Below are 70,961 nucleotides of genomic sequence, written 5' to 3'. Positions count from 1 at the left end.
CTAAAATTATTATTAACAATTATTAATGAACAATAAGTCAATATAGTATTTATCGTGACAGGTCTAATAAAGGGTTAGTCAATAAAATACTTACTCATTAATGACAAGATCTGGAGCAAAGCAGAGCATGTCGCCATTACACTGCTGATAGGACCTCCATCCCAAACCAAAGGACATGAGAAAGAGCCAGGAGCACTGCAGTAGGGTCATTTGATCATCAAGATGCAAGTTCCTGAATCCTGAAGAAAGAAAACAAATGACTTTTGAACACAATATTAATGCAGACAACCGCCACTTTTGTCCACCTCAAAAAGCCTCCTTAATAACCAATTAAATATCAACTATTAAAGATACATAACTTTACATACACACATACATACAGAATTTTTCACAAACTATAATGATTGACACATTTATACACAAATCTATAGGAAGATTTGTAATGGTAATTATAGTAATCTTATCCTTATAACGTAATTGTTTTTAATAAATCCCAATAATAAAATGCACCACATTGTTTTCTTCACACCCAGAGAGAGCCCAGCACAAACCTGGCAGGGACTTGGCCCACTTGACAGCTGAGATGACCTGTCTGCCCCCCAGTCTGTTCAATGTGGTCATTAGGCGAGTGGACGTGTCAGGCAGTGTGCTGTCATAGCCCGCGTATATGGTCTCAGGCTCGATAGCTTTCAACAGGGACAGCATGGTGGGCACAAGCTGGGGCATACATTTGGGCACAAGGGGGCGGGGCTCAACAGGTGGAGAAGGCTGAATCGCTTCGGACACGTTGCTCTGCTGCACACCTTTTAAACGGTTCTTCTTGATTTTACGAGCTACAAAAGGCATGCATACATTATTATTAGTTAATGAATGGAAGAAAAATTAGCATTAATTGTGTGACCATTATTATGCTACAGACCTTCCAGGTTCATGCCAGCCATAAGACACTTGCGAAAACGGCAAGCGGGGCAGTTCTTCCTCCTGATTTTGTCAATGATGCAGTCATTTCTGCCAGCACATAGGTAATTATGTTGCCCTGTAGCACAAAGAAATGTTACTGACCACATTGTGTATGACAGACTCATTTTAACACAGGCATGGTTTATCCCATCTGGTGAGCTTCAGGTGGCAGTGTACCTTCAACCGCCCTCTTAAAAAAGACCTTGCAGCTGCCGCAGGTGAGAACGCCATAGTGACAGCCTGATGCTTCATCAGAACACACCAGGCAGACTTTATGAGCATTGTTTTTGCCTTGTGCCGAGGTCGGAGCGCTGCTGCTCTCCTTACGAGTGGAAGAACTAGAGAGAGGACAGAAGAAAAAAATTTACTAAGTAAATGTACATTTGTTCATGCTGTAAAAGAAGGTTTAAGTAATTTACTGCATAACAAAATACAAAAAAATCATCTTTTGAGTCAATAGTTAAAAAAATTGTTTATAATAGAATATGGTTATAATAGAATATGTTTTTCTGTGCATTTAATATCACAATCAAAGTACAGGAACATCAATTTTATTAAAGCAACTGCTAAGTATCAACACTAGTTAACGGACTTCTTCAGTAAAAAAAAAAAACAGTTTACACTATGTTTGTTTCTTAAAAGATGATTGATTTTATTGTCTAACTCAGTGCATACGTCTTTTCCTCTCTATCCTGGGTTTATTGGGGAAAAAAGAAGACTGCGCTCCATTGTTCACAGTCAGCCTTTAAATACTTTGTGAGCCACAGGTCACATCCTAAAGCAAGATGTGTTGGAAAATAACATTTGATGAAACTGCAAATATTTCCTGAAGTCAGCTGCTAGGCAAACATGTGATGTGTTTCCTAAAAGCCACCACAAGGGGTCGCTGGACTTTGCTGCATCCATGCGACAGCAGTACACACCCCCTTCTTAAAGAAGTGGCTCATCGTAACACCACCCACAAAGGACAGAAGCTAAGCCTATGCAACTTCTGGAAGTATTCACCCAATTTTACAACAAAGAAAATTTATCACCAACATGCACATTTGATCACAGTTCACCTTTTATTGTAGAGCAGGAAAACATGTGGGCATAGCAGAAGGAGCAAACCTAAGCATAACATAAAAGTCTGAGGTCTAGCAGCATTTAGGCTAAACGAGCAGAGCAGACAGAGGCTCTTAGCACACCGTCTCGCCACGGCAGAGGAGCTGAGAGCTTTCAGAGCACACTGTGGTCAATAAGTCTACATTTTCCACTTTTGTGCTGACGGATTACCGGAGTCATCTCACTGTTCGTTATTCCACACATCACTCATGTTGAGGAGTGGCCAAAGCAGTGACCCATGAACAGGAAACATATATAACTTTATGGATGTGTAACCAGTTTACCGCAACAGAATCACTGTGATCCACAGTCATTAATGCTATAAATATTTAGTAAAAAGGAGGTAATGAATGACACAGTACACAATAGTATAGAATGTCTAAAATTCTCCCCCATATAAAAAAAAAATCTGTCTTTGATGCTCCTTGTGTCGTTATTAACATCAAAAATCTACACTGTTCAAAAAAGCTGCTTAAATATGAATTACAGCCAATAAGTGACATTCAAACTCCACAAATTGGATGAAAGAAAATTATTAATATAGAAAGTATCTGTGCCACCATAATCTGGACAAAATGTATGGGAACCACTGAATAGTACTTTTTCAAAATTTTGTAAAAACAAAACAATAATAGTAAGTGAATCCATAGTGAATCCAATCTGTACTTGTAAACCTAAAAAGGCTCTTAATCTTCCATAAAGCTGGTCACATACTTGAGGAATTGTCCTATATCAGATGACAAGAGTTGTAGTATAATACTGTTGTTTGGTGTCAATAATCGTGAATTATTTTTTTATTGTGCCACAAATATAATAACCAAAATGACATTCCTAATTTTAATAGGTTGATTTCTTAATAGTCCTTAATAAGGTGTGTTTCCTCCACTTCTCTACTCCTCAGGGTTCGACACAAAATATATTTAAATTGTAATTCAAAATAATGAACTTTTTATATTGCAAAAAAAAAAAAATTCTAATTTATAATTACATTCACAACCTTTGACTTCACCCCCACATCAGCTGCTTTTTCCCAGTTATTTTCTCTTGACAATGTAGGGTCATATACTGCATATACCTTTCATAAAGAGCTGTACTGCCATTTATGATATAAACGCCATGCCATATGTCTCCTAGGACTGATGAGGTTTCCCCCCTTTACGCACTGCTAATAAGTCTCTCGTCTGAGGTGGGGTGAGGAGGATGAGGTGGGGGGTGGGGGTACTAGGGGGAGTCAGTGTGTGCTCCACTGCCCTGTAGAGAATGTGTCAGTGCGTCAGCTTTACAACGACTGGTTCAAATCCAATTACGGTGGGCTGTGCATGCAACAACAAACTAAACTCTCTTCAATGTCAAATTTAAGGTGCAGTATGTAACTTTTCTGGTGGAGGGTACGCCAGCTGCTTCTCTCCCTGATTTGTTTTTGGCTGCTGCATATCACATTATTATTAAATAAGTTTAAAGGCAAAGTAAATATTATAAAAACACACATTATTAATGTGAGTAGGATTGACTCTTCACAGATCAGACCCAAGTATGATTACAGATACATTTTCTGTCATATGGTGGAGTGTCTGAAGCAAAGCAATATCATGGAGACAAGTTTTCCAGAAAAGTTTCATAGTGTGCCCTTATGGTTTGCATGTAACATCAGCACAACTCAGTTTACAGCAATCACAACCTTACAACAATAAAGGGAGGCCATATTTCCTCTTTTTAAAAGCATCTGTTAAAGTGACATCTCCAGGAAGTGCTTGCATTCTCAAGAGATTATTATCGGTCAGAAATCAGAAGTCTGCTTCCCTCATGTAGGCCTCAATTCAACACAAAACAGGCTGCAATAAAGTTTACTGCCATCATCTGAAGGAGTAATCAATTGGCCTGGTTTCAATGAGGCAGGTCATCTAATGCACTTAGCATAATGCCAGTGGTCCAGTGTCCTGCTTAACTATCCATAATCTCTAGGATTTAACCACCTATGTCACGAGCTCCACTGGAAATCTGTCTGTTTCCCTCAGACGTCAACAACAACACCTTGACTGAAAGCTGTTACACTCTGACCATTCACTACAAAACATAATATGCAAAAATCTGTCCACAAAGGAAATTTTTAACTGTAACAGAGTGGTATTAAATCAAAATATGTCCTCAATATGGGAAAGAAGAGGTGGAGCAGGATGCCGTGGTTTCTCCCTGAAGTTTTTAAAAATGAAGAAAAAAGATTCTGCATGTATAATCAAATCCAGGCTCTTCAGTATTTGCATTAAAAAGGGAAAAAGTGGAAAGTGGCCCTGCTTGGGGCCGTTTCTCACTTGAGAGAGCTCAGTATTTATCATATATACATTTTCTTTGCACTACAGGGATTTTATTTATTTATTTTTTTGTTATTTTTTGAGCCATAATAAGACTGATCATTGATTCATAACTTCTATGACTCATTACAGATGCAAATTAAGTACTAAATAAAATCTATTAAACTATTTATTGCAGCTTAAGATTTTTTTTTTTTTTTGCAATATTGTAGAATTAATTAGAATAGTTTTTGTGGTATAAAGCTGCTCCTGAGCTATTGTTTCACTGGCATAAATTCATTTCAATATTGTTGTTTATGGTCTATATTTACTTCTGCGATATATCATACTTCAAAATTTGTTATGACGACAAGCCTAGTCACAGCTCATATCAATAGAGAAGTAAAAAGGTACATCTTCACTGTGAGTAGGCGTGGACAATGTGCCAAAAAATGTATATTACAATTTTCCTGGAGCAAGATCACAATTTAAATTTTATCACAATTCATGCGCTGTCAGTCTCTTTATATTGCCTTGAAAATGTAAACTAATCTGCATCTGCTAAAATTTTTCACTGCATTCCATTTGGTTAAATGCACCTGCCAATCACTCAGAGCACTGCTGAGGCAGAACATAGAGCTGTATTCAAGAAAAAATTAGTAAATCACGGTATGGACATTTTAGCTTATAGTCACAAGAATGAGATCACTGTTCGAGTTTTATGACTACACTCACAGCCCTAATTGTGACTGTTGTATCAATAATTAGTCAACTTCAAGAAATACTTCTACCTGGGGCTTCAAGATTTTTTTTATTTTGAATTAAACTAAAGACTAAGGTTAAATTATGCCAACCACAAAACCCTGGTCACATTTGCTGTAAACTCTTGTGAACTTAAATATTTGCTTAGCACATAGTGTAGCCTAAATAAAGCTTCATTTGAAATGGTGACATCAGTTGCAGGTGATAGTTTATGTACTTTTGTAATTACAAATGTTATTTTGCTGAAAGTGTGGCCAGGAGTACTACTTTTGTTTAATTGTCAAACATGTTTCATCTTTGTAGCCTGAAGTTGTATGTTGTCTTTGACCGGTGAAGACAAAGCCAGGCCTTAAGGCTGACTGAGTTTTGGTGTGACAGTGAGCAGAGGTGGGTGTGACTTCAGCAGAGGTGGGTGTGGCTTGAAGCTGTGAACGCTGCGGCTGCTACTGTGTGCAGCTGGACACCTCTGGAATGTGGGAGGGACCAGCTCCCGAAGTCCACTGTGCTGACTCGACAGCTGTACACTAAACTTAGATGAGGATCGGCAAACAAAATGCAGCCTTGGCAACATCCTCTTAACCCCAATAAGAGACTTTTAAAAGCTGCTACAGAATTAAATAAAAAAGGCAAAAGTGCAGCTCCATTGGAATGCTGTAATAATGTCAAAGTGCTTGGAATGGCAGGCATTTGATTTGGCGTTCACTCGGCGCCAGCTGCAGAGAGAGAGGCGAGAGAGAGAAAGTAGGTCAGGAGAGTCGGTGCTGCGGTCCGCCTGCCCGCTACAGCGCTCATGTCACGCCCACATGCACAACACACACGCATGAATAATACAGAGCCCTGACCCACACGCACATAAACTCACACTCAAATACTAGTGATTTACAGCTACTGAAAGCTACTGCTGACAGGAAGGGCCCTGGCTGCGGCTGGAGGAGGCAAAAATAGAGGACAGAGCAAGAGAAGAGATGACTATGACCAAAAGCAAAGTCAGAGCCACCTTCTCCACTAAAATTATTCTGATGCAAAGACACAGCCTCACTAGCACCCTCACTAGCACTGGCTCACAATTACCCCGATCACAATTATTTTGGCTGTCCCTGTGGTTCAGCTATCTACATACTTCTGTTCACCAATATGTGACTAAACAAGAACTGCCCTGACTTCCCAAGACAAAAATGTTGTTGTAAATTCAAATCTAAAATGTAAAAAAAACTCCCAACTGGACAAGGGGTTTGTTTCTGTTTGTGTTTGAACAGTGTCCTGCTCTAGATTCAGCCATGAGTCACAGTTTCCCAAGTCAGCTCAATATTCCCCACACGCTTTACTCTGTGGTGACAAATCTGGTGATAGACTCGTCCAGGCGCTGGTATAGTTAGCTTCACAGAAGCCGTTTCGCACAAGTGGTTACTGTCAGTCTTACACATTTCTGAATGAAAAACAGGAAGAAACTTTCTTTAAAGTCAAATCTATAAATACAGGACATTACAGACACAATAATATTGGTACAATTCATTCATAAAAATTATTATTTTCACTGATAAATAGTATTACCATTTATAAGAAAGAAAAACATCCCACAGCAGTTGCACAGAGTCTGTGCTATTACAAGTGGCCTATAAACAGGACTCTGTGCTTCTGTTCAGGCCGTCACAGACGAAGAAGGAAATGCCAGGCTAAAAACAAATGTTACATAACAGAGTTTGACTAGGCGTGCTCCAATTCAACAGAGGAAATATTTCTCTTTATTCTTTTCTCTACGCGAGAATGCTAATCAGGTTATTATGCCAAAATAAAATCATCCAGAAATCAGCCAGTGCCTTACTAAGGCTGCTGTCTGTCATGTTAACATCATGTGAAGTGTGATATATGACTGCAGAAAATACTGCCATATTCCCAACCACTTTATGGCACCGATACTGTACTCTGACCCTCTAGGATATTTAGGCTTAAGCTTTTTAAAGTCATGATATGTTTATTACTCTAACTGCTTGTGCTTTAATTAAGAGATTGCTGCTGGGCAACAACTTTCTGAACAGAATCAATTAGATATTTTGCAAAAATCTTTCAACCCATGTATTTACATGGTCTAATTTCACTTCCATGTGCATATCAGGCAGTTCAGATTGAATATTTCTGTGAGGGTGGTGCTCATTCACTCGACCTGGCTGCGTTTATATGACTTTGGTTACGCTTAGAGAGTATTTATATTTATTTAGAACGTATCCTACACCACATGAAAGTGGCCTAACTCTTACAATTAAGTGCAATTTCTGTTCAAATAAATAAATAATAATCAAAAAATGCTTTTTGATAATAGTATTAGTCCCTTATAGAGAACATGCAATCAACGATTTTTTTTTTTTATATAATGCAATTATCATCACTGAATAATACATACATTTGTATCACATGATCACTATTTACGAAAAACAAATAATCAAATCATCATATCAAACTTATATCCAATTATTAGTTTGAGAATTGATTCTTCCTGGGTATAGGTTTTCTTCTAATCAGTTTGCAGGTAAAACCAAACTGTAAAATAATGCAGACGGCCTAGGGATTAAAACGGTGCTTATGAGCTTGTGGTGTAAGTCCCTGCAGGCCCATCTAAGAGCAGAGGAGTTGAGGGCTACAGCAGGTCACAGCTCTGTGTTCTAGAGGGCAGTTGTGGCGTGACAAGCCCGAGGAGTGGGTGATGCTAACCTGTCACATGAGGTAGAAACAGGAAAAGTAACTCCCTCTAAGAAGCAGCAGACCAATCCACAACACACCCAAATTTTAAAGATTTCAATGGGCTAATATTGAATATCAAGGTCACTCCATTAAGTAAACAGAGGTGAGGAGTAGTAATGTTATTGACAAAACAAAACAAAAATAAGCTTAAGCAAGTCCAGGTCCTGCCGATGTGGCCACTTCCAAAGATTGCGTGCCATTTTAAAACTGCACCTGAAGCTAATCACGACCTGTCCAATGAGTTTACACAGATGAATGCATGAATGCACGGGCAAAAAAAAAAACTTGTACACAACGCCTATGATCATGTGACTAGTTCCTTAGCTACTCACAATGTTGGCTGTGAGCTGGGCCTCACAGCCAACATTATAGCTCAACCCTTACAAGTCTACAAGGCTACAGAGTAATAACCTAACAAAAGACACTTTGTAAGAGTCGGCAAAGTGTAAATAGTGGACCAGCTATGTTCAACTGAATAGGAGCTTACAGAAGAAAAAAATGTATAAAATTACAATTCTACAGTATCACAGGATCAAGAAACCGAGGTAGCAAGCCAGCATTTCCTTTTTGCTCACAGGAGAATCCTTTCCATTGAGTTCATGCCAAAATTTTTAAGGAATATTTAATGGAATATTTATGGAATATTTAATTGAGCAATATGTTTAAAAACAATGAAGTTGTTAAAGAGATGCATTTAATTCAGTCAAATAGCCATTGTTTTGTTTGTGCAATTGTGTAATGGCTCATCTTTACCAAAAGTAAGATTTAAAACTGTTGTTTGGTCACAAGAGAAACAAGTATGTGACCAAAAAACACATGTACATGACCACTTATTTTTATCTAATAAATGATGCAAGATTACATGTTATAATGAAAGAAAGATACTAGACATCTGTGCAAAATGTGTCTGTTTCACTTACAGTCCCATACCAAGAATCTAAACATGTCAGAAATGTACTGGATTGAATACAGTGATGTATCATGTAAATGGAGTGTGCCTTGTTGCAGTGCGCAGTACTGACTGTTTCATACCTGGTAAAAGTCAGAGAAGCGCTGGAGAAACTCTCATTTCCTCTGTGGATGCCCGAAGTGTCGCCATTTCCCTGGACCCTGTTCCAAGAACCGCTGACTGTTGTCACTGGGAGGTACAGTGTAGTCACAGGCTTTTGATCTTTTTGCTGCTGCGTTTCATTGCTCACTCCAAAATGAAAGCTCTGTCCTCCTGACGTGCTCACACCACAGATGGAAATAGGGTTAGACCTGGGCAGATTGGTGGAAGATGTGCCACTAATTTGGCAATAATTCTGGCCTAAAGATGTCTTCTCCTGCTTTATCACCCCAGGGGTGCTCAGCTGAATGAGCCCACAGTCTTTCTCTTTCTTCACTGAAATAGACAAACTGGATGAAGGTGTTAGAGGGGAAGGTGTGGATGTGCTAGCACTCGTCTGACTGGGACTAGTGATGTTACTGCCATTAAGAGTAACTGTGCCACAGTTATTGCTGCTCTCAACAAGGGTCGGCTTAGTGTCTCTGTCAGAGCTGACATCTCCAAGCAAAGAGTCTTCCCCCAAAGTTGAGAGGAAAGCATCATCACCAACATAAAAATCTGACGGGGACCCAGTGAGCTCAAAGTCCTGAAGGAGATCCAGAGTGTTATCACAGAACAACTTCTGGTTCACATCCATATCTTTGCTGATATGGTCAAAATCATGGTCAAGGTCAATGGGATCTGGTTCTCCTTTATCCATAGAGAAGTCCGTTTTCAGGGGGAAAAAGTTTGGATCTGACCCTCCTATGAGGGAATCCATGGAGGACTGGGCACTGTCCTGGACTCTGGATCCTAACAGATTTTTCTGATCTTTGGTTAGGCCTCTGGGCTCTTGGTCACCTGAGCCTACTGAAGCAATGACTGAAGAAGAGGAAAGGCTTTCTGAAAGGGGGCTGTTGTTGAAGCCGTTTGGGACCTGTCCTGGCTGCATTAAGGGGCTTGGAGGAAGTACTATAGAGGTGGCAGAGGCGATGGACATGGCACTGGGAGGAACCACTCTCAACAGGCCTCTCTCCTCGGAGCTCTCTGTGTAGACCAGTTTACTCAAATGGTCATCTCTTCTGTAGACCAACTTCTTTACTCCTCCTTTGTCCATCTGGAAAGTAAAATGAAAGTGAAATAAATAAACCACTGCCGTAATTAAAGCTTTAATAAGTGGGTAGTACAGATGTAAGTACGATAAGCTAACATTAGCATGTCATTTGTGTTAGTAGAACACGAACAGTAAATAATGAACAATCATTGCATGTGTTTGTGCAAAGTTTGCAAGCTTCTCCTGCGCGCCCTTGAGCTAATGTTGCTAAAGACAGTAAAAGCCAGTTTTACGCCCATTATTTACAATCCATTAACAAAACGGAACTGACAAATGCGCATTTACATTAGGCATATTTAAAAGTAACAAACCCCGAAAGAAAGTAATTTCTGTAGCGATCACATTGAGAGTTGACGAGTGTAGTGAATGCTAACAGTAGCATGTTGCTAAGTGCTGGCATGGCATGTAGCCTTGTGGCTAAGAGTTAGCACAGTGCATACGTGCCTACATTTCGATCCAGTGTCCGTGACAGTGCTCTAGGATTGTTAGCCAGAATTTGCCGTAGTATTTATATATATTTTTTCATATATTTTATTCACATTTACGTAACACACATACAGTTAACAAGAAAATGTATACTTACCCTTCAAATGACTGGTTGTTGATATGTCTGCACAGGACGTCTGTCAACATTGTTTTGGTAGAAAGTGTAGTCCAAAACATACACTCAGTATTTGTTAAATGTGGCCTGAAGCGCGCTGTCACAGCTACATGGCTAAAAAATACAACGATAGCACGCTACGCTAAACATTATTTATCCAATCTTCTAGTTTGACCTACCTTTTGAGGTGACAAAGTGTGTTAAACTGGCCAAGCTACGGAGAGGCGCAGCTTGCCATTAGGAAAGTAGGCGCTAACCTCCAAGAAAACATACAAAATGGAGAATCAGCTCACAGCTCACAGCCCCACTGTTTACATGGAGCACCGCCACCTGCTGGACATCTGCTGTCAATGCATATTGTTTTATAGTGCGTTTCATTATTGAAACTGATTTTTAAATTTTCTTTTACTGCTTTCGTTTCGGCCTATGAACCCTGTAAAATAAAGTAAGTCTATAAGATTAATTGATATAAATTGTTTTTTACTCAACGTTATCATAAACTAATTATGTTATTATATATTATATTAAGGACTTTTATATAGTTGCTTGATAGCTTTTGCAAGCGCTGACCTGAGCCTCCTTAGTTTACTCTAATTTAGGTAGTAATTAATTGTAAGTAAACACATTTCTCACACCACATTTCCTCACAGTGAAATAAACTATAAAAATAGACTGTGTTCTTTGAGATAAAATTAAGTAGTTTAAGCATAAGCTCAAATTAATTTCAATTTTCTATTTATACCATATAATTTCACAGTTGAGGGCCCTATTGTCAAAAAATGAGATTTGGAGTTTAAATAGTGATGAATTTTATAGGTTAAATTAAATGTGTGTTAAATGTGTATCAATGTAACTTTATGCTAATGAACATCTTGATCATCTACTATCATATAGCCTATATTCAGCTGAGACTCACATAGTGTTACATTATTCATGCTGAAGTTGCATGAAATCTAACCCCTTCAAAAATATAGAATGTGTCCAGGGAGTGGAGCACAAACAGGAAATAAAATGAAGACGAGAGGCTGGAAATGGGCTTTAATGGGAGGATGAGTGAGGTATAAACAGCAGGCTTTTATATGGGAGAGATGTCCTGGCAGCAGGGCATAAGAGCAGCCATCCCAGACAGGAATCCATGCCCATAATGTCATTTATTAAGCTTGTTGACCCACATATGTGAAAATTCACCTAATGCACACACACACATACACACACACAAACATACACACACACGCACGCACGCACGCACACACACACACACACACACACACACACACACACACACACACACAAACACACACACAAACACACACACACACATACACACACACACATACACACACACGCACGCACACACACACACACAAACACACACACACATATACATGTAGAGAGAGAGAGAGATGAGAGAGATGACCACTTTCGTGACCACATTCCTATAACATCTATGGGTTTAGGAATGATGAAAAACACATATTATCTATTTTAATTCATTCATTCATTCATTCATGCATTTATTATTATTATTATTATTATTATTATTATTAGTAGTAGTAGTAGTAGTAGTAGTAGTAGTAGTAGTAGTAGTAGTAGTAGTAGTAGTAGTAGTAGTAGTAGTAGTAGTAGTAGTAGTAGTAGTATCATTATTAGCTCTTTTCTGGACATTCAAAGATGGTGGGTGAAGTTTCTTACCTAATGACACAATGGCAGTTAACATTAGAGCCAATGCTGCCCCCCTGGGGCACCTGTTTTTTTGTTTTGTTTTTTGAGTGGTCTACTATCTAAGGCCTTGCTTAGCTTCTGAGATCTGATGAGATTGGGCATTCACAAGCAGGTATGGCCATGAATAGTCAAAAGTCCTCAAAATCTATACCTATATAATCTATATCACCTGTATAAACAGGAATCTGCCTTATGAATAGGCAGGTAGAATCAACATGTAGTGCTTCAATTTAAACTTGAGCTGTATGAGATGAGTCAGAAGAATACATGCTTTCTTTATATAAAAATGTGCTCAGCAGTAGTTCTCCCTACTGTTTGAAACCCACTCAGTCCCATGTAGCTGCTTAGCAACCCCTCTCAGCACAATATAGGCTACTCTGAATTAACAGGGCAAACCGTGACCACTGCCTCCTCCAAACCACCAGTCAAGGGTGCTCTCCCATCATCAACACCTCTGATCAGCATTGCTGCAAAAACTTTTTATTACATAGAGCAAAATGACCCACTCACAAATGTAAATGAGAAAACTCCAGATATTTTCATACAGAATGCAATCTCTATAATTTAAATGTTGCAATATTAGATAGAAATGTGCACACTTGTCTTAAATTGAGCTCTCTGTAGCCCTTTTAATTCCTCCTGTGTGGCTAACTGCTTTGTAACAAGTACACCGAAGTGGGCCAAACACTATAATTGACTGAAAACTGACAGTGGAATTAAGCTTAGTGACTGTGACTGCATTTACGCCACATACAAGGAAATCATGTTCTACAACAAGTTATCTAAGAACAAGTAATTTTTTTTTACCAAATGTTCCTTCAGCAGCAGACAGTTTTTACAATGAATGCTTTGAGTCACATAGCCTAGAAAAAATATTAGCTCTTTCTGTGATGAATTGAACAACATGACGATTGCCAAAGAAAAATACATTTTTAAAAAGAGAGTAGCCCAGTTCAAATGAGGTGGGGTAGTGGTGGTGGTGGTGGGGCTGCTGTCCATGGTGCTGAAACCATATAGTCGCTTCATGAGATTCAATGACGAAGAGATCCATTTTCTAATGTGTTGACTGTTCAACACAAAAGTGTCCCTTGTGCTTTATTGCGTTTGCTAGTGAAACCAAAACTGTATGACTATTCGACAGAACACCTAAACTTTGATTCGAAATTTTCGATTTTTGATTTGTGAGTTCATTGCTGTAATTGTGTATGTCTGTCATAAAAATAATACAGGTATTATTGATGTCAGAAATAATACTTCTCAGAAAGACACTTTTTCGTGGACAGATGCGTGTCGCGGACGCATCATTCTGCAGATAATTCTTTAACCAAGACACATAAGCCAGCCCCCTCTCCTCTCTTGGGATAAGCGTGTCAGCTAAAAGCGTTTAATGTGGAAGCAAATGTCTCTGTGAAGATTCGAAAGGAGGGATTAAAGTCCGCAGTGCTTGATGTTAGTACGGCATTAGATCCTCTTCACCAGCTGCAGCTGCATGCTGTTGGATAAGATCCGCGTATAAAACAGGGCAGAAATGTGTGCACTGTCTACAAATTTAATGTTCTTTTAATATGATATAGGGCATCACTTTATGGAACAATTTCAGCCTTGCACAACTTGAAACAAAAATGCTTATAAATCTTCTTTACCGTCTCCCAATCAGCAGCGTGGATAGATGGTCGCGCTCAGGAGTTGGAGCTTCAGTCTCGTAAGTGGAGTACGTTTCAGTCTCACTGTTTTAGTGCAGTGACCGGACCGGACTGTGTTCAGATATTTTTGGTACTGAGACGCAAAGAGCTGTGCTTTGGGCACAGTTGGTTGATGTTGATATAGTTTTTGATCCAATGGTATTTTTAAACGAAAAGAAGATTGTGTTTCTGTGATGTCCCCGCTGTGACCCTTTGCAGTGGACGTTTGTAACGCGATGCGCTCACGGGTCTTTGGTTATGACGATAATCGATTATTTTTCCTCAGGAAGTACAGTTGATCTGCACTTTTACGCGCGGGGTCAAAGTGAGGATATACAGTTCTTACACCTCGGGTCTTTTGGCGGGCAAGCACTGCAGCGCGTGATGCACCATGCCCATGCACTATACCCCACACCCTAAACTTCTGGGACGCCCCTTCCCCGTTTGACAAGACTCAGATTTCCCTCGGTGTGGACTAAAATGGCTCTAAGCGACAACTCTAAAACACAAACCGCAAAGGATTCTCCAGCAGATGTTATTGAACTAAACGTGGGAGGACAGGTGTATTATACGCGCCAAGCAACCCTGACAAGCTTTCCCAATTCGCTTTTAGGGAAGCTCTTCTCTAACAAGAAAGGATCTTCTAACGACTTATCAAAGGACTTCAGAGGACGCTATTTTATTGATAGAGATGGTTTTCTTTTTCGCTATGTATTGGATTATCTTAGAGACAAACAAGTTGTCTTGCCTGATCACTTTCCAGAGCGCGGACGCTTAAAGAGAGAAGCGGAATATTTTCAGTTGCCTGATTTGGTAAAACTTTTATCCTCAGAGGAGTCTAAACTGATTCAAGATGATTTCTGTTTGAGTGATTTTGACGATGCCTCGCAGGGCAGTGAAAGATTCTATTCATCTTACTCCTTGGACAAGAGATACGGCTACATCACAGTGGTGCTCAAAGGCGTATGTGCTGCTGGAGCCAAAGACAGCGATGCCAAAGTTAAAAAGTTGCCCCGTATTTTCATCAGCAGCAGGATCGGTTTGGCAAAGGAAGTATTTGGAGACGCACTTAGCGAGAATCGGGATTTAGACAGACCATCTGACCGCTACACGTGCAGGTTTTACCTTAAGTTCAGACATCTGGAACGAGCTTTCGACATGCTGTCAGAGAGTGGCTTTCACATTGTGGCCTGCAACACATCCCTGACAGCGTCCCCAGCCGGTCATTACGCGGATGACAGAGTCTGGTCCAATTACGCACAGTACATCTTCTACCGTGAGTACGACTTAATGAAAACTATGCACTCAAAATAAAACAAACAAACAAACAAACAAACAAGCAAATATTTTATAGCCTAGACTCTTTAAAATGTCTAATCACCATACATACTATAGGCTTGGGTTTGGATACTCAAGAGGACTCAGTAAAAACTAGCTACACCCAGAAGCACGTTCGCTTAGCACTCCTCTAAATCCGTGTGTTTCGTGCCACGGCTGACTTATAATTTCTTTTCTTTTTTTTTTAAAGACTTGCCCACAGGACAATGAGTCGTTGAGTCACAAACTGAGGTTGCCACTCATGCGTCATGCGTAAACACTGGTTATTGCTCAGATCCAGTCAGCTACCCATTGGTTATGAATAATCTAGCACCAGTGGACAGTGACATTACCCGCGGTGCACTTCACAATCTCTAGCTCTTTGCTTTAAGTTTGAACAAACGTGTTAATTAGTAGCAAAACTGCTATGCTCGCCTTAAGTACCAAAGCATATGGTCAGTTAAAAAGCATGTTGTTTATTATTCTCAATGACTTCTTTAGAAGCGCCGAAAGGGGCTCACTTCGAGGGTCAGGAAGGAAAAGACCTGACATATGGTGAGCTAAGATTTATTATTGTTATTATGAGCAAATTATAACATGAGCATGCAGTGCATCCAAACTTTCCTGAGTCATTTAGCCTGGCAAAGCGTGGGATATGGAAGAGGCAGACTAAAAGCATAGAAATAATGGTAACCCTTCCTTCTCACAGTACACACATTATTGTCAATAATTAATGCAAAATGTATATGTTGGATTATTTATGTAGTATAAATATCCAGTTATTTAAAAAGATTCACTGCTGATATGGAACAATAATAATTATACATATTTAATGCATTCACCGTGTTCAGTAATAGTGGTCCATGTTATTTCTGTGAGTTTGAGAATGTGGAGGAAGAATGTGGAGTTCAGGGAAAAACAAGCTTGAAGAAATCTGAAGGGAAGTGAGCAGCACAGATGGGAAGAGCAAGAAACTGGAGGAACAAGGAAGTAAAAGTTGCATGAGACCTGGCCATGGGGAGAACTGCAGAGGAAGAACAAAAATAGACTAAAGTAGCAGTTTGGTCTTGGGGAGCAGTAAGAAGAAACACATTTTTTATGGAAAGAGAAAGCAAAGCAAGCAAATGCAAAAGGTGTGTTACTGCTGATGGAGGGACAAATCATGACCAAACACAAAATATATAGTTTCTTTCTAGCACTTTAAAAACACGTATTTTTTTTTGGTATTCAAGAAAAACACGTATTTTTAATAGAAGACAGTGGCTGGCCCAGGGCAGCTAAGGATACATGTAATCAAGTGCACTTCATGGGCGATAGAGAATGTGCATGTGTGCATGCTTTAATGTTTTTAGTGCAAAAAAACCCACAAAAAATGTATACTCATTACTTATTTGCGTTTCCTGTTAAGTTCAGTTCTCTGCAGGTTCCACAGATTTTAATTTCCCCAAATGCAACAGTTCATCACTTCCCTGTATGGTATCAGTTTCATCAATATGATCAGTCACAAATCCCATTCATCCATGAAGCCATCAACCTAACACTCAATTACAGGAATGGGTGTCTGCAGAAAGAAAATCAGTTTCTACTCATTTTTTAAACTGACATTTGTACTGTACATACATTAATTTAGTTTGTTTTCACACAGTGTCTATGACAAATACTAGTAACTAAATCAAACTGTCCAGTTGTACTCTATAATCTGAATCATCATGATCCTGCAGTACTCAAATTGGCCCAATGCTCCATAAACATAAAAACTAACCCTGTGAAACAATAGAAAAAGTCACACTGGAAGCATACAATCATTATTAACTTGCATGTAAACACTCACAGATTGAGGCTGTGCAGAGAATAGATGGATTGGTGATGTCTTGTGATGGATGGTGTTTCCACGAATTAGTCTTAAGAAGTACCTGGATGGAAAAATGGTCAAAGGTGCTCTGTGTGTGCCCTCCGACCATCTCTCACACAACACAATCTAAAGCAGTACATCAGATCAGGAAGACAATTTGCTCACCTTGAAAGATGATTTCTTTTATAATCACACTCAGGAGTATCTTTTACAGGATTAGCAGTTTTACAATAAGCATTCCAGTCCCAGAAGACACTGTACTAAAATATTTTGTGAAATATAGTCTTCTAAAAAGTTATTCACATATTGAAAGAAAAAAAAAAAAAACGAATCCTGCCACTGGGCATTACTACCAGTTATTTTTGGTGTCCCAAGCCGCATCGAAGTGTTTTAATAAAAACTTAACCAATTTATGGTATACCAGACCAGACAGTGTGGTCTTAACATGTGTAAAGTTTTGAGTTTTCTAGCTGAAATACTAGTTAGTAAAACCTCTTTCAGTCATAATCTAAATATCTTTTTTCCCTGTAGTACTGGTAGCAGCAAGCCCCTCTGACAGGCTGCACTTAAATTGTACCCTCAGAGAGTTCAAATATAGTACAATGGGAGCATCCTCATGTGGACAAGGCTCAAGGTTCACTCAGGACAGGGGACTCCCTGAAGTTGCTATAATTGTTCACTATCTTGACATGGAGAATTGACAATTTGTGTTAAATATATATATTTTTCTTTTTCTTATCTATGCTTTAGTGTGTTGCTGGTGAGATGTGAGTGAGATCATTACCTTGTTAACATGTTAATATGAGTCAATTCTTTTGTGAGAACAGAGACAGTGTTAAACAGTGGTGGCATGAATCTTTGTAGTTACAGGGCACGAAAAACACAAGGGGAGAATCTAGATTTTTAGACTAATTGATTTAAAGTTGTTGTTAAGGTACTTGGCAATAATTTGTGATGAGTGGTGCTGGATGAGATGTTTCTGCCACAAGGGCTTCATATAATTGATATTGACAAATCCACACAGATATAACAGACATGATTATCTATGACATGAGGCTACCGCTTGGTCAGAAATTGCTGAAGTCATACTTTTGCCCCAAATATCCTTATCTAGTTGAAACGGATTTCACTCACCCTATAATGCCTGTCACTTTCTTTGCAAGACAAGCCTTTTTCTTGCTACAAGGACATGCTGGCCTAATTTTTGAGCTAACAAAGTGTAAACCACAATCTACCAGAGGCACAGTCAAATTATTTGTGCCACTGGAGCTGTGAGCAAGTGAGTGTGAGACCTGAGTATCTTCACTGTAAAATGCCTGAATGGGTGCATTCATCTGCATATTTAAGCCTGCCAGACAAGTTTACACACAATGCACTCTGAATTTGCCCTGAACAACAACATAGACACATGACTATTTCGCACTTCATTTGAGCAAAAGCTGCAGAAGGACAAAAACAAAGCAGATTATTCTAATGTTGTCACTGAGATGAAGTTGGATTCTTAAACTTCAAACTGCCAGGTCCAAAAACAAGAACAGAAGAAGTTGAGAGAAGATGATGCAGAGGACAGGGTAAGATTGAAGTATCCTGTACCTTGTGACTTACTTACTGATGCAGTTTCAAGCATTTGCCAAAGAATACCTTGCTGTGATCTTGACTAGCCACACTCCGATGAATCAGTTTAGACTCCTAGTATGTACAAAACACAACTAGCCCAGTGACATTTTCATTTGTCTGACTCAGCTGTCACTATCATGTTCTACTTTTCAACTATTTGCTACAATCTCCTCATGGCTTCAATTATGGAGTATAAATATGATCAAAATCCAAATATTGTAGAAAATCAACAGAACTGTGGGTGCCCCCAGTCTGAGGACAGACAGGGATGCTTTTTGCTGGAGTTGCTTTGCTTTGACAGAGCTGAACTCGACTCCCGCTGTCTATGTTATTTATGAGAAGTGCCGACACAGCCTGGGCCTTTCACTGTGGTTGGAATATGATCTCTTATACAGGCCATATAGATCTGAAAAAACACACAGCAATCAATGGCTTCCCTGAAAAGATAGCAAAGTGTACACGCAGTTACTTGTTTTAATGGAGAAAGGCAAACAATGTTTGGAGACACGAGTCTGATAATGACTTGTTTATATTTTTTCACTGAAAACAATAAGAATTTCTGCTCTGGAAGACTTGAGTTTCAAGCAGCTACAGTATACAAGTATAATGGAGATGATTTCCAACTACTGGGTGGCACAGTGGCTTAAAACCTGCCACTTTAACCTGGTTTAGGCATTTCTTTGTGGTGTCTGCATATTAATTTTCCTCTATTCCCCCACCAACTGAAAACATAAACTAATTCTCCAGGTGGTAATAAGGGCCAAGTGTGTGTGTTTTAAATACATTTTAGTAATCATTTAAAAAAAAAAAAAAAAAAAAATCCCCAAAAAGCAGCCATGTAATTTCAGCCTTGTCAGTGGATTTATTATAAATCACTTCCCTGCATAGAGTGTGATTTTTATAAAATGTAATTTGGTCTATAGTTTCACAAACAGGTCAGCCCTCCAGTAGCCCTCAGGCTTCTTTCACACCTGCATTTGCCCAGAGCGTCTCATCAGCTGGTTTCGCCTCTCACTGCAGAGAGATATTGGTGCACTGATTGGCCTCTTAACTCATGGATTAGCCATTAAAAAGCTGTTAGTGACTCTCTCACTATCAACGCAATGCAATCATAGCAGTAGAGATACGCTCGCCATTACAGTGGAGGCAAAGAGGTTAAAATCCCTTGGACTTGATTCACAGCATGCAATGGGAGGAGGTAATGGACAAGTTATTGCCCCTTCTGTAATACTTGGTCTGCAGCTCACTACAAAGGCCATTAGGAGATTTTTAGATTTGCTTTTGATACCACAGTGATATGTTGTTGATACCACAGTGAGGTTTAGAAAGTTAACGGATAAACAGAAGGTGTACTAGGGCTAGGCAATATCATATCACTCATAATATGTTGTTATATTGCTTTGGGGATGATATGAAATTGTAATATTGTGATATATTTTGCATACACGCAGCCTAGAGCTGCTGGAACTGTGGAGAATCTGTACATCTTGAAACTAATAATGACAGAGAATGTATTTTCAAAGAACTCATAAGAATATTTTCATATGTTTCAAACTAGCTGGAACTAAAACAGCCAAAAGTTTAAGTGAATTCTTAAAACTATAATAAAGAGTACAAGTAAAATACTTCAAATACAACTGAGATTATCCATCTGTCAAGAAGATAAGTGAAACTACAAAGTGTGGTCCATTGCAGACTGCAGAGTATCTCAAAGGTTCAAGTAAGTTTCAATTACACTGTTTCTTATTTGGCTTTGTCAGATCTAAATCTGTTTTTCACAGTTTTGTTGTTTAACGATAGCACATTTCTACCTGTACGTATGTCTGAATGAGATCACAGCCCATGGATATTTTTGGAAACAAAGGCTGCTCCTGTTTACTGTCTTTACTTGAGCTCTTCACAAGCTAACAGGCAGCACAAACACACAGTACTTAATTAACAGTGTAGGAGGCAGCAAGGGGAGGCAAAAGTACAGGACAAAGAAAGTCAACCAGACTCCTCTGCTTAAAGTACATTGTGAAAGAAAGTGAAGAACAAACAGCAATTCACACTTTCTAATCTATAGATTTTATTTCTTCAGTTCTAAAAACAGAATCTGAATTAGTATTAGGTTCAATTGCACAGGTTTGCACTTCTAGGTTTTTCCAGATAAGCTGATTGTGTGGAGGTTGTGTAGAGCTTTGCACATGATAGATCCTCAATCAAGGTCCTGGCACGAAAAGGGTCTTTGGGCACCGTGGTCGCCCCCTGCTTTTTACACGTGGTCCCTGTTGCATTGAGTATTGGCCAGTAGGTTCACAACATTCAACTGAGATTCCTTGAGATTCCGACATTTGACGTGACTTATAGTTAATTTCTCTGTACTTACTGGTAGGGCTGGGCAGTTAATCAAAAGATTGATACACCATGTGTTAATGATATAGTGTTGTTGTTGTTGTTGTTGTTTTAAATCAAGAAATCTACAGCCAATCGAAGGAAAGGTTCTATTCTGGAGGAATTTTGTTTTTGATAAGACTAGATTAACATGAAATCAAAAATTATTCAAATATTGATCAAAGATTGATCAAGATTTATCAACATGAGAAAGAAATTATTATTTTTTTCCTCGTATCACCCAACCCCATTTACTGAGCTCATCCACATGAAACAAAAATTGGCACAAAGTCATTCAATGTCCTCTCTGTTAGCACAAGAACTATCCAATCCAATGCTAAAAAACACTCTGGGTAGGGTTAAAGTTAAGTTATAAGATATTATTTTTCACCTTCAAAAAGTGGTGCCATTATTATAAGATGAAAATAATAATAAATATGAATCCCCGATCCATAAGAAAATTCAAAATGTGTGATAAGTTTGATTAATTCTTTCAAAAACAAAAAATCTCCCAGAGAGTTACTCCCCTGGCTGCCCTCCATCTGAAATTTTGACATCATCATTATAATGTGAGCCCAGCCTTATAAATTAGAGGGGTGTGCAAAATACGAGTTTTATTTATGATTTAATAATAGATTTCAAATGTCTCTTTTAATATTTGTAAGTTGTAAGTAAATTTATTTGCTTTCTCAAAGGTTATACTGATAGGTACATAACATTAAGAAGCTTGAAACTGAGGCAGATTGGTTTTGCTTTGAGACAAGCCTTGTCTGGAGAATGCACTGTAGCTTATCAGGGAAAGCAATATGCACAGCCCACCAACTCCTGAAATTCAGCAATTAAATGTTAAAGGTACAAGCCAACATATTTCCTAAAGCACACCTACATGGATTGGAGGTGCTGCACTCCTTACACTGGTGCAGTTTTGTATGACTGAAATCGCTGTGTGAGCATTTATCAACTGCTGCTCCATCAGTCATGCTTCTCATTTAGATGATGGTTAGAAAAAATCCTTTACATACTAAGGACTTCTGTAAACAAACTCTACCACCGGTGTTTTCTAAAATGAGGGCAGATAACCAGAAGAAGGTCTCTCAGGATACTTGTAATGTCCCGCTTTTTAGAAGCCTATAAACAAAATTAATGGTTTGCAATATTGGTGGAAACAAACGAAACAGCAATGTAAGATTATATAGCCAGTGCCAGGGTCAGGGTCCAACTTTTTATTCCTGGACCCACAAAATAACCATGCACTCAGGACAATTCAATTGAAAACATATTAAATAGAGTGTTATAATTGTAAAATTATTATTATCTTCCATGCCATCTTGTGATCCTCTGTGCTCAAGCAAACAAAGTGTGTTTTGTGTTTTAGGTGGGCCGTCTAAGTGGTCGTCCTCTCACTGTGACTGCTGCTGTAAAAGCCACAAGAGTGAACACGAAGGCGAGAGTGGCACCTCTTTCAATGAGCTGTCCACCTCCTGCTCAGAGTCCCACTCTGAGGCCAGCTCCCCCCAGGGCACCGTGATCCGAGGACCCGTGACCCGCCCCCCATGCAACGCCCAAACTTTGGACCGCTCTATGACAAAGGGGCCCTCCCACATCCAGCAGCAGGCCGAGATGAGACGCAAGACTGACATGATGAGAGTGAGGACGTTCGGCGCCGCTAAGGGCAGGAAAATCAACAAGGAGAAGATGACTCCGGAGCAGGAGCTGGAGAAGTGCATCCAGGACTTCCGACGCATTAAGATTCCTGATCACTTTCCGGAGAGGAAGTATATGTGGCAATCAGAGCTGCTAAGAAAGTACCGGCTCTGAATGTGAGAGCTATCATATTACCATTGGTGAAAGGTATCAGAATACACAGGCTAAAAACAGCAGTACCCTTCAAGACACAAGCTGTATTATATGAAATTAAGACACTACTGTATGCCGCCAGCACTATAAAGTATCGGAGCACAAATATAAGGCTGTCTGAGTCTTTGGTTTGTCCAATGAGCACAGTGTCATGTGATAGGCACCAGTTTAAATCAGGTTTCTCCAATGTTTTACTTGTTCTGAGTGTTATCACTATAACATAACTGTACCACCAAGCAACAGAGTAACCTCAGGGCGACATTGCTTTTAGGAGAATGGACAAAACAGTATGCATAAATAAAAAAAAGTAATATGACAAACACATTTTTAAGTCCACCTGTGATACAACAGCACTAAAAATAATCTAACTAATGAATTAAATTAAACTTTATAGATGAGACAAAGCATTAGTATCAGTGAGGCAACATTCAAATAACACTGGATAATTCTTCAACATGGTGGTACTTTGTTGCATTGACAAACTGACCTCAAAGTTTGTGAGTAACACTAGGCAATGGTACCACTGGTATATCTTCACATACATGACACATACATATGACTTATTTTAGGCTTTCAAAACTGCACTGCATGTCATTTCACCACAAGCATAATATGCAATATCAGAAAAAAAAAACAAAAACTTCAATTCACTGTTCTGGTGATAAATAAAAATGCTTTTTTTTTGAGGAGCACACTGCCTAGATCTGTAAGCCATGTAATCTTTTTGTCAAAGTTTGTCATGTGTTGGATAGATGATGTTGTTTGGTATGTGATGCCAATGAGTGTTTGACAAATCCTTGACTTTAAGTGTGCAAAAAATCTAATAAATAATTTAGAATTGTATTTGGAGCCTGGCTATTCATATTATCTGATAGCACTAGTGAGGCAGACCTATTCTGGTGGTATTCTGATGATCTTGTGCAATTGTGATCTTTGGTTAATTTAGAGCAATTTATTCATATATTTGCCTTCTTAAGGGTTAACCCTTATTAGGAATAGTCCTATTTTTGATCTGATTCATCTAATAGACTCATCTTATATCTGGTGGTATTCAGAATCTTGTATTTGGTGTGACATCTTAGAGAGCCACTGCCCCAGATGTTTACATAGAGTTGGGACTCACACAAACCTGTCTTCTTTTTACTTTAATCACATGTCTAATGTGGATAATCCATAATCAGATTATCATCTACTGTATATATCTATAATGATGCATAACAGGGCAATCACTGCATTGCATCCAGCTAAATTAAAAGCTCCAGATCCAATATGTAAATGATACCTTCCTCCTGACATTGTAATCTGATTTTTCATTCAGAGATGAACCCAAGGAGGATACAATGATCTGTAAAAATAGCTACAGTATAGTTGAACATCCCAAGCGTGTGCCATAGGAAGTGCTATTTATAGTAGCTTTTCTTGTCCTCCCTATTTGTATCATTTGCATCGTTTCGACCTTGAACAGCATTACAAAGAACAGTTAACACAACTTTTAAAATTACATCTTGACAAATTCTTCTTTGATTTAAAGGGAACACAGCATTTGGATTTTCTTTTTGAAATCCAGTACTCCTCTCCTCATCACTGAATCTCAGATGTGCTTTAGATGATTGTGCATGTAGCGCGACTGTGAATCCAATACCTCAATGAAAAATGTATGCATGTGTTTTTGCATTTCAAATACTCCCAATATCAGAATGGAGGGTGTCCTGGATCGGCTAGGCTGACCTCGTTGGCCTATCCCACAGGCCTGAACCTGCCACTCTCCTCCCAGTCAATAGCTTTAGATCCCGACCCTGAACTATCATTAAATACAATCAATATCCAACATCCTTCTCTGGGGCTCAAAGTTACATTAAAAATTCAATCAAATACAGCACTGCTTCTAACTGATCTCATTTATCTTGCAGGGTTAACTGAGGCCTTGTCTTTCTCCAATATTATGTAACTAAAAGACAATGTAACTAAAGGCTACAGTACCCCGAAAACAGCCGCACTTATCACATATAAACATTATACAGTCATGTTGTGCAGCCAAGCAAGTTGATTTCCTTACAATGAACATGCTGTTATGAACTTGAGTCACACTGCAGTAATCCATCTATTGCCAAGACATATACGTTAGATTAGGCACATAGTAATCTGCATCACATTTATGTTGGAAGGGCTTCTGTCCAGCCAGATTTGTGTATTCAGCCTTGGGAACAGCAAAGAGTAGAGAATGAATATGAAATACATATCTTTAACTTGATTGATTGGATTGAAGAAACAAAAATTTTGCACTGTACCATAGCAATTAATCATTTATTTATTTATTTACTTTTATATTTATATTTATATGGAATGTTTCAGATCTGTGGAAAGGCAACCCCGCTCACAGTCAGAATGCCTGTTTTTCTAGGTATTTTTGGACAATAAAGCCAAGCATTCCAGCCTGAGCAATGACATATCCATAGAAACAAGCAGGTAACAGAAAAGTTACACGGTGCACCTTTAAATGTTGACGTGCAAATAAAAATCTCTTGACGTGGTTGAATGACTAGAGCTATCTGCTGACTCAGAGGAAAATGTTGTTTACACTTTTAACATTGTAAGGTATTTTCATCCTCCAGAATTCACTCTTACAGTGTAAACAGCATCAATAGCCAATACTCCATGTGCAACCCAACACCGCGTACAATAATATTTGCATCACCTCCCATCTTTATATGTGAATATTAATCCACCAGGACCACAAGCGCACATCTATTTGCTCAACACATATTTCCTACACTCATTTATGATAAGGGTCAGTGGCCCTCTTTGAATCCCCGTTGTGCTGTGATCTGTGATTATACTAAGCCTACATACAGTGGTCCTCTTTCATGAAGGGCCTGCAGGGACACACTTAGAGAAATGGGATCCAATTTGCAACCACAGAGTACATTTGGGGTCTAACTCTGGCCTGATTCTGCCAAGTCCAATGAGTGGAAATACCAGTGGAATGTATTACAAATGATTCTGGAGAGAAAGAAACAAAATGAAGGTGAATGTCACCGACGTCAGTGTGAGTGTAAAATGTGTAAAATTAGGTGATATATCTGGGATTTGGGGCTTCATGATTCTGGGGAAAGAATGGGAATTAAATTAAATATATGAAAGCATGTATGTACTTATGTAGGAAATACAATAAGAATATGTTACAGCACAGTTAAAATCTGCCTATGCACAATTTTAAATTACATTTCAAAACAAAAAGATTAAACTTGGAAATTGTTAGATATTGTGCCTATAGATATTATACCGGTGACCTAATCATTAACAACATCCTTAATTTAGTTTCTGATCATTTCATGTATAATTTTTAAGCCATATGAAAAAGGATACATTTGGGTCATTGTAAAAGGGCATTGTGAAGATCTAGTTTTACTTAACCACCCCCTTTTGTGATTGAAATAAGGCTGATTTAACATCCAACTAAACATAGGTAGGAAGCACAGACTGATGTAGTGCATCTGACAGGTATCATGTATAGTGCTGACTTCATCGGGCAAATGGCCAAAGTCTCCTCTTCCACTTCTTGGCGCCATCTTCTCCCAGAGCTGCAGACTTTGGCGCCAGCTCTCGTTGACAGCATGAACACTCAGTGAGGGAAACTCTAATACAACTACAGTCACTGACACACTCAGTACTGCTCTTGCTCACTCAAAACTTTATCCAAATGCCTCTGAGATCCACTTGGCAAAAGTATAAAACACGATTCCAGGTGCTTTGCTCCTAACGGTGCAAAGGTTGAGTGCTGAGTGGGGCAGGTATGTTGCTGCGCTCTTCGGGTTGGACTCCTGTGGGACCACAGAGCATGGGGGTGAAGAAGAAGGGCCATAAAATGAGAGTACAAAAGAGCATCCTGACGGTCCCTGGTCTCGTTACAGGGTCAGAGAAGCAAACTTAAATGTGCCGCAGTCGTGCAGGTGTATACTTACAGTTTCAAGTGTCTACTCCCTGTCATTTCCCCCTCATTACCTTATCCTCTTTTCAAGGACTGCTCTGAAGAATATACTGGCTCAATTAAGCTGTTCTGACCGGAAATCCCATTGCTCATAAATCACCTCCAAGGGCTACTGATCAGCAGCGTGGAGGCACCGTGGACAGAGCAGGCCCTGGTCTGTGCAGTAATATAAATCAAAAACAGGAATACAGAGGATATTGCACAGGATAAAATACTGTTGTATTCTATCGTAAATCCTTAAAATAAGCAGTGATTGTGGTTGAGTTGTGATATGCTAATAAATACACAGGATGAGAATAGACTTTAAAACCAGTTAGGAAGCCTTTCACTGTTCAAATTTAGTAATTGATTTTTGTCTGTGCCATTACTGCATGAAGATACTTAAGAGATTACTCAACTTGCCAGCTAATGTTTAAGCCTTTTAAATAATCAGTCAGGGAACATCGTTCAAAGATTTTATATACTTTGTGCAATTAGGAGTGCAAGCTGAAACCAGACCTTGAGGTGCTTTTTAAAACATCTTCAAATAGCTTCAGAGGACCTTCGTAATGTTTGATAAAGTTTCTTCCGTAAAACATGAGCCCTGGGTAGAGCCATGCTCAAAATGCATTGCTAAGCTGTTACAGTAAAGGTGGGATAATCTGAGCATTCAATTTGACTTGGAAGCGAATGAGGGGGTTTAATTAAAACAAATCCTTTATACAGCATGTGTGAGGGACATTTCAGAGCATGACTAGAACAAAGGTTATTGTCAGTGTAACAATCAGTTTTCACCATCAGGCTGGAGATGGCCTTTTATGCGGTGCAGTGAAAAAGATTTTGTCAGATTGATTAGATTTTTATCCAGTCTTATTCTGAGTGATAAACTGCTGTTTTTAAAAGATGAGGGTTACAGCACTGTGAACAGGATCTGCATATTAAACAACAAATGCCTCTCAGTCCCAGTCCTACTCATTAATAGGGTGTCCACCTCAAGAAAAGTAGGGACAAGTTGTTGGATGTGGTAAATTTAAGCTCAGATAATATCTGCAGTAACATAAAAAGTGTGACATTCCCTTTATGATGTGGGACGAGGGACAGGCCTACATGGTTGTGCACCCAAAAGAGGAACAGGTACTCACCCTACTCATTAAACAATTTATATATATATATATATATATATATATATATATATATATATATATATATATATATATATATATATATATATATATATATATATATATATATATATATATATATATATATATATATATATATATATATATATATATATATATATATATATGTATATATATATATATATATATATATATATATGTATATGTGTGTGTGTATATATATATATATATATATATATATATATATATATATATATATATATATAGAGAGAGAGAGAGAGAGAGAGAGAGAGAGAGAGAGAGAGAGAGAGAGAGAGAGAGAGAGAGAGAGAGAGAGAGAGAGAGAGAGAGAGAGAGAGAGATGAAGAATTATCTTTTGTCACCTTTCAGAGCAGGTAGTGTGTCTCTACCTAATACTATATTTGAAAATTTTTGTAATTCTGAGCTTGAATGATAAAAAAATAGTCTGATTTCCCCACAGTGGACAGATTAATCCAACCAGAGATTAAATGATGCACACAGATGGCAGGCTTGTTGCCTCCACATCAGCTGACCCTGCAGTACCACTGCTTTGAGGGGATCAACTGTGCACTTTATCCACATGCATCACTATGGATTCAAACAGAGGAAACAACTAAAAACATTACATCATGATGTTTTCTATATTTAAAATGATAAAATTATAGTTTACAACTTTTTATGTTTTATAAAGTCAATTTCAGTTGTTTTTTCAATAAGCAAATATGAGTAAAGTTTTTTACAAAATGACAAAATATTTTACTATTTACTGTGTATTATTTAATGAAAAAGCATCTATAAAACAAACTGTATTCTTCTACAGAAGATGGTTATGTTACTATAAGTTTGTATCGGTGCTAGTTGCTGTGACAGAGCAGATTGTAGTGAGTAAATACATCCACAGCACAAAGCTGTAGTGGTGAAAGTGTTAACACTCTTGGACTCATTAATCTCCATTGGACTGTGCTCCATTCAGACAGAAAGTTGAGATTACTTTCATTTTAGGCCTCAGACTTCCATTTAGCAGCACACATCAAGCTATTATTCAGCCATCGGAAACTGCACAAAACAAATGATATTTACCTCAAAGGCCATATTATCCTGGTCACAGGGATAGGGTGGGTCCTAAAGAGGAGAGAGAGGGCTATAAACAAGAGTCAGAAACTCATCACAGAGGCCCTTTCACTCTAGCTGAAGGGTGGTGCTGTCACTGACGATATGATGAACAGAGGCAGGGAGATGGAGACGCCTTTGACACAGATGTCTGACATCACATCTAATCCTTCATTACTCTCATGTTGGGATGGACTTCATCACTATGGCAACTAAACCAAAATAATCCTCTAAAACACAAAGAGAAAAAGAGTGATGCTGATAGTGGCTTTAAACCAGAGGCTGCTGATTAGAATGAAGAATGATTTATAAATTAGGAACTTGTTAATAAGTCACCCTCTTACAGTCAATGCACAGTCAAAGGCTTACTGGTATAGCTTTAATCTACAAGCCTCTAACAGGTGAATTACAGTTTGTGCACTGATTAGACAGCATCATTTGCTGCATTTGTGTCAGTCATTTGTAGTAATGCCCCACTGCCACAGTTCTTGGGTAAGTCATCTGGACATTAAAGCAGAAGACAAAGGGTTCAGAGCCAAGAGCCAGAGTCAAGGTGAAAGAGAAGAGTGCTACCGATTCACAAGCTGCTGACGCAGGACAGTGTGATCAATCCTGTTTGGACCACCAAACAAGGCTGCTCCACTGTGTGGTTCACTTCAGATGCAAAAGAGGTCTAACCACTTTCCCAGGATCAGTGGTCCAAAGTTTAAATGTAAATGTACTGTGCATAAGTAGACATTTTTAGAGCAAGTAGCTGGAATTGCTACTCAGCTACATTTCTGTACTGGACTGAAAAAGAAAAAGTTATTTTTAAAGCTTGAGAGGTTATTTTCAACACATTTTTAGTAACATCCTGCTTAAAGGTTTTGAGTTCAAGACCCAGCTTTAAGCAAACAAAAATATATACCCAAAATTCACTAGAAAAAACAAGAAATTCATTTGAATTGCTATGGTTGAGAAAAAATATGCATACTGCATACATATGCAAACTGTGCCTGTTTCACCACCAGAGACTCTCTCAGCTCTCCCCTCTAATCTTTCACCCAAACCTCCCCCTACTCCACCTCCTCGGTCCTTACCTGGTCCCTCACCCAAACCTCCCCATATTCCACCTCCTTGGTCCTTACCTGGTGCCTCACCTGGTCCCTCACCCTAACTCTCCCCTGCTTGCCCTCCCCCGCCTTTCCCCAGAGCTGTTATCACCAAGAGCTAGGACGCACAGGGCCTCTGCTGTCCCAGGACATACAGTCATGATAAAGGTAATATCAGGCTGGGGCCCTGCGATGGAGCTATATCTCCAGTTACAACACGTAGACGGATCAAAAGAAGGACAGTTAGACTGTCTAATCAGAGAAATTGAGTTCACATTCCCTGTAAGAAGATAACATCCAGTCCTACTGAAACTAATCAGAAACTTGCTGTGCTCAATGTCAGATCTTTATGTAACAAATCATTTCTAATTCATGATTTCATTTCTTCTTTTAATCTTGACTTTATTTTTTTAACTGAAACATGGCTTGACAAAAACACAGGTCATGCAGTGCTAGTGGAATCAACCCCTCCCAACTTCAAATTTGAATCTGAAACACGAGCAAATAAAAAGGGTGGAGGAGTGTGTGCATTTTTTAGAGATAATTTGGTTACACACAGGTTGTCATTTGGGGTGTTTTCGTCATTTGAGTATGTTTCCTTCAAAATGGAGCTAAAACAATCACCGTACATACTCTACATAGTCATATACAAACCTCCTCAGCACTGTCAAAGTTTTATTGATGATTTTACTGAGATGCTTTCAGTTGTTTGCACAGACTTTGATAGTTTAGTCATTACAGGTGATTTTAATGTACATGTGGATAATGTGTGTGACAAAAATGTCAAAGAGCTTAGTGTTGTCCTTGAAACTTTTGGTCTGACTCAGCATGTCAGTGAGCCCACTCACAACAGAGGGCACACTCTGGACCTGCTCATTACAAAGGGTGTAAATATTTCAAATGTCAGTGTGGCTGATGTTGCCCTGTCTGATCATTTCTGTGTCTTCTTTGACCTGTCTGTTATTCCCAAACCACCGGCTGCTCCTACAGTTGTTTGAAGATACATAAATGATAACACAGGTGCACTGTTCATAGAAATGATAAATTTTGAAACTGCCTCATGTTCTAATGTTGATGATGTGTTGAACTCTGTGACTTTGAGTGTTTTGAATGTTCTGGATGCCATCGCCCCGATAAAGGTTAAAATGGTTAAAGATAGGCAAAAAGCTCTGTGGAGGAATGATGACTCAGTCAGAGCACAGAAAAGGGAGTGCCGGAAGGCTGAGCGGAAATGGAGCAAGTCAAACCTCCAGGTTCATTATGAGATTTACAGAGGAACAATGCATATGTACAACTACACTTTGAGTAAAACAAGAGAGAAGTATTTTTCGGACATTATTGGTAATTGCAGTAAAAACTCCCGTGTCCTGTTTGCAACAGTGAACAGATTAACAAACCCTCCACCTCCACTGCCACTAGAACAAATTTCCACATCTAAATGTAATGAGTTTGCAGTTTTCTTTAATGACAAAGTTCAGGGCATCAAAAATGCCATCAATTCCACAACACAAATAACAAGCATGCGGCAGAGACACTTAGAGCTGAGTCACTTTGCACCTGTAACTGACAAAACAGTTTTAGAGATCGTTACCAGTCTGAGTTCATCTACTTGCTGCCTGGACATGTTACCCACTAGATTTCTAAAGGTTTCTTTCTTATTCTGTAAAGCACTTTGAATTACTTTGTGTACGATTTGTGCTATACAAATAAACTTGCCTTGCATTGCCTTGCCTAATTCTTTATCAATATGACTATTTTTAACGCTTTAACCCTTCTCCAACTCTGAGTGAAATATTAGTACTTTTACTTTCCACAGTTGAAGGTAAGCACCATCTTATACTTTTACTTGGGTTTTGTGTGTCTTTTTTTTGCTCCTGTATCTGTACATTACCTTAAGTAACCAAACTGAGTACTTCTTTCACCACTGCAAAGGATTCACTGCGTCCATCACCTTTGGGCTAAAACAGTGCAGGGCTTTTTTAGCTGTTCCCAAAGTATAGTGGGACACCACTTTGGATGCAGTGCAAAAAGTAGGTCTGCCAAAAGCATGTCCCGTCACTGCTGGTGTGTGCAAAATCAACACAGCATCGTAAGCGAGAGCACAGAGCCTCAAAGGGGCCAGTGACATTTCTCAGTCCATGGTTTGGGTGCACCGTACTGATTATATTCACTGTTTAAGCAGGAGTCATGATCTGGCCTAGAGATGCCATTCAACATTACCATAATCACTCCTGACATACTTTTCATCACTGTCAGGACCGCATTCATATCTATAACAAGAAATATCATTAGAATATGGTGAAAATGGCCAAAAAAAAAAAAAAAGATCAATTCAATCTGTGATATATTTTAACATTTAACTTACAGATAATCAACTGTCAGCATGTGGTTTATAACTTATACTCATTGTGGATTTACCAAACAAAAATTACAGAAAGAGAAAAAAAAAGAATAATTGCATAATATATTTATAGTTTACACACAGATATTTACGTCATCTTAACGGGAATAAGACTTGTCAGATGAGAATGTAAAACAAAAGGAGCCACTAGTTGGTGATTACCTTTCATCAAGCCATACTATTCCCATATTTAGAAATCCTCTCTCTGCAAAAGAGGGTGGACAACATTAACACATGGACTTTGTTTTAATGAACCAAAGCTAGGGTTAATCATGTTAAAGAATTACAAATGTCAACTGTTTTAAAGGTGCCTCTGTTTCCATTAACACAAGCATGTGATGCAAGCCAAGTTACAAATCAGATCTGTGGAGTGGTCAGAATGCATGTTTTTTTTTTTTTTAATTGTAAAAATAAGTAATTGAAAAAGTAGTGGCAGATCCCCTCAATCCTTAATCCCAAACAAAATAAAACACTGAAAATGTCATACAAAATAATAAGTCAGTGTTTAAGACTGATAGGAAATTATATTTAGATTGCTATAAAAAATTGGGCTGGGAGAAATTAAAAAAAAAATTAATAAAAAAAATAAATTCCTAAAAATAGTAAAGTCTGAACCCCAAACCATATTCTTTTACTGACAGAGTGTTGGCTGTATGCCTCTCGATTAAAAGACCCAGGCACTGATAAACAGAAATGACTGAATCTGATTAACTGCACAGTCCTATTTGGAAAAGACTGATAGTTGTGTACTTGATCCTCAGTAAATTAGTTCTACATTATAGGCCACATGAAGCAAATCTCTAAAGAAAACACAAACCACACACTTTGAATGGAATACAATCAGAAATACAGTGCAAGACAACAGCCTGCTCGATTTCCAGCCAACCTTCGTGTACAGACAAGTCTGACAGGTTCCACTTCCAATCCCCTGTTTCCTTTTATTAAGATTCTTTGTTTAGTTTCATTGTGCTCTGTGAATAATTGGAAGTGTACACATGGGACAGATGCATTTGGTGTGTTCTAGTTTTCCACCATGTCAGATAATACACTTCAGAAAGTGAAGCAATGTCATTTTTCAGCATTTTCATACCAACAGCGCACCACTGGTAAGGCACACTGGGCTTCAATGGGGTGAATGAAGGTGTACCAAGAGCTTACAGGGGCTATACAATGGTGAGCTAAGACGAAGTAGTAGGAGGAAGAAGAGGAAAGAAACAGTCCCAAAGGCTGCAGCAGTGAGGAGGCAGCTGGCTCAGAGGTGTGCATCCTATTTTTAGTTTCCCCGATGAAGATCTCTATATCAAACAGCTGCCGGGGCACCAAAACTTAACTTTAACTGGACTTGCCAGGAAACTCAGGTCCTCCCAAGCCTATGCTGGCTTTTAGAGGTGATAGAAGAGTGCATATTGTTAGGATGTGGTTTTTTGTTCTCTCCCCCTCCCCTTTTTGTTGCAGAGTTTGAGTGTGGCAGGGGGCGTGGCTGGCTTCTTCCAGAGCAGATGAGACACACCTGCAATCAATTCCTTCATCAGCCTCTGTATTTAGCCCTGGTCTTCTCACCACCACTTTGCCAGATAATTCCGTCCTGTTCGGTAGAGTTCTATCAGGCTCTTGGATATGTATCCGTTTTGCTTGCTGCTTGTCTTGGACTTACCTGTTCCTGTTTTCGCCCAGGTGTCTCCGTGGTTGTCTGCCGTTACCTCTGGAGAAGTCGGCCAGCTCCCTGCCTCCTCAGCCTGCCTTCTGTTTGTAAAATAAACTGTTTAAAACTTGACTGAGTCCTGGCTCTGCTTTGGGGTCCCTCTTGCCAAACCTTAACAGAATTATCTGGCCACAATGGACCCCGCAGAAGTCGAACGGCTCAAACAAGCACTTACCTTTCAAGGAGCTTGTGTGGGACAGCAAGAAGAAAGGCTAAAGGAGATTATGGACTCCCTGCAAACTCTCGCTACCGGTGTGTCTCAGCTCAGCAGCCATCTTGATCAAGTTGCTTCTCACCTTTCGGCTCAAGCTCCAGCTCCACCTGTTCCTGCATTTCCAGAGTCCCATTTTGCCCAGTCCCGTGAACCATTCATCCCAACACCTGCCAGGTATTCTGGAGAATTAGGGACATGTAGGCAATTTTTACATCAATGAATGCTAGTTTTCGACCAACAACCTCTAACCTATGCTACTGATAAAGCTAAAGTAGCTTTTATAATGAGTTTAATTTCTGGTAAAGCTTCAGCCTGGGCAGTGGCTTTAGCTAGTAGCTCTGGTACCATTTGTAACTCATTACATACTTTCACTGCTGAAATGCGTAAGGTTTTTGATCATCCCCTTCAAAGTAAAGAAGCCAGTAACAGGCTTCTATCCCTACACCAAGGTGCTGACTCTGTTTCCTCTTACTCCATTGACTTTCGTATCTTGGCTGCAGAAAGTGGGTGGGAAGAAAAAGCTTTGCAAGGGGTGTTCTTCCTGGGTTTAAGTGAAGAGGTTAAAGATGAACTAGCTGCCCGTGATGAAACCTCCTCTTTGGAGGAACTGATTTCTCTAGCCATCCGATGAGATAAGCGTCTCAGGGAAAGGCATAGGGAGAGAGCAGCAAGGCAAAGTTTTCCTCTTACCCACTCCAGAGTGTCCCAACAGCCGGCTCCCTCCTCCCTTCCTCATGTGTCTACACCTGCAGTTCCAGCTTCCTCCACCTCCTCCAACACTGAGGAACCCATGCAAGGGGGGAGATTGGGACTAACCCCTGAGAAACGTCAGCGCCGTCTCAGCCAGAACCTTTGTCTGTACTGTGGCCAGGCTGGCCACATTCTGGTCCATTGTTCGGCTCGTCTTAAAGGGGCGGGTTCATCAGTCTCTGGATGGGCGCTGGTGAGCCACACACCCACAGACACTTCTCCAAATGAATTCAGCTCAAAGGTACTGTCACATGGTCTCAGACCTCTTTCCCTCTCCAAGCCCTGGTGGATTCCGGTGCCGACGACAACTTTATTGATTCTGCATTTGTTTCCCATTGCAACATTCCTATAGACCCTTTACCTGAGCCCAAGAAAGTTTTCACCCTTGATGGAAAGCTACTAGCCTCTGTTACTCATCAAACTGTTCCTGTGTCACTGCTGCTCTCTGGTAACCACTGTGAGACCATTCTCTCTATATAGTCTCCTCACCCTCCTCTCCTTTAGTCTTAGGTCTCCCTTGGCTTAAGCTCCACAATCCCCACATAGACTGGTCCACTTTGTCCATAGTTAATTGGAGCATTTTCTGTCACTCTCACTGTCTTCACTCTGCCGTGCCCACTACTCAGACTGTGTTAACTTCTCCCAAACCAGTCGATCTCACACTTGTCCCCACTGAATACCATGACCTCCAGGAGGTTTTTTCCAAGGACCGAGCTTTGTCACTTCCCCCACACAGGCCATATGATTGCAGCATTGACCTAATACCTGGTGCCCCTCTACCTACCAGTAAGCTCTATAACCTCTCTAAGCCAGAAAGAGAAGCTATGGAGGAATACATTTCGAGCTCATTGACTGCTGGTTTAATCCGACCCTCTTCGTCTCCTGTGGGGGCAGGATTCTTCTTCGTAGATAAGAAAGACAAATCTTTAAGACCATGTATTGACTACAGGGGCCTGAATGACATAACTGTTAAAAACAAGTATCCCCTGCCTCTTATAGACTCTGCCTTCAGCTCCCTCCATGAGGCCACTATTTTCACAAAGTTGGACCTCTGTAATGCCTACCATCTAATATGAATCAAAGAGGGAGATGAGTGGAAAACAGCTTTTAACACCCCACTTGGTCATTTTGAGTATCTGGTAATGGCATTTGGCTTAACTAATGCCCCAGCTGTTTTCCGGGCTCTTATCAATGATGTTCTGAGAGACATGTTAAATAGGTTTGTGTTTGTGTACTTGGATGATATCTTGATCTTTTCTCATTCTTATCAGGAACATGTTCAACATGTGAAACTTGTTCTACAGTGCCTCCTAGAGAACAGACTTTATGTGAAAGCTGAGAAGTGTGAATTTCATGTGTCATCTGTTAGTTTTTTAGGCTTTGTTGTGGAGAAGGGGCAAATTAAGACTGACCCAGCTAAGATTAAGGCTGTGGTTGAATGGCCCACTCCTACAAACAGGCAACAACTTCAAAGGTTTCTGGGATTCGCTAACTTTTACCGAAGATTCATTCGCGATTATAACAAAGTTAACATCTTTGAAAGAACCGTTTCTGTGGTCAGCTGAGGCAGAGGCAGCCTTTGTTAGATTAAAGAGTCTATTTTGTTCTGCACCTGTACTTTCACATCCTGATCCATCTGCACAGTTCATTGTTGAGGTGGATGCATCAGACTCTAGCATCAGGGCAGTTCTCTCACAGCGCTCCACATCAGACCAAAAGCCTTCTACTCACGCCGATTGACCCCCACAGAGAAGAATTATGATGTGGGAAACCGAGAGCTTCTGGCCGTTGTGATGGCTCTGAAGGAATGGAGGCACTGGCTGGAGGGCTCTACTCAACCATTTTTGGTATGGACAGATCATAAAAATTTGTCTTACCTTCGTTCCACCCGCAGGCTCAACTCTCGACAGGCTCGGTGGGCTCTCTTCCAGGGCCGTTTCAATTTCTCCCTTACCTTCCATCCTGGGTCCAGGAATATGAAACCTGATGCTCTATCCCATCAGTTTGCCTCCTCTGTAGATTCTCCTGAGGAACCCATTTTGCCTGCTACCTGTATTGTTGGAGCAGCCCGCTGGGAGGTGGAGAAAGTGGTCCAGGAGGCCCAGGTGAGTGACCCCACGCCTGAGGGATGTCCACGGGGTTGCCTATTTGTTCCTCCATCTGCTAGGTCAGTGGTGCTTCAGTGGGGTCATGTGTCCAAGGTCTCCTGCCATCCTGGGTTCCACCGCACTCTGTCCCTGCTCCAGCAGCGCTTCTGGTGGCCATCCATGTCGTCTGACACCAGAGACTTTTTTTCTGCCTGCTCCGTTTTTGCTCGTAGTAAGTCCTCTCACCGTGCTCCAGCTGATCTCCTCCGCCCACTTCCTATTCCCCATCAGCCTTGGTCACACATTGCGGGGGATTTTGTTACTGGCCTCCCGCCTTCAGAAGATAATACCTGTATCCTTACGGTTGTAGACAGATTCTCCAACTCTGTGCACTTCATTCCACTCACCAAACTGCCCTCCGCTTTTGAGACTGCCAATTTACTCATTCAACATGTGTTTAGGATACATGGTATACCTCAGGACATTGTTTCGGACAGGGGGCCACAATTTACCTCTCAGGTTTACAGAGCCTTCTGCCACTCACTGGGAGCCTCAGCCAGTTTGTCCTCAGGGTATCATCCACAAACCAATGGCCAGACGAAGCGGGCCAATCAAGACTTGGAGTCTGCTCTTCGTTGTGTCACAGCACGCCACCCTGCTTCCTGGTCCACCCACCTCCCTTGGATTGAATACGCCCATAACTCCTTGGTCAGTTCAGCCACTGGAATGTCTCCTTTCATGGCAGCCAATGGGTTTCAGCCTCCTCTGTTCCCTACCCAGGAGAGATGTTGCAGTACCATCCATTCAGCAACACCTTCGGTGAGCCCGGCATGTCTGGCAGGAGGTCCGTGCTGCACTATGCCTTACGGCTGCTTGTAACCAGAGGCTTGCTAATTGCCATCGGTCTCCTGCTCCTGACTATGTGTCTGGCCTAAAGGTTTGGCTCTCATCCCGTGACTTACCTCTTCAGACTGAGTCCCGCAAACTGGCACCTAGGTATATCGGTCCTTTTGTCATTGAGCGCATACTCAATCCCACCGTTGTTAAACTGAAGCTGCCCCCATCTTTGAATGTCCACCCTGCCTTTCATGTGTCTCTCCTTAAACCTGTTTCCACGAGTCCCCTGAGCCCTCCAGCCGAACCCCCTCCACCCCCGGATTGTTGACAACCATCCTGCCTTCACTGTTCGGCGTTTGCTGGATGTCCGGAGATGGGGCTGCGGCTTCCAGTATCTGGTAGACTGCGAAGGTACGGTCCTGAGGAGCGATCGTGGATCTCCTGCTCCCTTATTCTGGACCCCCAGCTACTCACCGACTTCTATACTCTCCATCCGGACAAGCCTGGTAGGACGCCAGCGGGCGTCTCTTGAGGGGGGGTACTGTTAGGATTTTTGTTTTTTTTGTTCTCTCCCCCTCCCCCTTTTGTTGTTGCAGAGCTTGAGTGTGGCAGGGGGCGTGGCTGGCTTCTTCCAGAGCAGATGAGACACACCTGCAATCAATTCCTTCATCAGCCTCTGTATTTAGCCCTGGTCTTCTCACCACCACTTTGCCAGATAATTCCGTCCTGTTCGGTAGAGTTCTATCAGGCTCTTGGATATGTATCCGTTTTGCTTGCTGCTTGTCTTGGACTTACCTGTTCCTGTTTTCGCCCAGGTGTCTCCGTGGTTGTCTGCCGTTGCCTCTGGAGAAGTCGGCCAGCTCCCTGCCTCCTCAGCCTGCCTTCCGCTTGTAAAAAACTGTTTAAAACTTGACTGAGTCTTGGCTCTGCTTTGGGGTCCCTCTTGCCAAACCTTAACACATATACTTACTTACCAGGCCAAACATGGTCTGCGTCAGGTGCTGAGGAACCAGCGCACCTTGTGTGTGTGTGTATATATATATATATGAGAAAGCAAGTGCCCAAGAGGTACAACCAGTTGCCCATACCTGAAGCACTCGAAACTCGAAAGGCTCCAAGCCTTGGCCAGCCACCTAAAGAGGTACACATAAGATAATGAAGCCAGATGAATAAACCGGCTGTTCACAACACAACCGGCGAAAGTGTACACTCAGTGCACCAGAGCAGACCCACCAAGGCTGGAGACTGAGAGGTACTGGAAAGGCATATGGGAGAGGGAGGCATCACATAACACTGATGCACAGTGGCTGGTGGATCTGAGAGAAGACCACAGCAACCTCCCTGAACAGAATCCAGTCACCATCACAGTGGCAGACATCCAGGAAAGAGTATCAGGTATGAAAAACTGGACCGAACCGGGCCCTGACATGATCCATGCATACTGGCTAAAGAAGCTCACTGCTTGCGCCTGGCAGCACAAATGAACCAGCTGCTAAGGGATGGGACACACACTGAATGGTTAACCCAAGGGTGTACGATCCTGATCCTGAAGGATCCCTCAAAGGGTGCAATCCCATCCAACTATCGGCCAATAACCTGTCTCTCCACAACATGGAAGCTCATGTCAGGCATCATTGCGACTAAGATAAGTGGGCATATGGATCAATACATAAGCACAGCACAGAAGGGCATCGGCAAAAACACCAGGGGAGCCAAGCACCAACTCCTGGTTGACCGAACAGTCGCCCGCGACTGCAGAACCAGTAAGACCAACCTGTGCACTGCCTGGATTGATTACAAGAAAGCCTATGACTCAATGCCACACACATGGATCACTGAGTGCTTGGCACTGTACAGCATCAACAGGACTCTAAGGGCCTTCATTGCAAACTCGATGCGGTTGTGGAAAACCACCCTTGAAGCCAATGGGAAGCCACTTGCACAAGTGTCCATCAAATGTGGCATATACCAAGGATACTCACTGTCCCCATTACTGTTCTGCATAGGTTTGAACCCTCTCAGCCAAATCATTGACCGCACTGGCTATGGATACCGACTCAGAAACGGGGCCACCATCAGTCACCTCCTCTACATGGATGACATCAAGCTGTACGCTAAGAGCGAACGAGACATCGACTCACTGATCCACACCACAAGGATCTACAGCACAGACATTGGGATGTCATTTGGACTTGAGAAATGTAGCAGGATGGTGACAAAGAGAGGGACAGAGGGGGTCTCACTCCCAGAAGGAACAATAGCAGATGTTGAGGACAGTTACAAGTACCTTGGTATCCCACAAGTAAATGGCAACCTCGAAGAGGCAACAAGGAAAGCAGCTACGGCCAAATACCTGCAAAGAGTGAGACAAGTCCTAAGAAGCCAACTCAATGGCAAGAACAAGGCACAGGGAATCAACAGCTACACCCTGCCAGTGATCAGATACCCTGCAGGAATTGTAAGCCGGCCAAAGGAGGAGATACAGACCACAGATGTTAAGACACGAAAGCTCCTGACCATGCATGGAGGGTTCCATCCCAAATCCAGCACCCTGAGACTGTACGCAAGCCGGAAGGAAGGAGGCCGAGGACTAGTGAGTGTGGGAACCACTGTCCAGGATGAAACATCCAAGCTCCTTGAGTACATCTAGGACAAGGCCCCGACAGTTGAGGTGCTCAGAGAATGTCTCAGACAGTGGAGTCCAGAGGAAGAGGTGCTGGAGGGACCATCATGGCAGGACAAACCCCTACATGGGGCGTACCACCGGAACATAACTGAAGTGGCTGATATCAAGAAATCCTACCAATGGCTTGAGAGGGCTGGTCTGAAAGACAGCACAGAGGCACTGATCCTGGCTGCTCAGGAGCAGGCCCTGGGCACTCGAGCAATAGAGGCCCAGATCTACCACACCAGACAAGACCCATGGTGTAGACTGTGCAAAGAAGCTCCTGAGACAGTCCAGCACATAACTGCAGGGTGTAAGATGCTGGCAGGGAAAGCATACATGGAGCGACATAACCAAGTGGTGGGCATAGTGTACAGAGTAGGTGTAGAAGTCTCTGGGTAAGATAATGAGGGAGCATCATTATAATATAGTATAGAAACATATTTAGTTTGAGTGTAAACACCTACATTTTAAAGGAGCAATATCTAATTAAAGCCGCAAGCAGCGTCGAAAGGCCCTCGCCCAGTGCACGCCCTCAAACGCCGCGCCCACAAATGCTGTGCCCCACACTAACCTTAATTTCCGTAAAAAACAACCACGATTCTAACCCCTAGCCCAAACCCTAATGCTAAGCCCAACCCTAAACATAACCCTAACCTTAAATCTAACCCTAGTCGTAACCCTTACCATAACTCCTCACCTAACCCTTTCATTTTTCAAAATTTTTGCATGTGTTGATTGAAAAACAAAAAAAACAAAAACAAACTCAAAGGTAGTGGACTTCCGGTTTGGCTGCTTAGGCCGATACATCCTCCATCAGAAAAATTACATAGTGTACTTTTAAATGTTTTTAAATGTCTTTGCTCCCCCTGCTGGTCAACCATGAAAAATGCCCCAAGTCAGTAATATATGTCGTTCATAGAATGTAATTCCCAAATTTGGTACAAATCTGACAATGTTGATGTTTTATGTCTATGCTAGGAGGTGCTATAATGTTTATTTTTCTTATTCTTTATAGTGTATTACATTCAGGCTGAGATCATGCATTAGTGATTCAAATTTCAGCACGACTGGACTAAGCGTGTGTGAACGGGAGAAAATAATGTCATCTTGAAATTAGTCAAAATGACTTTAGATGCCACACTTCTCTAGATGATGTACGGTGATTTTCAGCCCTGTGGGTGAAGCGCCTTCAGAGGAGTGCGTTCAAACGCAACGTCAGTGAAAATGCGGACTCAAACTTCAGTCCAAGATGGTTTGGTTCCCTTATGGTTTGTAAGGGGCGTGATCATAATAATATTTTTTGTTTGTCTTCACATGACAAATGTGTGTACTGAATTCCGTGGCTCTACGACAAAGTTGACGTCGGGACATCTCCCATAGACGCAAAGTATTTTGACTTTTCCAGGTGGCACAGTGTCGCCATTTTTTTATGCCTGTGTATGCAACTTATATTTTATTGAATTTTTCACCACTTCTGAATTTTTGGCAAAGTTTGGTGAGTTTTTGAACGTGTTTAGGGGGTCAAATTAGAGCTCAAAGCGCAGAAGAAATAAAAATAAAATAATTATATTTTTAACAAAAACAATATATCCATTAACATTAGAACAGCATATTATTCATTTTTTGAAAGTTCTGGACCTTTTCCACATCACTGTGGGGTCATTGGTGAATGTTGGGGTCGCCCCCTGACCTCCCATTGACTTCCATTCATTTTAGCAGTGATAAATATGGCTCAGGCCTTGGGCGTGGGTTACTGGGATACTGCTGTTCACGACGGGGGAGACTGAGAGGATGAAGCTGCACCACGTCCTCTCGTATTCGGCCATGTGCTCGTCGTTGCCCATTCGCTCATCCAAGCAAATGCAATAGGCCCTACGCCCTGTCAGGGCTCGGTGCGTAAAAACAGAAACACTTCTTAACCACTTGACTACTACCTACAGTTAGTGTTTTCAAAGGCCCAAGGTGAGGTGCAGATTGTACAGTCATGTGATGATGATGCTGAATGCCAGCAGCTCGACCAGTCAGACAGCTGTAAATGACCATGTCCTATGTGACTAATGTACTATAAGGGGAGAGCAGTGGGTGGAGGTCACCACAGACATGAATAAGATGTCTCTGAGGAAAGAATGCCATCCATCTGCGACAACAGAGCAGGCAAAAAGCGTGTTTATGTGGCTTCATACTGTGATGTTACAATATCAGACAAACAATGTGTTCTTTTGAAAATTGTCTTCACATCAATAAAGAGATCGAATCTATATGAACCATGTGTGAAAAATAAACTCTCTTCAAAGCTCAGAAAATGACTTAAATAATGGTCCATGATTATAAGCTAGTGTATTCTGAGGTAAGTATCAACTTTGAGCACTACCCACAAGTAAGAAAAGAGGTTGTTTCATTTATTTATCAAATATGAAATATTTATAGGACTCAATCTGCTGGCAGAGGACCAGGCAGAATAAACAGTGGGCGGAAGTATCTCGAAGCTGCTTTATGGATGATGTTTTGAAAGCATTTGTGGAGAGGGCAGACTGCTGCTCTGCTTATTCTACTCCTAAATCATTATGCCTAACCATGAACCAGTCCACAGTGTGTCCACTTCACCTGCTCTGGGTGTGAACATGTCACTGAAAAAAGGTCATGTGTGCACAAAAACATCTTGAGTAAAAAAAAACAAAGAAAAAAAAAACTGGAAGATCCAGTTGAACTTGTTTGTGTTTTCTTCCACTATAGTAGCCTGCAGCCTCACCTTAAACATAGCTTTATATTTACTTAACACTTTATTCAATCATAACGTCTTGCCATTATGATAGTGAGTGACTACTAGGTTATTTGGCCTGAGGATTAGTTCTTTCTGAATAACAAAAATTAATTAAGATGCTTTAGTGCACGAAGTACTGCTCAGTGTCTAGAAATTCCCAATAAAATTGCTGCACCACATGGAAAGTTCACAGCAAAAACTTAGAACACAGCTGTCCATGAACACACCCTTAGTGGATATGATGTCATAAATGGCAAAAAAGAGCAAAAAACTAAGTTTGCAGCCCTTTCACTGTGGGACTGTGGTTTAATATAACAGTATTGTGATGAATATGACATTGGGGGTTACAGAGGGAAGTCACCCTGGGAGCATGTTTCTTCAGACCCTGTACTTTGTTAGAGTCCTTTAGTCGAGTCCAGACAGACGACCGTCTCCTGATGAGGACTTATTGACTTCCTCTGGACAACACTCCGGTCACCGATAAATGTAACAGCACAGGAACGCTGCAGTCAGGTTAACTTTTACTCTTAGAGATATGAGCTAAAATTAACTCCATTAAACTGTGAGGGAGGCCTGAGAGGAAAGGTCTGTATCAACACTGATATGAACATGTAAATAAGTCATGGCTTCCATTGCACTCTCTGCTGTAAAAGCCATACATGTACGTTTTTAGAATTCCCCGAGTTCTGCTGACGTGCAGAAAGACATGAAAAATGTATGTTCGTCTGAAAAATTCAAATGGATGTCCTGAACTTTCCGAGCATAGCCGATATGAAATATTTATTTTTGACTTGCAAGAGATTGGAAATTAGCTGCAAAAATGCCATTGTGTCTCTTGTATTTGAGTGATTTATTCTTAACACATCATTCTAAGAAACTGTCGTTTTTAGCTTCACTTTTCCCCAATCTTTTCCAGGCAGTTTTTGTAGATTTTTCCCATAGCTCAGTGAAGGAGCGGGTCGGTGAACGCACCAGCAGAGGGAGACCACGGCACATGACAAATGCACTGCTCTTGTCTGCCTTAGCTAAAGAACAGTGGGAGGCTAACTACAAGTCAGTGTATGCTACATTTGCATGCAATTAGTAGGCTTTAATTTGAACAAATTGTCACGATGCTGAAAATAATTTATACAACCAGAAGTATAGTGTTTATAAATTACCAAAAATGTATTTCTTGCAAAATGGCATATATTTTGTATGAATATTGTCTTGTTAAATATTACAGTGAATTGATACAGCCTCTAATGTATGTGTTTAATGAAATATTCAATATACAGTGATATCATCCACCCCGAGGAGCATTAACATCTTACCACTACTACTTAGTCGTAACTTACTTGTTGGATCCACAGGTGGGTGTATCTGTCGTCAGTACTGCGGCAGACATAGCTTTGTCCCGCCGCTCGTGAGCTCGTTCTGCTTTCCGTCCTCCACTCTGCGTCACGTTGACGTGAAGAAGTTAGACATTTTCTAATCAGAGAGTATAAGACAAAACAGTTGTCTGCCGTCCAACAAACGTCATGTAAGTGTACATTTGTACGTTCTGTTTTGCTGTGTTGCTAAACGGATACAGCGTGTCGCAAAACCCCGGTCTTACCTGTGCAGCCAGGTAAGTGACAGACAGACACGACACCTGTGGCACGTCTAGTACTACATAGTTGTTATTCCGCGTTAAAAGTTTGTGAGATGTGTGGTGAGATTTTGGTTTTAGTGACATAAGTGAACATAAGTGCAAATCCAAGCTAATGTTGTTCTCCCATTGCTTGTTTTCTGTAATAGCCGTAACATGCTGGATCACTTTGTCTCAGATGTACCTGGAATAGTCCCAAACAGAGTTGGTCCTATGAAAATGGAGGAACTGTCTCTCATGGCCCTGTTGGAATGTCCCCTGTGCTTGGAACAGCTAGACGCATCAGCTAAGGTCCTGCCCTGCCAGCACACTTTCTGTAAATCCTGTTTACAAAGACAGGAGAAGGTGCACCCCCAGCTGCTGTGCCCAGAGTGCCAAACACCGGCCCTTGTACGGACAGCAGAGGAGCTCCCCACTAACCTCATGCTTGTGCGACTTCTGGAGCAGCTGCAGGTCACCCAGGGGCCCACAAAGATCACACTGATGCCCCATTACAATGTGCCCTCATCCCTCTCCCAGCCCAGAGTTGAAGACACTGAAGGAATGCAGTTAGAAAGCTATGGGCACAGGGACAAGCAAGGCCAGAGTGAGGTGAGTCCAGCCCCCATCACAGTTATGAAGTTTACTTCAAAATAACAACAAATCACCAACACTCAAGAGTCCTATTTGCAGCGATATTTTTATAAAATGTTTATTATAGCAGTATAGCATTATAGTATATAGTGGTTCAACTTTGAATACCTTGAGTGAACAGTTCTAAACACTTTGTACCAATCAGAAAAAACAACTGTAATATATTAATAAATTTCGTAGAGAACAGAGGTCAGCAAGATTAATGAAGATGAAATTCATTTATAAATTGTAGCTTAGGCCTATATTTGTAGTAACTTGAGATATGAGTAATCAGCTAAAAGCTACACTCTGTCACATTTCAGCCAAAAATGCCTTTTCAGAGTTTTAAATAGAAATTTTGAAAAACAAGCATTCTAGCAGACTTGCTTAGTCTCCACTTGCTTGTCTTCATGATTATGTTATTTCTTTGCCTGGAGTGTTCCACAGTATTGCATGAAATGCATCCGTCACTGTGGGGAATGTTCCAAACTTCAGCTTTAACTCTAGCTCCATACTGCATGCCTGCCACATGCTTTACAGTTAAACTTTACACTGTGCTGCTGTAATGTAAAATTATGATGCTCAAAAATGCCAGCATATTTTTATTGTCAAGCAGGACCTATTTAACACAAAACTAATCATATTTATCTTTTTAATTACATATTAACTTATCTGGAGCCAAAATATGTGGTTGAAACATATTAAAACAATGATTTTGTATAGAGTTAAAAGAGATATGAAATATTTATCATGTAACATTGTTTTTTTTTTTTTGTTTTTTTTAGGATATGGAGTGTTTCAAATATGGAAGCATAAATATTTTTTTTATTTTAACCCTTGTGCAATACCTGAGCCTCAGCCAAGACATTTAATAAAAAGTTTGGCACATTTTTGTTTGATTATCTTTGTGATGTGCGCAATTGTCCCATAAATATTGAGATATTCAATTTTGACAATATCAGCTACACTCATACTTATTGTATATCCTTGTTGTTCGGGTCTGTATGCATCCAGTTATCCAAGACCTGAGTGATGTAGCTGTTTTGTTAATTCCTTAATACCATCTGGCATAACTCCTCAGTGAAGTCTTGTTGACTTAAATAGAAAAATCTGGTTAAAATATTTGAGAATATTGCACAGATGGATGGTGAATCAAACACACTGACACATTTTATCTCCTCCTACATCTTGAAATGTGATGTGAGTGATGTGACATTGTACACTGTTGCTATTGGATCCCATATCTTCTATTATGCAGAAAACAAAACACTAAACGCTTGAAAATACAAAATGCTGTGGAAAAGTTGTTTTTTTTAAAGGTAGTTAAAATGGGTCAAGAGGTTAATTTTAGTGCATTTTAGGAGATTTTATCCCATTAAGAAAAAGACCAAAGCTTCTGAGCTCAATCAAAAGCCCTTTGAGGACCTGCTATTGTGATTTTGGGCTATACAGTGTAAAGGGAATTCTGTTTCAATCTATATTTACTTACTCATTTCCACTAATACCTGATCCAGGGCATTAATAGAGATCTGTGTTTATGACCTACAGGTTTCTGCTAGATCTTCATTGCAAAACCAACGTAGAGTTTTGATGAGTGACTCCGTCTTTATCTCTGGAAATGGAGTGTCCCTGGCAGATGAAGACTTGGACTATGGAAACCCCAATGACAGCAGAAGGGTGTGCAGCAGTGCCCCCAGTGGCTTGGCACCTTTATGCAGAGCACTTTCTGATTTCAGCCCTCAAGAGATGAACTTGCAGGACAGTCAGTACTGCCTCGCCTTCCTCAAGGTCTGTTTCTATAACATTCATTCACCAGAACACTTGTCAGGTACTTGAGTTTGTTCTATAGCTTTTCACAGTGGCCTCAAATGCAAAAGATTAGTGAGAAATGTAAAAGGAAGCAGAGTATCTGCCTATGGGGAGTGAGATGTGATGGTGGGAAGTATTAATATTTATCAGCTAAATGACAGGATTCCTGATTATTTTTAGGTGACATTTAAGAAAGAGAGCCTATATGTGCTTTGTAAATATGTCTATTCTCACTGTCAAATCATTATAAATATATGGCCAATAAATTAATATCATCATGAAAAGCAAAATGTTGCCCATAGTTGCATAAAAAAGTGAAATTCCTCGTGTACAGTCTGAATTGTGAATTGTAGCCTAATTATGACCATTTTAGAAAAAAATGTGTAGAAGTGTGTGTCAAGATGTAGGTGTAGATCCTCAATGACACCTTTGAAACCTTTTTACTATGGACCGGTCCTGAGAAAATCAAGGATTATACCGACACATTTTTACCATTTATTAATTTTTAATTTGGAATAGTAGTTTGTTCGTAGTCAATTAGTCAATTAGTCAATTATCATTCCTAATATTAAAATAATGTGTACAACACAATGATTTGAATAGAAATTGTAGTAAAAGATCTGTCTTTTTTAACACAACTGTGTGGAGCGAATGAATGAACATGGATTTGAAATGCATGAGACGCTTCCTCTAATGGCCAGTGCTGTTTGTCCTTTCTCTGCTGCTATGACTCTTACTTAGCCTAAAGGATTCTCCAAGTGTTATGTAAGGAGCTCAGTTATGGGTTTGCTTTCCATTAAAGAAAGCTGAAGCATAAGCTTTTAATGGCACATGGTTGGATGTTAGGCTGGTTAGTGAAAGGTCTTGCCTGAAGACAGAAAATTATGTGATGTGAGTTTAGCAAAGTTTCATCTCCTTTGGCTGTTTATTTTCTTAATATTTTAGGGAGATATCCTCACTTTTATCAGACGAGTGGATGAACACTGGATTGAAGCCAAGCTAGGGGCCAAAGCTGGAATTTGCCCTCTGCAGTTTCTAGAGGTTAGTACTTTGTTCCTAGTGTGATTACTACATTCCTTTTTGTTTTTTGTCTTTCTCTTCTCTTTAATTCTAAAATATTGTGGATCATGGCCTTTTCACCATGATCAAGGTTGACATCCATGGTTTGGCACTTTGCTCTGATAGTGTGGCTCTTGTGGTGAACTGCCATGGCTGGATGCCATTATTTCCAGGTCAATGCACAGACACTACCTTGGTCTTTATTTAAATATTTGATTCATCTGTAAATGTCACTTGTTTGATACAAATTGTTGAGACAAAGAGCCCTGTTGATTCTGCTGCTGCTCATTAGTGTGTAGTGACTCTTTGGCTTAGTCGGGTTTGCAGGATTTTGTCTCCAAAGTGACATTTGCTTCCCTCTGTACTGTTTGGGAATTTACATTAATGTACATCCTGACTTGTTTCCTGTTTACCTCCTCGCACAGGTTTGGACCATATTTTACTCATCTTGCAGTTACTGCTTTGCACCGTCTCTGTATTTTATCCCTCCATCGTGCTCTTGTGTCTCTCTCTCTGAGCCTGCCTCCTTGTGTGGTGCAGCCAGGCGTGAAGACGCAGTAATGCTTTCTCTGCTTGGGTGGCATAACAGCACATCACTGTAGGGAGTGAAAGCATTAACCCTGCCATGCCTGTCTGTGGAGCTCTGCGTTTCACAGATCCTGCTGCTGCTCCTCTCTGAGCACCAGTCAGCCTTTCCTGGCTCATTTGAAGGGTACTTATCCCTATGCCTGACAGCCCATCCAACAAGTTGTAGGGAAGTGGAGAAGTCTTTAGATAGGCAGCATTCAGATGGAGAGAAGATTTCTTTGATGTACTTTTTTTAGTATTCATTCTCACTTCTCACTGTACTTTTTCCATATGTTTTCATTTCTTTTAGCCAAATTCAGTGACCTCAAAACTACTTGAAGGTAAAGGTCGAAAGGGAAGTGACTCAAAAGAATCCCAATACTGGACCAGCAGTGGAAGCAAAAGCAAGGCCATTGACGCATCAAGTAGGACCACTCACATCGGACCCCCTCAAATCTCAGGACAGACATCTATTGTTAATGCTCAGACCTTTTCTAACCATCGGAAACAGCCCACAGCCACTGGGAATAACCTGTATACATCCAAAGGTGAGGGGGCTGCCATCAACAGCTTCAACCACAAGAGTCATCACCACCGCTCTGTTCCCACAGCAGCTGGAAGCCACTCATATCCGTCCAGAGGGAACTCTCAGCGAAGACGTCACTCTGACAATTCACACAGACGTCTGTCACAGGTGGGTCACAATTTGTACACCTCATTCTCATACATTTTATTCACTCTTTGTTAGAGATATGCATTTAATCACTCAGTCACTTCGTGAATTGGTATTGTGATTTGGAGTTCAGACTTTAGAGAATTAAATTGCACTTTTTTAGAAATCTGTATAGAGCTTGGAATTGTGTTGTCACACAATTAGTTAATCTAATGTTAAACCAAGGGAGATTTTAAAATTCTAAATACTAAACTTGACGTTAATTTTAAAGTTTTTTGACAACATAGACTGACCATCAATTACCAAGCAGCTACTGTTTTGTTTATTTTGTAACATTGTTTTGCCTAATGCATATCTATCGATGACTGACACTGCAGATTTTGCAGATTTTGTTCTTAACAGTCACTTTTAGACATGTGATTCCGAGCTCTGTTGTTTACGTTTAGAAAATTAACATTGACAAGACAAAAAATTCTTGTCATATGGCTTAGCCCTTCCCTTGCTCCAGTGCGTATAAACTAGGCTAGCCTTTGTTTTGCTTCAGTTAAATATAAAGTGAAAACATGTGTTTGGCTAAAGTTCTTTAGTTCTTTGTGATGTAATATGTTTCCTTTAGTCAATAAAAAACTGAAGTGTTACTAGGAAACAAGGAGGAAACTGTGACAGAAAGCTTAAGGAATGGACAAGTAAAAGGCATCGCCCATAGAGTTGGCTGTTATGTGATGTGGTGGCTGTGGAAAAACAGAGAAACTTGTAGGTATGAAACATTTGAGTTTAAGGTGTGAGTGGTATTCAGAAACTTTCAAAGGTTTTGAATCAGAACTGGGAGATGAGCCAAAATAAATTATGACTATACAAATGGCGTGAAAACAGTATAGGTACTTTTTCTTTTGTTTTTCGAGGGATTTCATAAAACATTGGCAACAAAACTTAGGCAAAACAGAGCAAAAATCATACACAGTAATTAATCAGGAACAAATAAACCCCATAATTAAAAAAAAACTATAAACACTATTCCCTGTAATTTGATATCATGTTTTTCAACTGTATTTTACATTTTGTAGGAATACTAAAGAATAAAAAGGGATCAAAATATGACCTATAAAAAGTCATAAAAAACAAATGAGGTGGAGATAAGTAAAACAGAACTGGATGTGGTGAGTGGGAGGCTTTGAGAGCCCCTCAGTGTTTGTTTATCTCTGTACTGATGATGATGATGATGATGATGAGTCACTGCTGAGATTTGTTACATAACAGACCCCTTTGTGCCTTGCTCCTTTTTCTTCACTTATCAGGTAACTCTCATCATTAGAGCAGTAACAGGAGCTCCCATGCACTTCTCTGTTACAAATGATACTGCTGTTAACTAAACCTCAGAATCGACCTTATTATAGATGATATGTAGGTATCTCTCATTAACGACTTTTACATTGGACTCAATTGTTAGTTTCCCACCAATGATAATAATTAGATAAAGTTTTGCTTTTAATAAACCACTTGTTTAGCAATGCCACTTTGACACTGTATACCCTCGTGATCAATATATTATATGTTACTGTTCGTTCAATTCTGCAGATGATTACACTTAATCAAAAAAACAGTTCAGCACAACTGTTTCCGCTTGTGTTTAATGCAACAGGGTCAGTAGTACAATAAATAAATAAATAATATATGATACCATAAGCCCAAACATTGCTGCATCTCTGTGTGTCATTAACTGTTTTGGTTTTGTCTTTTATTGAATTTTGCACCATATAAAATCACTGCAGCCCTGTCTCAGTTCTCAAACATTAAATCAGTCTAGTAAAGTTTTGTCAAACTTCTGTAATAGTTCTGTGTTCCATGTTATGATTATGTATGATCAAATGTAGGTTTGCTCAGTCCAGAAAACCTGGTCTTTTTTTTCAAAAATACAAAAATAAAAGAGGAGTTAAGAGCCTCTGAATAAATATTTAAACACTATGGGCTTTTATAGACAAGGTTTAGGTAAATGGCTGTGTACACTGTGTGACATAACAAAAAAAAACAAAAAAACATGGAAAAATACAGTTGTAGCATGTTTGAGCTTGACTGATATGAGTGTGTTTGCTGTGAGTGTATTCTTTCTTGTGTTGCTTTTGTGAATACATAAACGGTAAACAAGATGTTACTGCATCTGTATGGATCTAAATGAAATACTTTCTTCTCTCCTCAGCATTAATTTTGTAAAATAAATCTTATATCATGGCTTCTGCCATTCTATTGTGCCTTTCTGATGCACTGATGATGCATTGATGTGTAGCGTATTCTATAGAATGATTCTTTTGCCCACGGCTGAGACTGAGTGCATGCAGCAATCCCTGACTTCACTGATTATAGATGGACCGATCCAGCTTTCAGTTCCAATACAGATTCCATTATTCAGAGAAGAGACAGAAAACAGCATGTATTTCCTTTAAACAAAAATAAAATAAGACAAAACTGGTAAATAAAAATTCAAACATTCTGAGACTTTCTGGGTCAACTGTGATAAATAGCATTATTAGAGCGATTTATATGTCCGGCCAGGATATTGGCTAAGCCAATATTTGGAAACCAATATCCGATAGCCAATAGCCTCCCTGATCACGGTGAAAGTTGTAGAAGAAAACCTTATTTCTATACCAATGTTAATAAGAGCAAGAGAGTGTGTGGTGTAAACAGTGACATAGAAGCAGTGGGAACAAAATACTAAACTGAAATATACTTTATTGATCTCTAAATGTAAAAAAAAAAGAAAAAAAAAGTTTGTATTATTTTGTTGGCTACAGTTGAACCTAATTTCAAGCATATTATGCTTGAAATTACTTGAGATTACTTTAATCCATAAAGTAATCAAGAGAGGTAATGAACCCCTTAAACTAATGTATATAAAAAACTCATTTTGACAACTGTATTATTTTACTTTATGTAAATGCATTCTATAAGACAAATCTGCCAGCTTAATCACAACATCTTCGAATTTTGCAATCAATATTTGACTTTTTGTTTTAATATCAATAGAGTGATAAGAGGATGTCCAATGAGGCTCCACCCACTCTGACACTGATGAACCCTCAAATGTCATCAGCCGACGGCATACACTCCTCCACACAGCAGCTTTCCATCAGTGTGTGAGTCATATTCAATGTTTTTGAAAAATGTGTTAATGGACAACAGAATAACCATAGTTAATCAGTTAACTGACTAGAAAATTTTACAGTTTGTAGTAATAAATGTTGCCTTTGATCCCTTAGTTGTGCTGTCCTCTACTCTTATAAACCACGGCGTCCAGAAGAGCTGGAGCTGAGAAGAGGAGAAATGGTGGGAGTATATGGCAAGTTTAAAGAAGGCTGGCTCCGTGGGCTATCTTTACGAACTGGCAAAGTGGGCATTTTACCAAGTAACTATATAACGCCTGTGCTGAGGTAAATGGTCATGATCTTTGGCTGTATAATGTAAATATATTCAGATTTATTGTTTTTTTGGTGGACAGATAATATAAGTTGATGTTCAATGCACTCCATTAAAAAGTGTCAGTAATTCCCATTTGTGTGTTTTTTGTAGAACATCTGCCAAACTTTTTGAGACGAAAGTAGCCAGTGCCTCGTCACAATACAACTCACTAGCTGGGAGGAAACCCACAGCTGCTAGGAACCCTGCTGTGGTACTTGCCCTTGATAAAGTAAATGCTGATGGAACAATATACCCAGCAGGACAAACTCCAGTTGTACCCAATGGAGCACAGCATACTATATCATCAACAGGAAAAGGGTCCTTTCACGGGGGTTCTCAGGGTTGGGACACTGTTAGGCGCATTTTCAACCCACACAGAGGTAAGGACTTAAAAGATTTTGGAGCAAATAATACAAACTTAAAATGGGCACCTTTTGGCAGTATTTTGTTGTTATAGTTATATGGGTTAGTTATAAATTCTAGTGCACATTATACATTAAATCAGCTCAACCATTACAAGGGCAATTATTTCTAGATAATGCCTTATTAACTTAACTTTTCATTCCAGGGTTAAATCAGTTCAACCAAATGTCAAATACAAATAGCCCATCCAACACAAGGCACTTTGCTCAAGTTCAAGCATCTGGCTACTCACCAGCCTTGCAGAGAAAGAAGAACATCAACATCCTGACCAACTGTGTCAGACCATTTGGATGGATGAGTGAGTCAATAGCGCCCTCTGCTGCTTATCACAAAGACAGGGACTTTTCTCCAGCACTTGAGCCAGCATTTCAGCAGCCACCTACTGCTCCACAATCTATCCTTGTTAGACCTGACTCTCTTAGAAACCTAGGAGAAAAGGTTTGTAAAAAGAATATTTAGTGCCTTGACTATTAAAATATGTAGTAGATCTTAATTGCAGCTACCCAAAGATAATTTGTTATTATGATATGCATTTTAGCCTGCTAAGTCAGTGCGTTTCCTTACTGATGAAGAATCCCCACCTATAAGAAGACGCACCTCCTCCTGGTCTGCGGGACAGGTTGCATCTAGTACCCAGTCTGGGGTCTCTCCTCTGGAAATATGGGCGCCATCACTCACACTGGGCAGAGATGGACCAGGGATAATCCTGAAAGAAGGAAAAGCTATTTTCAGAAAAGGCCTGGAAACAACTACTGCAGATCTGAACTCAAATGCTTCAGTATTGCCCCAGCCATCGTTTGCTGCTGTGTCAGCTCAATTTAGCCCCACCAGGTGCCTTAATACTTTAGTATTCTTTTTTATGATACCATATTATTCATTTGGTCAACCATTATTTGCAAGTATATACTTTATATCTATTTCACATGTTATTATGAATGCTATAGTTTTGATTTTGCAGGGCAATAGTCATGTTAGGCTGGCACGCTACTCATTACACATTTTCCTTGATTTATCAAAATACATAAACAATGCTTCATATTCATTTCTGTTTTTTCTTTCCTTAGACACAGAGTGACCAAAACTCATTTAGCACAGATGGACTCTGAGCTCACTCTAGTTCAAGGAGAGCTTGTACTGGTCCACAGACCGCGGCCTGATGGACGTTTCCTTGTGACACAGGAAAGCAGTGGACACACAGGCTTGTTCCAAAAAAACATCCTTCAAGTACTGGAGAGACTCAGCTGACTGATAGTGTTTACCTGCTATCAAAATATAAAATTTTTGTTGTCAAGCTGCCAAAGAGGTCTGCATAAGTAAACAATGAGACACTATGAGTTCCAAAGAAATTAATGCTGCCAATTTGAAATCCCACTGATTGTATTGCGTGCATCATGGTGTGCTGTGTCTATAAGTTGTACGATGTAGTGTATGTTATATTTATTTCCATGGATTTGTGTTTTATTCTTTACACATGCACATTTTGCACATAAATCCCATCTAAATTCCCTACATATTATCAGTGCTTGGTGAGTGCCTTTGTCCAGCTACAGAAAGCCTATTAAAAAATACAATTTCTGTAAATAAAACTACAACCATGGTTTATGCATATTCTCTTGTGTGTAATTTTCTCTTTGATATGCTGATTTTTATTGTTTAAATAATAACACTGCTTTAAGGAAGAAATGTTCTCGACCTCAACATTCTTGCCTGGCCAGCCAAAGCAGAAAGCAGGAGGGACTGGCTGATCAGGCTCACAACACCCAGACCATGGTGGACCCGCACTCACTGTTGCGCATGCGCTGATGGGAGCAGTCCGTCGTCGCTAACAACGAGCATTTACATTCTCTGGGTAAAACGCAGCGTCAACAAAATAGCATCATCCTGACATTTCATATACGCTATAACATTGACGTTTAACAATGCCGGTAAGTATAAGCACGCACTGTTTTGAATTTGTTTTGCTTGAAGGGCTCCTCCCTTCTCCGATTCATCGAAGCTGCTGCTGCAGCTACCCGGCTAGCATAGTTAGCCTAATCATATAAAATCGCTGGAAATGATTACATTTACTCAATAACATCGGATTCCTTTTATATTATACATGTACGCTTTCCACATTGTTTGCAGTGTTTGTGAACAAGTAGTCTTATTAACTTTTTCGTGTAACACATTGACGGTTTGCTAGGTTTGCCTAGCAACCAATAAACGGGAAACGAGGGGAATGATGAGTGTGCCACTGTTTTAGAATATCTTCCACTGTCCGTGTTTATACAAATGGATATCGTTTACCTTTTTCACACAGTTTAATGAATTGGGTCAACCACAGACCTAATTTAATGTTCGTCTTTATTCCAGAGTAATAAGCTCGAAAGGCAGGAGGTCAGTGACAATGTCAAAGTGGTGGTCCGATGCCGCCCCCTCAATCAAAAAGAGACGATGATGGGGCACAAACAGGCCGTTATTGTGGACGAGATCCGGGGGACAATCACTGTTAACAAGCTGGAAACTCCCAATGAGCCCCCCAAGACCTTTACCTTTGACACAGTGTTTGGACCAGACAGCAAACAACTGGATGTCTACAACCTTACTGCCCGTCCCATTATCGATTCAGTATTGGAAGGATATAATGGTATTAATTTAATTTTCGAAAATCTACAGTCCATGTTTTTATATTATAACTACAAAGAAAATAAAACTTATATACAAGAATTGATTCAAAATGTTGGAAATATAGAATTTTCTATAATTCTTTCATTTGCACTTCCGTATTCATTTCAGGCACCATTTTTGCGTATGGACAAACAGGGACTGGAAAAACCTTTACCATGGAAGGTGTGAGAGCTGTGCCAGAACTCAGAGGCATTATACCAAACTCCTTTGCCCACATATTTGGCCACATTGCAAAGGCAGAGGGTGATACAAGGTATAAACAAAATGCAGGGTTAGGTAGTAGTAACTATGACTTTTTATTTTTCATACATTTTGTTGTAAATGGTTAGGTTTTTGGTTCGTGTTTCATACCTTGAAATCTACAATGAAGAGGTGCGAGATTTACTTGGTAAAGATCAGACGCAGCGCCTTGAGGTAAACTGTTTTGTGTTACATATATACTTGTTTGAAATCATGCCTTATTATTGAGCAATTTATCATAACAGGTAAAGGAAAGACCAGATGTTGGCGTGTATATTAAGGATTTGCCTGGTTATGTTGTCAACAATGCGGATGGCATGGATAGAATTATGACAGTTGGACACAAAAACAGTGAGCATTTTTACCTCAAGCTTTTTTTTAATAGCTTTGCAGACATGGTCTTGCATGAGGTCTTGTAAATGAGATTTGACAATTGTTGGATTTTAATTGGATTATTGTTGTATTTTGTTTCTTAGGGTCAGTTGGAGCAACCAACATGAATGAACACAGCTCTCGTTCACACGCCATCTTCACCATTACTATTGAGTGCAGTGAGAAGGGTGTTGATGGAGATCAGCATGTGCGCATGGGGAAGCTTCATCTGGTTGATCTTGCTGTATGTACTTTTTGTCCTCCAAGTATAATATTTTTTTTTCAGCATTTCATCTGTCCCTTTGCCAACACAGGGTTCAGAAAGACAGGGTAAAACCGGTGCTACAGGTCAGAGGTTGAAAGAAGCCACCAAAATCAACCTGTCTCTCTCTACTCTTGGTAATGTCATTTCTGCTCTGGTGGATGGCAAGAGCACTCATGTGCCCTACAGGAACTCTAAATTGACACGCCTTCTACAGGACTCTTTGGGCGGCAACTCCAAAACCATGATGGTAATGTGAAAAATATAAACATAGACAACAGTAAGCTGCATCTACTGGAATGGTGTTTCTCATGTTATGACCTACTTTTCTATCCGATAGTGTGCAAATATAGGCCCTGCTGATTACAATTATGATGAGACCATTAGCACACTCCGCTATGCCAATAGGGCAAAAAATATCAAGAACAAAGCCAGGATCAATGAGGATCCTAAAGATGCTCTACTGCGTCAGTTTCAGAAAGAAATTGAGGAATTAAAGAAGAAGCTTGAGGAAGGTAGTTCTGCAACTTACTTCCACTGACCTGTAATAATGTCATTCTTGGCATGTATTTTGAATGCACATCAGTAGAGAAGTGTCCTGCTTGTGCAAGTTAATTATGTTGTGCTGTGCATGTGGTGTACATTTGTAGGAGAGGAGATCTCAGGCTCTGAGGGAAGTGGATCTGAAGAAATGGATGAAGGTGAAGATGAAACAGGCGAAGCCGGAGAAGGTCGTAAAAGGAGACGAGGTGAGTCATGTTAGTTTGGTTCCTGTGACTGTTTACTTAGTTTTCCTATCTGTATATGATATGTTTTAGTACGAGTCTAAGATGCTGACTAAAGTTGAGAAGATGATCTCAATCTGAGGTTAAGGTTTAGACACCAGTCTTGGCCTAGCATGCTTTATCATTTAACTAGTTCCGGACCCGGGGATTTCCAAAATACTGTCATTTTAGGCATGTATCTGAGGTTTCAGATTTTTATTTTGTTTCCTCATGGAGAAATTAGGTTTAGAGAAGGATTCCGCATTTACATACAGACAGACATGATATAACTAGGGAACATTGAAAAAAGAAGAAAACATGTACTAGAGGACAATATATCTGTATACAATATAATCTGCCCGATCTCAAAGAAAAACTATTAACTATAATGACTCAATATGATTGCAAATCTGTTGAACCTTCTAATTACACCACAATGTTGTTATTTGTTAGTCTCACCTAAAAACAATCTACTGAGACTAATGGCATGGTCCTTTCTGTACCTCTCTATTTCAGTGTTACACAGGAGCAGTTACTCAGAGTTTTTGCTTTCAATATCTTTTCTTTCAGAGATTAAACCTCTGACTCGTGAGTAGGAATTGTTGTTTCTCAACCAATCTTAAGCCTATTACACTCATGGGAAATACAGACACATTGGCAATAAGATGTATGTAATAATTGTTGTAGTTTTGTAGTATTATGGTATGAATGCATGTGTGTGAAAAGGGTTCATTATTTTCATATTGATTTGAAACACTATATGCATTTGCACACAAAAGGAGGTTCCACATCTCTTTCACTGATCCTGATCACACTGGTTTTCTTTACCATGTTCCACAGATTACAGTTATTGTAGTCAACAATGTGTTTTAAATAGCAATACAAAAGCAGTATTCAAGTTGATCAAGCTAAAAAGGACACAGTCTGCCTTATTGATAAGAAAAATGTATTTGCATTGTGACACTACAATAATTTTGGTCACCGTTCAGCAATGTCTCACAGGGTTATCATTGCAATTCTTATGTAGTGTAATTTCTGTACTAAGTCTCACTTAGTCACACTGTGCACATTGTTAAAACTTAATTTGCGTCGTCAAATTGATATTTGGGTGTAATGTGTCATTCATTGCCTCTCTTCTTCTTTCTTCTCCTTTTGGCTCAATTGCTGCCTCTGAAACGCTATACACCTCTTTACTGAAGAAGAAAGAGGTTGGTTTAAGAATGTGCCTTGCAGAAATGTGGCTGTGTAAACCTGCTGCCTACAGGCTAAATCTGATCCAAGTCTAATCTTGGGTTAGGGTCTAATCTAAGGTTAGATTTGGTTGTGGCCAAACCTCCTTGTCAAAGCTTAATTTTGCAAGCAGGAATGGCCCTGGTTAGTACTTGGATGGGAGACCATTGTTGTGTCCTTAGGCTAGGCACTTCATCCACCTTGCCCACTTGTATGAATATGGCATGTGAGTGTGTGCTGGTGGTGGTCGGAGGGGCTTATGGTGTAGATTGGTAGCCTTGCTTCCATCCATTTACCCCAGGGGAGCTGTGGCTACAATAGCAACATCTTAATGAATAGTGCATGAAAATTGTAAAGGTAGTTTGAGCATCTGGAAACGTGCCATATAAGACTAATACATTATGATTATTTAAGATTACACTGCAAACTATATATTCATTAGCAACTGTAACTAATTTTCACATCGATCTTTAACTAACTTTTGTTTTACTAACAGTTGTCTAACAATTTATTTATATATGTTGTTTGCTTATATGTTTGATAGTTTAAATTGACTGCAATTTACACACCACCTTTTCTGATAGGGAGAAAGAAGGTATCTGCTGACAAGATGGTGGAAATGCAGGCAAAGATTGAAGAAGAACGAAAGGCTTTGGAGGCCAAACTTGATATGGAGGAAGAGGAAAGGAACAAGGCCAGAGCAGAGCTGGAGAAAAGGGAAAAAGACCTACTCAAAGCTCAGTGCGTATATTATATATATTTTTATGTCTTCTGACTTTTGAACACTTAAAGGTTGCAATGCAAGTATGGGATCAGTATAAATTAGTAGTAAGTAAACTTGTTAAACTCCAATAGACAGGAGCACCATCGTCTGCTGGAGAAGCTGTCCAACTTGGAGAAAAGGGTCATTGTTGGTGGGGTGGACCTCTTGGCCAAAGCTGAAGAACAGGAGAAACTGCTGGAGGAATCAAACAATGAGCTGGAGGAACGTCGCAGAAGAGCAGAGCAGCTGCGTAAAGAGCTGGAGGAGAAAGAGGTTTGTTCTTTTGTTATTTTCAGATTCTATAATGTGATGATGCATCATATGCACCAAATACTCTGTTGCATCAACCTAGAAAACTCCCACAATGATAATTTGATACATGTCTAAACAGCACTATATAATAGTATCATCTGAAGTGGCAACATACTGTATGCTGTATTTTTTTCTTCGATTAATATTTCCTCCAAGCACTGAATAAAATAATTACAAAATGGGATTTGAAATATCTGGTCTCCCCTGATTTAATGCTTGACTTCCACATCAGTTCTCTTGTATTGCACCAACAGGATGTGATGACATCTTACAAACCTGATGATGACCACATTTGATAATTGATTTTAATCTTAGTGATGAGTTGTGGCTGGAGGTGATAGGTATTAGACATATCTGATTATGGATTTGTGTCTAAATGCATGCAATGCTTAAATACATACAACCTCTTGTAAATGCACAAGTTGTATACAAGTTGAACTAATGACAAGTTATGTTTTTGCCTTCTGAATTGGAAGCTAGCATAAGGGAAATAAAATGTTCTTAGAAAGACAAAAAATACCTTAACTTTAAAATGTCTTAATCTCCCAACAGCAAGAACGTCTAGATATCGAAGAAAAGTACACAAGCCTTCAGGAAGAGGCCCAAGGAAAAACAAAGAAATTAAAGAAAGTGTGGACCATGCTGATGGCTGCCAAGTCTGAAGTAAGAATCTGCGGTATGTATGTGTTGTGTTCATCTTTAAGGTTTTTAAAAACAATGTGTCCTGTTTTAGATGGCTGATTTGCAGCAGGAGCATCACAGAGAAATTGAGGATCTCCTGGAAAACATTCGTCAGCTGAGCCGAGAGCTGCGTCTACAGATGCTCATCATAGACAGCTTTATTCCACAGGAATACCAGGTTTATTGCAGTTCACTGTCATTTAAACAAATACAAAAATGTTTGGGCTAGTGTGATTTATTTTTAGGGCCGGGCACGTTAACGCGTTAACTTTGCGTTAACTTTGCGTTAACTAATTAAGTCATTAACGCCGACAATTATTTTAACGCCGTTAACGCAGTTTTTAAAATGTATTTATTTATTTTATTGTAAACGTCTGTTTCTCACTGGCTTTTATTTTGAAAAAGTCCACCGTGAGCGTTTCTTTAAGTTTGACGTCTTTTCTTTACACTTTTTTCACTTTTTTCTGACTACGTGAGATGCAACGTGCCCGAGCCTCCGCGAGATGCAGCGGGTCCGGCTGCGGGTTCGGCCGCGGGCTCTGATTCCGGCCGCGGGCTCTGGTCGCAGGCTCCGGCTCCGGCCGTGGACGCAGCCGCGGGTTCAGCCGCGGGCACCGGCTCTGAGCTGAGCTTATTTCTTTAGTTCAGTGCTGGAGTAACTGATTTACCCAGATACCATTGGAAGTAAAAATGTGATTTGTCCATTCCATTCCATTATATTAACCCTTTGTTTCCTAAGAAATATCAGTCCAAGTTTATAACACTGATCTAGAAATTATTACTAGTGTAGTGTTCATTACTCACAGCATAAAAAATATTCAGTAAATATATTAGTAGTAAAAACGTCCATTCAATATTTTTTCTTGAGCCTTCCCTGAATACCTTGAAGGCTCTGAGGGTTCCCCTGTGAAAGAAATGCTGTTTGCACAACAAATGTATGACTCTTTCATTTACATTTCCAATAAAAGAGCGCTATACTCTACTTTTTAATTCATTAATTGGTTTTGCGTATAACATGCGATTAATCGCTGGAACTCATGCGATTAATCGCGATTAATTTTTTAAATTTTTGCCCAGCCCTATTTATTTTTGATTTTATTTTATAGGAGATGATAGAAAATTATGTACACTGGAATGAAGACATCGGAGAATGGCAGTTGGTAAGTAAACTCAACCATAGTACTCACAATATGTGACTGAATGAATTTGTTTAACTTTGTCTTTTCAACCTCAATTACAGAAATGTGTGGCTTACACTGGCAACAATATGAGAAAACAAACCCCTGCACCAGACAAAAAAGAAAAAGATGTATGTTTTCCATTTATGTCAGTGTTCTTGAAAGTTTTATCATTAACCAAGTCAACAAATTGTAATTCTACAATTTTCAGCCATTTGAGGTGGACTTGTCCCATGTGTACCTTGCATACACAGAAGAAAGCATGCGGCAGTCACTAATGAAGCTAGAAAGACCCAGAACATCCAAAAACAGTAAAAGTGGACGTCCAAAGACAGGACGAAGGTAGTATACTATAAAATATACATATTTTATAAGACCGTCATAAGACAAACTTTTACAAATGTCTTTGCTGTAGATATTTATTAGTTTAATTGACACAAATAAGTTAGTAGTTAGTTTAATAGCTTTAGTTTGTATTGCTGTTTGCATGCTTGACAAACTTTCCAAGGCTTAGACTCTATTTCCATAATAACCTGCAGATTTCATGTTATCATAATATATAGTGTTAGACTAGAGACAAATTCAATAAGTTAGGCATAACAGTGCAAACACACTTCCTGAATTCATTGCTAATAATTATCATGCTTTCATCTTTACACAGGAAAAGATCAGCAAGGCCAGATGCTGTGATCGAATCTCTTCTGCAGTAAAGAAAGTTTAGGTAACAATTATTTGAAAATGTGAAGGAGCATTTGTTGATGTTTAAAAAAAATAATCACAATGTCTACACCTGAAGCCTGTTATTTGTATAACTGAATATGCACTTGGGGGAACAGTTAAGCTACTGTGTACTTAACCATATACACAAACACATTTATAGCACAACCTTTAAACAGTTGGTTCTCATTGCTATTGAATGGTTATTTTACAAGTCTGAATTTTGTGAAATGTATATTGCATGCTAGACGTTCCTGTTAGTGCCATGACATTCTTTATTATATTGTCATTACAAACACAGGTTGCTGCTACCACTGCACTGGAAGTTGTAGACGGGGGCACATTCCTTTTTTAACCAACTTTTGTTTTGCAATATATCTGTCAAATGTTTACAAATGCCATACTGCAGCATTTATTTATTAAATTATTTTTATGTTTTATCTCACACTTGCTTTGTTAATAAATAGGTAATATCCCCAACTGCTGCCTTTCCTATTAGTGTAATAAGCTTTATCTTTAAGCTCTCAAGTCTGGTGTAAAAAAAGAAACTTGACAATGTCAACTGACTTTATGCTTTATTTTGAGAAATATAAAAATACCATTTGTAATAAAATAATTTAAACTTTAAATACAGATAAATACAATGTGTACATGTGTTAACTACACATGGCCTACTATATAACCACTATTTTGTGATTTTTTTTTAAATGTTGCTTGTTTGTACAATTCCCGATGTCTTTCAGCATTTCACGGACGGAGATCTGATCAGTGGAGTTTGTAAGCGTACATGATGTTTGTCCTGTCTGTAACAAAGATTAGGACATAAATGCACATAGTGGAAATAGGTGTACACAATTTAGACTTCACCACAACAATGTATTAACATTATATCTAATTAATTAGGAACATTACCATGTGGTTGTAGTTTTTCAAAAGAACACAGAGCTTGTTTAACTGAGTGTTATTTAATGTTTCCAGGGACTTCTCAGCAAGACAGAAGAATTCCTTCTGTAAAAGACATACAAAAATACATTTACAAAAGACATAAAAAAAAAAACAATTGTCACAATTCACAATTAAATAACATATTTAAAGGTGAACAATCATTACCGGACAATTATTTCTTCTAATCCGTATTGCGTGCACAGATTCCTGTAGTAGTTTCTATGACAAGAAAATTGTCAGCATTTTAAACACAGCACAGACGAATGAATGAGAACTTTGCACATCAATTTCTTGGAAAAGGTGTGTTTGAGGAAAGGGAGCAGCCCAAGAATATTAACAGAAAAATTCTGCACACAGTCATAGTTGCAAATTATGAATTTTATTAGGCCATCAACATTTCAGCACTAGGCCTTCATTGGGCAGATAGGGGAAGTGCTCTTAAAGAATTCACAATTTGCAAGTAAAATGGTGTGTAGGATTATTATCTGTTAAACACAACACAGATGAGATCAAGAGTTGTCTTACCTTTGTGTTGTTATTCTTTGAGTTGGTCAAGTTATGCACCTCTTCCTTAATTGCTTTAAGCAGAAGATTAATTGGTACTGCATTAAGTAGACCTATGGTGCAAAGCATGAGCCCAAAAGTGTAAATAATGAGTTTCTTCATAATTAAAGACCGGTAGCACTGCAGCGGAGAGGAGAGGTCCACAGCTAGGTTGAAAGTGTTGATCACAGGCATAATTTTCTCACTTATAAACCACAGCATTTAGATACATCAGAGGAAAAGACCAAATATGGATGGACACCACTTCATGGAAAGCTTTTAATCGTTTCACTATTATTTGCTCCTAATCATAGTGGAATATATCAACCTAATGGTAAACACTCAGTTTTTGTTATAATTTTTGCTTTGTTTATTTTAAGGTGGAACAGAAACTCTCTTGTATTTATTTTTATACATTGCAAATATATACCATATATACCATATCTGGACTAATACAGTTAAAGTCAGTGAATGAGGTATTTCCCCAAATGACATGTCAAAAGTAAACGTCAACTGCTTGTGTGGGAGCATAATGTGTTATTTTGAGTCAACCTCTGACATCAAATAAGATGTGGAGATTTATTAGTTGTAATAGCCTAGTGGAATCATTGTATCATTAACCTTTTTATTCTTGGGTTTGAGTATCACTCTTTTTTTTTTTGTTTTTTTTTTGTTTTTTTTGTCTGTCTTAATAGGGTGAATTTTGCAATGCTTGCCATTCACTACCAAATTGAATTCACACTGATCATTTATAATCTTTAGATACAACATTAAAACATTGTAGCATCAAAGACCACTTTCATCCTATGTGAGGAGAGCAGAGCATCTGAAGCAACTGGCCAATGAGAAAGCACATGGGCTTTAGGCTGATGCGCCATTTTACTGCGTCCACCGCCATCCGGCAAGATGGTCCTCCTGCTTTGTCTCCTGTAACTGGAGAGCTTTCGTTTATCAGAGGCTCCCTTTGCTTCCGCGACATCGGAAACACAGACAACGCTTTTATTTACATCACAAGATCAGTCTCCGCACTCTCAGAAATCAGAAACTGTTAAGATAACAGTTCAGTGTTTGCATAGGGTAAAATAAACTGGGTAAGATAACAGTTCGCAGTGTTTGCATAGCCTATATGTATATTTAATGGGCTGCTCACAGAGCTACATTTGCTAGCTTAAAGCCGGGCCATGAGTGCAGCTCAGCTACCAAGCTTAGCAGGTTAGCTGACTTTTAGCTGCGCAACCGGCAATGTTATTATTCTACCTTCACTTCCCGATAAACTTGCACAGACACGCAATGACACCTAGTCTTGCATTATGATCCACACTTTAATGCTAGAAAGCACGATTTCATTACTTGTTCTGCGGTGCTCACAATGCATATAGCTAGTTTTGGTGCTAACAGTTGGTGCCAAGAGTTAGCTCTGCTTCATGTCTCGGCACAGAGGACCGGGAACCTGGCCCTGGGCATGCATGTTGTGTCGCGAACTACACATTGGACTTTATGATTTACATAAAATTATATTATATTATGTCGTCACCAGATATATTAATGACACCACCACTCTAGTCTACTCAAAAATGCTAATGGCACTGAGCCTCATTTGGGATGGTGAGTATTTGATGTAATCAAAACATTGCTTACGTACATTGTAAATAATAGAACTTCTACAGTGTCGCTTAGTTTTAATGTGCTTATTTCACTGACACACGTTGCACAGTTGAATATGAATGGCACGCGAGCAGCGGCTCAGCGCAGCTCAGATGTAATCAGCACATTATGATGACGCAAAACGGGAAAATAAACAACAGAGCACGCCTCACGGTTTTGTGAGCCCTCAGAAAATGGGGATATGTTTTCTGAATTAAGATATCGACCAGTTTAAAACACCTGTATTACAAATTCCACTTTTTAGAGTACCGTAGATGGCTAATGCAGATTTTATAACGCTGTTGTTCATAAGTTTTTGTTGCCAATAACTTTTCTAAACTTTGGTTTAGGTAAAATGAATGAGAATCTGGGTCAAATGACTGAAATAGAGGAGGTAGGCATTTTAGATTAATGCTCAAAAGATCACAAAGTATGTAAGTGCTATGTCTAACCTACTTGTCATGTTATATTAATGCATTTCCCCCACTTTTTTCTCAGCAGCCTTGTAGTTCAGAAACTATGAAGCCTTCCTCTTCACGTCATAAGAGGTTACAATCATTGTACCTTGCACATTGTTAATTTGTAAATTCTTGCATTTTGATTGAATTTTTGGACACAAATGTTTGTAATTATTTAGAAAATCCAGGACAATGACAAAGCAGACCAAGTCTGATACCTCTGAGCAAAGTGGAAACGAAGGTGCCACTTCTGACAATCCTTCAGAAAAGAATAAATCAAACTCATCAAAAGGTACGTATGGCTATACTGTTGATGTAGAAATATTTGCTAATTAATCTTTACTTATCTTCTGTAGTAATGAAGCCTACTGGAAATGAGAATAAAGCACCTATGAAGCTTAGGGTGGATTTCAAACAAAAGCAAAAGGGTAATTTCCTTTTGCCAACTGTGCACATGTGGGCATTCTTCAACTTTTTTCAATTTAATGTTTTGTCTCTTACAGATGAAGCCCTCTCGAAAAAGGTTAGCTGCACAGGCTGTGGGAAACAAGTGAATCAGTTTCAATCAAATTCTGTGTATGAGCACCCTGTGCTCAAAGTTCTTGTTTGTAAGGTAGGAAATAAAACATCTGTAAAATACATTGCTGAATCAAATGCATGTTCAGATTGGTCATAATGTCTTTTTAGTCCTGTTACAACTATTACTCGAGTGATGACATCAGCAAGGACTCGGATGGAATGGATGAACAATGCAGGTCTGAAATGTTTCTACTTAAAATGCATGGGGCTGGGTGTAGGCCTGCCATTATAACAAATTTTGAAGTGAGATCTATTGCTCCTGGAAATCTTATGATAAACAATAATATTGAAACTACTTAGTGCCACTGACATAGTAACTCAGCAAAAATCCCCCTTGAGCCTTTTCTAAATGTATGCCATTAAAGTACGAGCTGCAAAACATAAATGGCACAGTGAAACACTTTATTAGGTAGTTAATGTCTATAATGAGTTGGAGATATATGAATTCAACTCTCTACAGCACACATCTTGTCTTCCATGGGTAACTAAATCTAACAGCCCACTGAGGTTCATTTTGCTTTCCGATATATATATATATATATATATATATATATATATTTTTGTTAGTTTTTTGGGTTTTTTTTTTGACAGTTTCGACTGCTCACATGCAGCCTTTCTCAGAGTGGTTCTGTGTAAATCAGCTGACCAGACACATCACAGACACATGTACTACATTTTTGTGTAAGACAGTCTGCTGAGTTAACTTTGCATAATTTGCTTTTGCAGGTGGTGTGCTGAGGGAGGGAAGCTCATCTGTTGTGACTACTGCAGTAATGCTTTTTGTAAGAAGTGTATCCTGCGAAACCTGGGCCGAAAAGAGTTATCTCTTATCACAGATGAAAACTCCAAGTGGCACTGCTATGTTTGCAGGGATGAACCTCTAAAAGATCTAGTCTCTACATGCCATAGTGTGATGGAACAGATTCAAGAACATGGCAAACAAAAGAAAACCGAAAAAAATGAAGAGCCTGAGAAGATGAAAGACAAAAAGAAATCATTAAAGGAACATAAAGCAGCTGTTAATGGAAAAGAACAGCCTGAAACCTCAGGGACTATGACTTTTACCTATAAAAAACTACAAGTACCCAAAGAGCTCATAAAGAAAACAAAAAAACTTGTTGAAACTACTACTGGGCTAAACAATACTTTTATTCAGTTCATACAACAAACAGCAGAGGAAGAGACTGATAATTCCATTAGATATCGGCATTTGAAAGCTTTCAAATCAGTACTTGCAGATTTAAAAAAGGCCCACAGTGCATTGGAGGCTGTCCTAGAGCCAGAGTTTAAAAATATGGAGTTGCTGAATGGCCTGCCCAGTGCAACAAAAACCTCAAGTGAAGCAACCCTCTTGAAAAATGATTTGGATGGTGACCATTCCTCTGATGTTTCAGATGTGAACACTGCTATTGAGCAGCCAGTTGAGGAAAACTACCATGAATCTGCTACTGAGGAGATGGCAGAATGTAACAGTCAAGTATCGGCTTCTGTTGACGAGATGGAGGAAAATGACCAGCAGTCTACTGTGGAGGATATGGAGGAGGACAAAGCACAGGAAAACCCCAGTAGTGAGGGCACAGAAGTTGAAATGCCAGTTCAAGACATTAAGGAAATGGCAGCAGTTGAAGAGCTTCAAATAAGCAATGAAACTGACACAATAGAGGTGCATTCCAAAATGAATCAAACCAATACAGATATTAAAATAAAGACTGAGATTTGTGAGGATCCATTAGAAGACACTGAGATGTCGTTAGATCAAGATATTTTGGCGGTTCCTCCTTCAGTTCCTGAAGAACTTTTTCAGATGGTTGAAAGTCTTGCTGATTCTGCCAAACTTGAACAGAGTGACACTTTGTCAGTTACAGAAGAAGATGGAAAGTCAAATGGTAATCCAGCTGACTCCAAAAGTTCACAGCCCAAGGTCAAAAATCTGATAGTCAAACTAACTCCAGTGCCAATTGTAACGACCCGCGAGTCTAGATCTAAAAACATAGAGAAAGAAGAGACACAGGTGAAGAAGAAAGAAGGTGGCACAAGTCCGCAACGCACATGCCAGTCAAGTCGTGTCAAGACTACTCCTTTAAGGAAGCAGACAGAGACCAAGAACAAAGAAGAGTCGTCCGATTCAGAGTCTGAGAAAAGTTCAAAGAAAAAAGCCACGTTAATGGATGACAAAAAAGATGTGAAGCAGGAGGCTAAGACTCTGGACTCAGACTCTGATGAAGTTCCAAATGCTCTGATCAAGAAAGCAGTTGATGCCAATAGCTCAGGGGACGAACAAAAAAGCAGTTGTGCTAAGAAACGTTTATTCAAACTAAACAACACTTCCGCCTCTTCAAAAAGAAAGAGGAAGTCTGAAAGCTCAGATTCAGATAATAAAGAGAATAAAACCAAAACAAAGCCAAAGAAGAAAAAACAAAATGGTTCAGACTCAACTGATTCAGAAGATGAGGACTTTGAAAAATCAAAACGGAGATCCACCAGAGTAAAGAAACATGAGAAAGTAAATGATGAGAAAAGCTCTCCAGAGAAGAAGCCAGGGGATCGTAAAAGGTCTTACGAAAAGAAACGCACAGGTAAGAGTCCCAAAGCGGCCTCTAAACTGCAGTCTTCATCAAGTGATGAGGAGGAAGAGCAGCAGGCTGACGAAGAGGCTGCAGAGGATAGCGATGATCAGAAGATAAAACCTATAGTGGAGAATATTGTTGGTGAAAGTGCGCACTTTCATCAGTCCTCTGGTAAACACACGCATAGAGGGACATGCCTCATGTTCTATTTGCTTTTCACTTACAGTTTGATTTGTGCAGGGGATGAAGTTGAGGAGAAAGCGCCCTCTCAGCCATTAGAAGATGATTTTGATGATGATCCAGAAAATAGGTAATGACTCACAATGACACTTTTAAGATCTTTTATTGGTTATTGACTTGGATTGTTTGTTTGTTTTTGTTTAAAGAATTGCTAAGAAGATGCTTCTTGCTAAAATTAAATCCAACTATTCCTCTGGTGCTGAAAGCTCATCTGACGATGAAGGACTTGAAAAAGAAGAAACTTCAAAAAAAGTAAAAAAAGAAAAGGAAAACAAAGAAAAAACATCAGGTAGCCTGGTCATTACTATGCTAATCATCAGTATTTTTCAATAGTATAAGTTATATCACGTAGACATTTTTTTACGTTTCACAGACTCTAGTGATTCAGAAAACTCAGGATCTGATGTAGATTTGAAGAAAGGTGCCAGACGTCACAAACTTCTACGTCACAAGCTGTCCTTGAGTGAGGGTGAATCTGGGGATGAGGGCAAAGAGACTAAGAAGGACAAATCTAAAGAGAAGAAAAGGAAGGCTAAGAAGACTGGTGAGTTTAAATTGATTTTGTACACCACTCCTTCAAGCTTTCTTTTAATGTTTGGACTATTAAATGTCTTCTGTTTGTTGTTTTTTCTCCTCCAGTGGATAGTGATAACTCAGATTCAGATTTTGAGAAGCCGGAGTCCAGCGCACAAAGTTCAGGTTCAGGTTCAGAAGCCTTAAGTGAGGCGGTGAGTGATTCAGAAAAAGAGGGCAAGAAAAGAAAGACTAGGTATGTGCACTCATTTTACCAACATATTTGCTAGTGCCTTG

General features: G+C 39.7%; 5 protein-coding genes across 16 annotated transcripts in view; 4 read left to right on the top strand and 1 right to left on the bottom strand.

Annotated features, from left to right (window-relative positions):
- nr3c1 (nuclear receptor subfamily 3, group C, member 1 (glucocorticoid receptor)) overlaps positions 1–10,887 on the bottom strand; it is a 16,793-nt gene extending 5,906 nt beyond the window's left edge. For 3 of the 4 annotated variants that reach the window (XR_008632919.1, XM_020928312.2, XM_055158989.1), the window contains exons 1-6: positions 10,575–10,855; positions 8,883–9,994; positions 1,138–1,298; positions 920–1,036; positions 552–833; positions 95–239 (exon numbers count right to left, since the gene is read on the bottom strand). Coding sequence is in view for 3 of the 4 variants with exons in the window: in XM_020928312.2 (XP_020783971.1) it covers positions 95–239; positions 552–833; positions 920–1,036; positions 1,138–1,298; positions 8,883–9,994 (1,817 nt within the window). In the remaining variant the exon portion in view is untranslated. Of the gene's footprint in view, positions 1–94; positions 240–551; positions 834–919; positions 1,037–1,137; positions 1,299–8,882; positions 9,995–10,574 lie in introns of all 4 variants that reach the window. The other variant, XM_055158988.1, reaches the window with a different exon arrangement.
- A 3,589-nt stretch (positions 10,888–14,476) lies between these two features.
- On the top strand, positions 14,477–23,105 carry LOC110163898 (BTB/POZ domain-containing protein KCTD16-like). Its single transcript, XM_020928915.2, has 2 exons — positions 14,477–15,272; positions 22,531–23,105. The coding sequence occupies exons 1-2, from the start codon at positions 14,477–14,479 to the stop codon at positions 22,971–22,973; spliced, it is 1,239 nt and encodes a 412-aa protein (XP_020784574.1). The 3' UTR covers positions 22,974–23,105.
- Positions 23,106–45,132: 22,027 nt separating this feature from the next.
- sh3rf2 (SH3 domain containing ring finger 2) lies at positions 45,133–55,576 on the top strand. Of its 5 annotated transcripts, XM_020927726.2 has the most exons (12): positions 45,133–45,285; positions 45,543–45,984; positions 47,554–47,793; positions 48,760–48,855; positions 49,751–49,988; positions 50,052–50,134; positions 53,135–53,244; positions 53,368–53,538; positions 53,678–53,946; positions 54,135–54,427; positions 54,528–54,820; positions 55,054–55,576. In XM_020927726.2, the coding sequence occupies exons 2-12, from the start codon at positions 45,550–45,552 to the stop codon at positions 55,232–55,234; spliced, it is 2,409 nt and encodes an 802-aa protein (XP_020783385.1). In that variant the 5' UTR covers positions 45,133–45,285; positions 45,543–45,549; the 3' UTR covers positions 55,235–55,576. The 5 variants fall into 5 exon arrangements, with proteins under 5 accessions (XP_020783385.1, XP_020783377.1, XP_020783359.1 ...); XM_020927718.2 differs by having other exon boundaries at positions 45,572–45,984; positions 49,751–50,134; XM_020927700.2 differs by having other exon boundaries at positions 49,751–50,134.
- Positions 55,577–55,761: 185 nt separating this feature from the next.
- kif3a (kinesin family member 3A) lies at positions 55,762–63,655 on the top strand. 4 transcript variants are annotated; one of them, XM_055159526.1, is made up of 19 exons: positions 55,762–55,914; positions 56,342–56,615; positions 56,765–56,909; positions 56,986–57,070; positions 57,142–57,247; positions 57,373–57,512; positions 57,583–57,780; positions 57,871–58,045; positions 58,181–58,279; positions 58,811–58,882; positions 60,109–60,265; positions 60,380–60,560; positions 61,152–61,262; positions 61,333–61,458; positions 62,387–62,440; positions 62,521–62,589; positions 62,670–62,800; positions 63,120–63,179; positions 63,477–63,655. In XM_055159526.1, the coding sequence occupies exons 1-18, from the start codon at positions 55,909–55,911 to the stop codon at positions 63,166–63,168; spliced, it is 2,178 nt and encodes a 725-aa protein (XP_055015501.1). In that variant the 5' UTR covers positions 55,762–55,908; the 3' UTR covers positions 63,169–63,179; positions 63,477–63,655. The 4 variants fall into 4 exon arrangements, with proteins under 4 accessions (XP_055015501.1, XP_055015502.1, XP_055015500.1 ...); XM_055159527.1 differs by having other exon boundaries at positions 58,865–58,882; positions 63,120–63,655; XM_055159525.1 differs by having other exon boundaries at positions 63,120–63,655.
- A 2,573-nt stretch (positions 63,656–66,228) lies between these two features.
- atrx (ATRX chromatin remodeler) overlaps positions 66,229–70,961 on the top strand; it is a 23,136-nt gene continuing 18,403 nt past the window's right edge. Inside the window, exons 1-12 of one of the 2 annotated variants that reach the window (XM_055159522.1) lie at positions 66,229–66,268; positions 66,658–66,701; positions 66,809–66,855; positions 66,945–67,057; positions 67,122–67,193; positions 67,269–67,378; positions 67,453–67,520; positions 68,071–70,082; positions 70,152–70,221; positions 70,298–70,440; positions 70,525–70,695; positions 70,791–70,920. In XM_055159522.1, coding sequence (XP_055015497.1) covers positions 66,238–66,268; positions 66,658–66,701; positions 66,809–66,855; positions 66,945–67,057; positions 67,122–67,193; positions 67,269–67,378; positions 67,453–67,520; positions 68,071–70,082; positions 70,152–70,221; positions 70,298–70,440; positions 70,525–70,695; positions 70,791–70,920 — 3,011 coding nt within the window. In that variant the 5' untranslated portion in view covers positions 66,229–66,237. Of the gene's footprint in view, positions 66,269–66,657; positions 66,702–66,805; positions 66,856–66,944; positions 67,058–67,121; positions 67,194–67,268; positions 67,379–67,452; positions 67,521–68,070; positions 70,083–70,151; positions 70,222–70,297; positions 70,441–70,524; positions 70,696–70,790; positions 70,921–70,961 lie in introns of both variants that reach the window. The other variant, XM_055159521.1, reaches the window with a different exon arrangement.

Source organism: Boleophthalmus pectinirostris, unplaced genomic scaffold (assembly GCF_026225935.1).
Source record: "Boleophthalmus pectinirostris isolate CB_2022bp ecotype Guang Dong unplaced genomic scaffold, ASM2622593v1 HiC_scaffold_23, whole genome shotgun sequence".
NCBI classification, from domain to species: Eukaryota; Metazoa; Chordata; class Actinopteri; order Gobiiformes; family Gobiidae; genus Boleophthalmus; species Boleophthalmus pectinirostris.
The sequence above is the reverse complement of the archived record's forward strand: the minus strand, read 5'-3'. Positions and strand labels throughout refer to the sequence as shown.

Bases quoted from the DNA above. Each gene is read 5' to 3' on its own strand.
- LOC110163898 (XM_020928915.2), top strand. From the start codon at position 14,477: ATGGCTCTAAGCGACAACTCTAAAACACAAACCGCAAAGGATTCTCCA. The intron at 15,273-22,530 runs GTGAGTACGACT...TTTGTGTTTTAG, and splicing joins CGCACAGTACATCTTCTACC to GTGGGCCGTCTAAGTGGTCG.
- sh3rf2 (XM_020927700.2), top strand. From the start codon at position 45,550: ATGCTGGATCACTTTGTCTCAGATGTACCTGGAATAGTCCCAAACAGA. The intron at 45,985-47,553 runs GTGAGTCCAGCC...TATGACCTACAG, and splicing joins ACAAGCAAGGCCAGAGTGAG to GTTTCTGCTAGATCTTCATT. The intron at 54,428-54,527 runs GTTTGTAAAAAG...TATGCATTTTAG, and splicing joins TTAGAAACCTAGGAGAAAAG to CCTGCTAAGTCAGTGCGTTT.
- kif3a (XM_055159526.1), top strand. The intron at 60,266-60,379 runs GTGCGTATATTA...AAACTCCAATAG, and splicing joins AAAGACCTACTCAAAGCTCA to ACAGGAGCACCATCGTCTGC. The intron at 61,263-61,332 runs GTAAGAATCTGC...GTCCTGTTTTAG, and splicing joins TGATGGCTGCCAAGTCTGAA to ATGGCTGATTTGCAGCAGGA.